The sequence below is a fragment of the Thamnophis elegans genome, chromosome 3 (assembly GCF_009769535.1).
Source record: "Thamnophis elegans isolate rThaEle1 chromosome 3, rThaEle1.pri, whole genome shotgun sequence".
Classification (NCBI taxonomy): Eukaryota; Metazoa; Chordata; class Lepidosauria; order Squamata; family Colubridae; genus Thamnophis; species Thamnophis elegans.
The window spans coordinates 87,734,995-87,807,083 of record NC_045543.1 but is presented as its reverse complement, the minus strand read 5'-3'; the positions used below and the strand labels follow the sequence as shown (position 1 = coordinate 87,807,083).

Here is a 72,089-nt window from a genome sequence, read left to right as displayed (position 1 = left end):
TGTTAATGCAATTTAGGATTGCGTTGGCTTTTTGGCTGCTGCTGCACACTGCTGGATCATATTTAATTGATTGTCCACTAGGACTCTAAGATCCCTCTCACAGTTACTGCTTTTAAGCCAGGTTTCACCTAATCTGTATGTGTACTTTTGGTTTTCTTGCCTACGTGTAAGAATTCAGTTTTTCTCTACATTGAATTCATTTGTTAGATAGGGCTCCTGAGTTCCAGCCTGTCAAGATTAATCGAGATCTTGAGCCTATCACCTAAAGCAAGCCAGTTTAGCAAAGGAGCAAAAGTCCCAATATGGCACATGACACTGCTGTGATGACATGAGTTTGACACCCCTGATCTAGAGCAGAGGTGGGTTGCTCCCAGGTTTGGCTGAACCAGTAGTAGCATTGGCGGGAGGCTCCGCCCACCTGCCCAGACGCTTCTGCACATACGCAGAAGTGTCACATGTGCAAGTGCGCACAGGAGCGCACTTGAACTGGTAGTAAAATATTGGCAACCCACCACTGATCTAAAGTGTTCATACCAGCATGTATCATCTGCAAATTTTGATAAGCTCCCCATATCAAATTGTCAGGTTATGTTTGTTCTGCTTCTTCCAACTGATCAAGAACCGAATCAGGGATGTTGAAAACAATCTGTTATGGCTGAAATATATATTTGTTGAATTTTAAAATACCTTAATTATCCCTATCATGCTAGACACACAGCAAATACTAGTTTCATAAAGTGGTGGAAGCTCCTCTAAAAGCTCTGTCAAAACCGCCACACATATAACATTGCGCAAAAGCTCTGGGAGAATCTACATTTGCTTCTCAAAAGGTAGTCCATGTTTATTTGCATAGCAAAGTCTTACAACTATTGCCAAAATTAGGACTGGCATGTTACCCTACATGAGGCCCATAGAAGATTAAAGCATTTTCTCTTCTGGAACAAATCAGGCTAAAGTTGGATGTAAGGTACAGTGGTTTATGAACTTACATTTAGAACTGAGTGAAGCTTTTATTTGAAAAGTTCTCAGTAGGGAATCTAAACTTGGAGCCAAATCACCTTCAGTGAGCAAAGATATATCTAAAAGGGAGTCATTTTTAATGAGATACATTCCTTTCAGCTCTCTAGGTGCCATGAGAAAGAAAGCTCCAAAGCTTTGTGTCATAGATCTAATCAAAGGGCATTCATCTTTCATTTGCTCAATCACACTGTAATATATCTGTACAGAATGAGCTCCAATTTCCCATGAATATAAAGAATGAATAATGTTCCTAGAGGGATACAGTAAGTTTTGAAACATGTCCCAATACTAAATCAGATTTTTGTTTAAAACTTCTGTTTTAATTTTAAAAGGTTCAAGTCATTCAACAAGCTAGTAGAATCCCTACCATGCTATAGACCAGTGAGGCGAACCTATGACACGCGTGTCAGTGCTGACACGCGTAGCCATTTGGGATGACACGCACAGGATTTCATGCGATTCATCCTCGGCTCCTGCACACGGCCGCCGAGGATGAAAGAATCTGTGCTGGAGGAACGGGGGGGGGGGGGCGGGACATGTGATCTCCCCCGCCCACACTCACTTACTGTATCGCCGCCGCCCCTTTCTGAGTGCAGGGGCTGCTGGTAAGGCGTGCGTGCCGTGCGCACACACGTCATCAGCGCGGCGAGGGAGGACCCGCAGGAGAGGAGCGCGGGAACAGTGCGCGCCTCTCTCCAGTCAGGCCGGCACAGAGAGTCTACTCCTGGGACTGTCGGTTACGACCGCACCACAGCAGGGAACAGCGGAGTGCCAACGGGAACTGTGAGCGCATTAGCAGCAACTATTGGGGTGCCATGGACTTGTAATTGCCCACAATAACTGAGATAAGTGAGGGGGAGGTTGTGTTAGCTTGTTAGGCTAGTTAACCCCTAATTGGCTATCTATAATTCTATCTGCTGTCACTGGCCCACTGATGGAGCACCCAAAAAATAAAAAACAAAGGTTAAGTAAAGGGAGTGGTAGTGGCAGTGGCCGACCCTTTCAAGAGACATGGGCGAGATGGTATGGCATATAGAAAAAAATGGCAGTCATTTTGCATTCTATGTACTGAAACGGTAGTAAGCAGAACGTGGGAATATAAATAGACATTTTGAAAACTAATCATTCCCCAGCTCTTGGAAAAAAAGTGAGGATGAAAGGAGGGAATACATTTCCAGGAAGCTACACTTTATAAGAGCCATCTAACTCCATCATTAAATTTATGAAAGGCTCTACAAATTTAAACTCTGCAAGTTTGAGCATTGCTACTCCATAGATCAGCATGCAAAAGCGCTTAACAAAGAAGTACTAAGCAGGTATGTTAAATAATTTGTTTTTGGTTATTAAATACAATTATATATTGCAATTATACATTTTGTAGTTTTAACTATAAATTGCGCAAAATATGTTTTTGTCGAAGTGACACCCAACGCGAGTTATGCTCGATTTTTTGCCGATTTTTGACACACCACGCCAAAAAGGTGCCCATCACTGCTATAGACACACAACAAATACTAGTTTCATAAAATGGATGGGATTATCAGAAGCCACCCTGGTGAATTGTCACTGCTGATCCTAAGTAACAATGTATTAGGATAATAAAATATATATATTTTTTTTACAAACATGAGCAAGAATGCCTTTGACTAGCCATTAGTTAAATGAACTATAAATCCTGGAAAGTTATGATTTTACTCACCAGATCAAAGACATAGACTCCTGGAAGGCAATACACGGCACTCTGGCTTGAACAACCTCCAAATAATATATCTTGCCTTTTACTACACTATAAAACAAAGTTGAAATGTTAAAGTCATCAATAAAATGTCTGTATCTTCCCGCCCCATGGTTAGGATTTTCTGTAGAAAAATATACCCTTGGTTCCTCAAAGAGTATGCTGACCTGTAATAGTTTTCATCACACAGTTGTATCAATAATCTAATTTGGGAGTGGAGTACCTTTTTGGTGCTCAACAGCCAGGAGTGCTGGCAGGATTCCATGATGTGCCTACAACAGCTGCCCAGCTAATAATGTTAGGAAAAACTGAAGATTATGACAATGTGGGTGTATTTCCAGACTGTTTCCAGCATTCATCAGCTAGGCAATGGAATCAGGTGAGAACCCAGGAGGGGATAAGGGCCATATGGAAGGCAGCTGAGGGTTACAGGTCATTTGTAAATCCATAGGAGGCCCAAATATGATCTACATTCTATTTTTTTTAATTTTGGTGCAGTTTATATTTCTATAAATACTGTTTTATAGTTTGGGTGTGTGTTCACCATGCATGACCTTGATAACTTCCAGAAGAACCAGATATATGAATAACAGTGACTAATTCAATACACAATAAACTCTGGCAACATATTTTTTCACAATTAGAACAGGAAATAGGTTCCCAAAGAGAATGCTTTCTTTAAAACTAAGGGGGAAAAGGGTGGTTGATTCCATAAGGGATTACATGGCATGAAGAAAGCAGTTGGAAAACAGATGAATTGTTATTTTAGATGAAGTGAAATATTTATCTCTTAGGATAAAGTGGATAAATTCATTAAATTGTATACTATCTCATCTCACCCTCACACATCTTCTGAAGTATAAAGCTACACTTATGTATTGAAAGAAGCAGGTTCAAATGGAAGCAGAATTACAACTTGGAGGTGAGGAACAGGAATGAATTACACATGGAAATTACTTTCTGGTCTTTTGTGATGGTTGAAGCATTTAGTGTGCAACACCTCACTAACATAAAAGTTTATGTTTAGCAGTAGCAGTTCCAGGCAATTTGATGTACACCACACCACATCACAATTACCTGTTTAAGAAAGGCTTGAGGTGATGTGAGCATCATAGAGATTGTCTGAACATGAACAACTTATGGCATTTATCATGTGGAGCTACCTATAGAAGTCTATAAGCCATATCTAATAATGGAAATATGCCCCAGAGGCCATTGGACATTTTATAATTGTATAAGCCAACCAGTGGAGTGGTCAGCTTATTGTTATTTCTAACTATACCTTCCTAGGTATTTTTAAATTATAAATAAATATATATCCATATCCACAGTTTTTTTAAAATCCCTTTAGAGGGCTGGGTGGGATATGAAATTCCTCATATAGCTTATCTCATACAGCAGGTGTGCCAAACTGGCTGTCCGTGGGTCAGATGCGTCATGTGCATGCCACGGCCACCCGAGCTCCACAAATGTTGTGAAACGTCACGTGACGGCAACATGACATGGTGAGTTTGACAACCGTATCATACAGCTTTATCCATTCATGGTTTTGCCATACTAGCAATAGCAATAGCAGTTAGACTTATATACCACTTCATAGGGCTTTCAGCCCTCTCTAACCGGTTTACAGAGTCAGCATATATTGCCCCCAGAGTCTTGGTCCTCATCCACCTCGGAAGGATGGAAGGCTGAGTCAACCTTGAGCCAGTGAGATTAGAACCGCTGAACTGCAGATAACAGTCAGCTGAAGTGGCCTGCAGTACTGCACCCTAACCACTGCGCCACCTCAGCTCTTTAAAGAGAGTTGGCGAAGATATGCATAATATTTGGAAATCCATATACTCCCTAATAAATTCATAAGTGAAGAATAATGACTCCAGGATTTAGATGATCTAGATATTAAACATTTCCTAAGCCAAGAATATATGTTTTTCTTCTTATATTCTGATATATATTCTGATATATTTACATAAAATATATATAGTCTAGCCATTTTATACAATGGGCTTTGAAGAGGAAAAAAGCTCCATGAATCTTCTAAACGAAAATAAATAGTTCATTTTCACTACATGCCAATATTGAAATATTTACTATAAGATGAATCAATCAGAGCAAATTAGTAACAATTTGTGTTATAATTTAACATACCGTGTTCTCTTTATCAAAGAACAAGCTCCATTTATCATAATGGCATTATTGTGGAGAAAGCTTGGATAGATTCCATTTCAATGCCCTGCACCAAGATTCAGTTGAAGTTAACTTAGAACAAAATTGATCATGGGTTTTCTGACCATTCACTAACTGGCATTTTTTGCTTTTGTTTTTACATATTTGAACTGCTGGAAAAAATGGAGAATAGAATAGAATAGAATAGAATGAGTTGGAAGGGACCTTGGAGGTCTTCTAATCCAATCCCTTGTTTAGGGAGGAAACCCTATACATGTCAGACAAATGATTGTCCAATCTCTTCTTAAAAACTTCCAGTGTTGGAGCATTCACAACTTCTGGATGCAAGTAATTCCACTGGTTAATTGCTCTAACTGTCAGGAAATTTCTTCTTAGTTCTAGATTGCTTCTCTCCTTGATTACAGTAGGAGAGAAATAATATTGACAATATTAGGCTAATGGCCTTTAGATTTTAATAGCCTTCATGCTGCCTGAATATAATGGGACTTGAAGTCAATCTGACACCAAATCTTATCTGATGAAACTGCTTTCTTGGCTACTAGTATTCTCTGGGCTTCCAGGGAGTATTGGAATGCAGTTTTGTAATTCCCAGCTCCGGCACAGAGAAGTACAATGCCCATAGTTGAAATCCACAAGAGCTGACCTATATGGGAAATTGTATTAAAATGGTAGTATTATGGATGACAATGAAGGGTGGATATCCATGCATAACCATACACATGGATTGCTTACCAAGGACTAACCAGCTGAGATAAACTATTTTGTGCAGTACAAATGAATGGACAATACAATGAAACATCTTGGAATTAATTTATGTTTAGGTATAATCGAATTCATCTTAGTATCAGCAGTATTTTTGGAGAAAGTATTTGTGCTTTACTTTCTTTAGGTTGAACTCAATTGCATGAAATCAATGCTGCAGGACAGCCTTCTGCAATGCAGTGCCCTCAATATGCTGGAAAAAATTTGTATAACAGGTGGCCTGCTTAATGGCCACTACTTTTTTCTAGCTCTTTGGTGTTTTAAACCAGGTGTGGCTAAGACAGTCTCCTTCTGGATATACTGTATAGTGAGTATCTAAATAGAAAGTACTAAATGAAAAGCAATATAAAGTAAGATTTCTGATTTTCTGAGCTATTAGAATAACTTGTATGAAACTCAGAATGCATAAAACTCAGTTTACATCAAAAAATGGGTACATATGCTAATCTCTTCTCCTTTGTTTGAGCTTGTGAAATAATCTAGTTTCATTTTATATCTCTGTACCAAGAGATGATGGATACATTTTCTTTTTCTGAATTGCTTACTTACCTAAGTGAATGGCCTTGTCGTGGGCACGGAATATGTCCATCCTGTGGTATCTTTTCCCACATCAAATCAGTCAGAGTAACTGAAAATTAGGAGATATTTGAGATTACCACCATCATCATTAAATACATCATTATATATTTATATGGGTGGAGGTATACACACCAACAAAAAGCACTGGTATCTAAATAAGATTTCCATTTTTTTAAAAAATGATTGTGATGCAAGTTCACACAATTATTCCTTCTAAGAAAAGCGTAGTATATGTAGAGTAGAAGTTTCCTTTCTAAGATCCACATTTTTATTATTATACTGTGGAATATAAAAAGGCTGACTATTCTTATTTATAGGAGAAAGTATCTTATTTCTGAAGAAACCGATGGATGCTCCAGAAAAAGATTAGAGAAGAAGAGGAAATATTTTCACTATAGATTTGGGGAATGAGTGGTTAGTTTCAAACATCATGCAAAGTGAGAATGTGGTTTATTTGGTTTTGCTTTACAGTGTTGTAATAATGAGATAACTGTGGTTAGAAAACAATCCATAATAGCAAAATCACAGTTTAATCTTATTTGTTATGCACGGTCTTTGTTGACATGCAGATCACTCAGTTAGGCAGTGATCCTATCAGGTACTGTGACATTCATGGCATGTTTCATGAAATATTGAATAAAGAACATTGAACAATCAAATATTCAAGAAAAAATATTGGATCTACTTAGCAGAATACAGAGACATCTGAAGGCTCCATTTTTCATTAAAATGATAAAAGCAGCATCGTGTTGCTATACACAATGATACAAATGTATGAATCTAGTTGCTCTAAGGCATAATATGTTTTAATTAGTCTAAGCTTGGCATTCATTCATTTAATTTGTGTACCACTTGACTCCTAACAGACTGTGTATTAATCTCTGCATTGGAAGTTTATTCAATGGTGGTTAAAACAATGTGAGTCAAGAACCAAATTCTTGTGCTAAAATGAGTCAAGAACCAAGTTCTTGATCATACCAAATCAAGCCCCACCCCCACCCCCCAAAAATCTGCAGAAGGCACATTCTACAAAATGATGTATTTTTGTACAATTTTTATATTAGGAATGTGTACAGGACAAACACTGGCATTACTTGCAAACTATTCCTTCTTCTATGGTTTACAATTAAAATTCCACTATTTCATAATGATAACCCTTTTTCTGCATTACAAATAACTGCTCCATTACAGTGAAAGATGTGTAACTCCAAAGAGATGAATAAACTCCTGAACATACTGTCTGCTAGAAAAGATGAATAGTATCTCACTTGTCAACATGTAGAAGTCATTGAAATATGTTGGTTGATCATCCTGAAAAAGAAAGAAAGAAAGAGACTGAACTTGTTTAATTCAAAGGTCATCAATATTGTCATTTAGACAGATTTTAAAATTAAAGTGTAGTTTAACTCTGTCGAGTTAGTTGCATTAGAAATAATAGACAAACAATTATCTAGACAGAAGCAGGCATATCTATGAGATATCAATAGACAATGACCAGGATGTTGTGATTCTTAAGCTCAGTGACAGGAGAGAGAAGATTTTATCCAACAGAAAAAAAAGGGACGAGGCAGCTTGAGAACTGATGCCAAATAGTGATCAAATTAACAAGAGATAACAAAGAAAACTGATACTTACAGAAGCATTATAAAAGGAGCAGCCCCCAAATATAAATGCTATATTTCCAGCCATTACCAACGCATGTCCATGTCTAAACAGTAAATCAAACAATGATAAATATTATGGGAGCATATTTAAAATCAAGTGATATAAGTACACCATGAGGTAATCCCTTTTTTTAAAAAAAGAGAAGAAAGCAGCTTTGATGTGGAAGCATTTCTTGTTGTTTGCTATTTTATTGATACAAATTTAGGATATTTCCATAATTGAGTGAAGACTTCATTATACTGCTTGTATCATCATCATCATCATCATCATCATCATCATCATCATCATCATCATCATTTGTCTCCATCATATGAAAACCTCTCCTCCACTAAATGAATCATATATAATTCTTTATAATTTTACCTCCCTGTCATTTAAATAAGATGGACTTGGTTATATATAGCATGGACAGAAATTAAAGAAATTGAGTCAAAGATGCTGTTCACATATCAACAATCATAACAATAATCCAATCATTTTCTAAGTTGCAGTTCTAACTCGATTTGTACTGTTTTCTGGAATATGGAGTTCTGTAATAATTATTCATTAAGTTTTTTTAAAAATCTAATGCTGCCTTTTTTATTTATTTAACAGGAGCTATTCAATAAGCTCTTCAAAATTCCAGCCTGTTACTCCAACAGAGACTTATGGAAGTGTAAACATAAATATTAAAAGCAAAGTCCAAAAATACGATAGATATATTAAAATATCAACCTAGAAGGGTAAGAACCAGTCAGAAAATTAACCAAAGTCAGGAGAAGCCATAGGAAAGAGCCAAACCAAGAAAGTTAGGACCAGATCACTAGCTGGAACTCATCAGTCAGGGTGGACATCAATTCAGCCTCATAGGAGAAAGCAACACATTTGTGGAAGCCTCTGTAGTTTTCTTTCCAAACTGGATTTAAAGGATGGATCTTTTAAAGGATTTGGCAAGTTTTTTTTAAAAAAGTATTTGTGCTCATTTGCAAATGCATAGGTTAGGGACAGCAGAAATACCGCATTAATTACGGGGGCAAGCAACCAAATTTAAGTGATCTTGCATCAGATCTTTTAATCTATTAATATGCATTTCTGTCTCCTAGAGAGAGCTGGCACAAGTACCTGGCACACTTTGAACTGCTCTGATGGCTGAGCTCTACTTGGCCACAGCAATGAGGCTGGGGATTGGATATATCTTCAAGGTTTTAAGGAGCAATTTAGGGGCACCAATTGACAGAACCTCCAGGTACATTTCTTTTCCCAGCCAGTAGAACTTGTCAGTCAGAAATACCACCACAATTGCTGTGCTTAATAGGTAATGAGATGGGTTTGGGCAACTAGGGAAAAACACTTAAGACAAAGCTTTTAGTCACTTTTCAAGTTGCCTGAATGACAGATTGTGAACATAGAGTAAACGTCTGTATGGCTGAACAGTTACTTGGGCTACTTTTGAACAGACTCTTTTAGCATTCTTCTAAAAAGTACAGGTAGATCACAATTGAGCCTAAAATTTCTGTTGCTAAGCTAGACTGTTGTTAAGTGAGATTTGGCCCATTTTGGGACCTTCTTTGGCACAGTTGTTAAGTGAAAGACTGCAATCATTAAATTAGTAACACGGTTGTTAAATGAATCCGCTTCCCTGTTGACTTTGCTTGTCAAAAGGTCACAAAAGGTTATTACATGATCCCTGGACACTACAACCATTATAAATATATGCAACTGACTCATAAATAAATAGGAGTTGTGGCAAAGTGTCTGAATTTTGATGACATACCATAGGGATGCTGCAATGGTTGTGTGACAAATGATCATAAATTTTCAGTGCAGTTGTAACTTCGGTCAATAAATCAACAGTTGTAAGTTGAGGAATACCTGTTCTGGGTTGTTGCTTTATACACATGTAGTGCTTTTCTGGAAAAGATCTAAACCGGCATCCAGAAAATAGTTCAGATGCAGGTTGCGCACACAGCAAAGAGATATGCATTGAAGCAGAAGGGAATTCCTTCTTGGTTCATGTTGTACTTCACACTATGTATGCAGTGTATTAATTGGATGCAGAAAGAATCGAAAAGAAATGATCAATATGTGCTTTAAAGGAATGACAGAAGCAGCTGGGTGCACTTGGCTACCCCCAGTGTCCTGTTACTCAGTTTCAGAGAGGAATGAGAAGAATTATTTTCAGTTTTACTTCCCTATATTCTAAGTTCCATCTATTCTAAATTGTTACCAGTAGTGGTAGCACCTATAAGTAGCCAGTGGAATTTGTAAAAATGGTGCTCTTATACAGTAAAAAATCACTAGAAAGTAAGACTGTGCTTAAACCCCTTTGTTGGTAATAACAGCAGAAAATCTGGAATGTGCTTATTTGCATAGAACCAGCAACAAACCACTGGCAGAATCTGGCTCTCATTCCTGATTTCAATCAACCAAGGCACCCCTTCATTTTCATAATGACAGTTCTAATGCTTTTTTAAGAGACAACTAATAACGGGTTTAAAAGTAGGTTGAAGCACTAAACCCACATATGGAGCCTGCATAATGCCTGGTTAGGCAGCACATCAGAGGTGGTATTCAGCTGGTTCAACCTACTCAGTAGTGGAAATTGCGGGTGGACCCACTCTATGCCGTTCTATTTAGTCACGTTTTCAAGCCAAAGCGCATGCATGGAAGGCTGAGCGCATGCATGGACGTGCGCTCATATTTGCGAACCGGTAGGGAAAGTAAGTGAATACCACCCCTGCAGCACATGCGCAAATGCTTTCATGGAAACCGAGTCTTTCTGATTGTCCAAGCCAAAATGAGGGCAGAACTCAGTAACTGAAAAGGACTATTCCCCTCTGAAATGTTGGGTGGAAGATATTAAAAAATCATACAGTTGGTTGAAAAGGCTCTGCCTGTGTGAGTCTGGAGAGATGGAAACCACAGAACATGTTCTTCATTGTTACTTTTACAGAGACACTTGAACCAGATTTATCCTCCTCTGATTAGCAGTTATTCTGCTTGCTCAGACTTAATTTATGCCGAGATGCTGCTCACAGATGAACTGCCTTTTAGGACAGCACATGTGGTTAGGTTTTGCACAGCAGCATGGAAGATCTGTTGGTCCTTGATGGGCCAAGTTCCCACTAGAAAGACATATTCTATGTAACCTCAAATATTATCCTTTTTGTAACATTACATGTTATCATTTTTTACTTACGTTTTAGAAGATACTAGACATTTTTTGTCTATGGAAATTCTAAGTCATCCACATCCCAAAGGTGTTTTTTCAAAAAGCAACTGGACTTTCTTTGTTTTTTTCTTGAAGACATATTGCTTCTTGTCCAAGAAGCTTCTTCAACAGAAGGGAAACATCTTCAAGGAAAAACAAAGAAAGACAGGTTGCCTATTGAAAAAGCACCTTTGGGACAACCATGACCTGGATGACTGAAAATCTCCATAGACAAAAATGATAATATATAAGATCTTTTAGATCAGGGGTATCAAACTCGATTTCATTGAGCGCTTCATCAGGGTTGTGTTTGACCTCAAGGGTGGTAGTGGTGAGTGGGCATGGCTGGGGTGGGCATGGCCAGTTCGATGTCCTGCAGCCCCCTGCCAATGAAAATGGAGCCTGGGAGGGCGGCATGCAGCCCTTGAGAGCTCAGTTTTCAATGGCAGAGGCACCGTGGGTCAGTCCTTCACTGTTTCCAGGGCAACCCCACAGGCCAGATCTAAGCACCCTGTGGACCAGATCAAAAATTCTAGTCAGGTTGTTTTATAAATGTAGTTTCATTTTGTCTTCAATTTTATTTACTGTCTGCTAAGAGCACTCACAGAGCACTCATGGACACATTGCTTGCGCTGGTTTAGGACTGTAATAACCTATTTGACAGACAAGGTTTCCTGGAATGGGCATGACTTAAAATGGGCTATGCAGGGGGGGGGGGTTGCTACTGGCATTACTGCTGATTCAGTGCACAATTTTTTTTGCTGACGATGATAGAACCAGTTTGGGGGCGTGGCAGGCTGAGTTACTAGCTGCTCAGCCAAACCGGTTCGAACCAGTAGTAACTCACCTCTGGGGCTATGGAAACAAGGCAGATTCCAGCCCTTGACCTTGTCATTTCCATTCTCACCAGCAAGATGTTCATTTATGGTGCCCACAGCAGAATTTGAAGAGAATGAAAATATACTTTAAAACTACAATACAGCTAGTCCTCAAGTTTAAAGTTATGACCATAATCGAATCCCAAAATTACAGTTTTAAATCATGACGGACATAAAATGGGTCACAATGTGATTTTACTACCTTTTTTTTGTAATTGTAATCATCCCCATTGTTTGCTATGAGGCAGGTTTAGCCAGAAATTGTACATAAGATCCAGTTTCTGGCAAAAATGCTATAAATCACAAAGATGTTACCATGGGGCACTGCAAACAGCCATAAATGGGGGGCAGTTGCCAAGCACTCAAAATGGGGTCGTGAGTTGGGGTATAGGGAGCGGGCAATGTTGGAACTTCAAAATCAGATCATAAGTAGAGTTTAAGGGTTCATTGTAACTTAAATTGGTTAGTCAACCTGTTGATGAATGCAACGTTAAGCTGCCTCTGCAGCAGGCTGGGAATGAGTTGAGAAGTGCTATCACAGGGATAGGTCCCCTAAAAACATCTCCAGTAGTGAGGTGGCTTTTTGCTGCAGTTCATGGGAAATGAGGTTAATGCTTTAGGAAAGCAACCTATGCTCCCTTTCACACTGTTACCATCTCTTCTTGCCAAACCCTCCAAAGCTGTGTGAGAGGATCTGCAATCACTCAGATCTATTAAGGAGGAAAACCTCCACGCATTTCCTGAACTTCTACAGACCTTGCAGAAGAATAACAAAACCAGAATAAAATCTTATGCAGTAGTGAAGAAAAGTAGATTAAATCACTTATATATGATCCGTATAATACACAGTACCTTGTTATGTATAAATTTACTACACATTTCATTTATTTCTCTGTCTGGAATAAAATAAAATTCTAGGCCCCTATGGGAGAGAGAGCTGAAAATCTTTCAAGCTATCTTTCCCTTGAAAGGCAACAGCAGAATGGCTGCATACCAGGAGTCAGAAGGTGGCTTGAGTTGGGGTTTCCACAGCCGAGGGAACAGATTGCCCATAGGCTTCATAGAAATGAAGGTCTCCCAAACCAAACTTATTATCTTTTCATACATTTCAAAAATATCACAGCTGACCACAAAACTAAATTGGCTCAGCTGTTGCGGTTGTATAATCACAAAGAACTGGAACCAATCTTACAGCAATATAAACTTTAGGAGGAGTTAGAAATTTGTAGAGCCAAGTTCATTTCTTTGTCTGTGTTGTTTCCAGTTTGACAATATCATCTTTCACACACAAAGTCTTTCTCTACATCATTCTCATTGGGAGAGAGTAAAACATGAGACATTGACCTGAAGTCTCTGCTGACCATTGCTAATTCTTACTATCAAGAACTATGGTTATTTGGTTTACATGGTACATTATGCATGGCTATCCCCTGATATGACTATCCTCTTAGAATCAAGAATTGGAGGGAACCCAGGGAGATTATTTAAACCTCATAAAATTGGGAGGAACCCAAGGAGATCATTTAAGCCTTATAAAAATATATAAGAAATAGGATGAAATATGTAAGAAATAAGTTGCTTTTATGAATACAACTTAACATATCTGCATGATGTGATATTTGGAAGAAGTTTCACACCACTCTTAATTATACTCACAGTTTTATAAAATCATATTTACATTATATAAACACACACACACACAACGTGTGCACAAAACAACAGCACCATATATTATATACATAATTATTAATAATAATACACATTATATTATCTATCTAATATACAATAACAAAATGTATAACTCTTATGTTATGCCCAGTGACCAAGGATACTATTGAAACTATACTGGCATGGATGCACACATATACACTTTGTAGGTAAAACTGTTAATCAAGAAAACCTATGTCACTGTTAAAGAGACATTTTTTATTTTAAAAACAGATTTCACATAGGCTAAAGAATAGTTTCCTTAAGCTAACCACAGTCATACTACCATATCTTTAACCACAATAAACTTATTTAAATTAAATTCTAATGCAAGGTAGCCAAGAAAAAGAAAGAGAAATGTAACAGTTCACTGAATACTTTTAGTGATATTTCAGTATAACACAGAGACATAAATTAAGACTGAGGGTTTTTTTTAACTAGTGTGCCATACCTAGGAGTTGGAGGATTTCCATTCACTTCCTTTTTAGTCCAGTATCCACTTGCGAATGCCATCTAAGAAAGCTGTATTTGGAGAAGAAAATAATGGATTATTTTGAGAGTATTTAATGGAATTTCTGTTGGTGTTCACTAATAAATATAAATTATGTTTGGGATGAGATTGACCAATGTGTATTTCAGAATTACTTCCATTTGTGAAAGTGACCAGGACTGACAAGTTTTCTTTTTTTTTGAAAATTCATTCCAGAGATTGTCCTGATTTTTATATGGAAGAAAGGGAAGGGCAACTATAGTCAGGAGATTGGGGGGACCATATAAATCTTGGATTTCATCCTCTACCTTTAATTCAACTTTTACCAATGTGGTCTATTTGGATGTGTCTGAAATGCAACTCACAAAATTTCCAGACCAAAGAGAAATTCTGACTAGAAAATATAGCAGGAATGGACTTCAACATGTCTAAACAGCTGAAAAAAGTATTATCGATTAGTAGAGTATTATCGGATTCACTGAAATTGATAACAGTAACGATTCTGCTGCAATCTTCCTTGTAATTTGTTTGTGGAAGTTCTCCAATAATGACAAAGCTTGAAGCAAAATTGAATCCCTCCCCCTTTTTTTCTCTGTGTTCTACTCACCACTGAGGTTCTGTTTCTCTAGAAATGCAGGAATTAATGTCTGCAACTTCAGTAAGCCTCCAAAATTTAATTTTACTAGTTTTGTCAACCTCTTTAACCTGCCCTGATTAACAGTTGCTATGGCACCAACATACACAGTTTGAAATGAACACCTTTGTTGCCTTTATAATTCTGATTTATTTCCGGGTTATTTGAAGTCATGGCAACTCAAACAGACACTTACCATAGTGTACACTCAATATCCCATCATTCTGTCCTTCTCTAACAAAAACCTACTGAATGTACAGTATGTGTGGAAGATTGCCATTAAAGAAGCAGTAGGCACATTTTTAAATAAAGGATTAATCTTGACTTTTCAAAGGCTATAATCCTATGCATGTTTTCCTATAAGCAACTAATACCCTATTCTGTATAGACACTATAAAGGAATATAAAACTATGGGTAGTATTAACTGAAGATCAGATTGTAGAACTGTTGCTGCAATTAAGATAAATCTTTATAGTGATTATAGTAGAGGTTTTGTATCTTCCCACCTTGTTGAAACACACTTCTTCTAGGGTTGAATTTGAGCTTATAACAAGGTCCTGGTAACTAACTTCCATTTGCTGTTATTCAGTTGCTAAGCTGTGTCCGACTCTTTGTGACCAGTCCCCTCCTTACACTATAACTAACTTCTGTAATAGCTCTTTATTGATAATATTAGGTAAAACTACTTGCAGTAGAGGTTTAGGTTGTCCATCTCTGACAAAGATTATTTTCTTCCCCTGGCTTATCAATATTCTTGAATATGAAAATATTATATATGGTTATATCTAAGATGATGATGATGAAGAAGAAGAGGATGATTTATATGCCTTTATCAAGGTTTGGTACAAATCAAACTACAGAAATATGATCCCCCCAAAAGTTCACAATTTAGTAACTAAACCAACTGGACAGATAGTTACAACAAAGATAAGCCAGCTGTTGCAACTATACAAATTAGCACCACCTTACAATACAGAGAAATTCATCCACAATACAAATTTCTGTGTAACTATGGCCTGTAGACTATCTTGTGCTTTCTTCAAATAGTTCAATGGGAAGAAGAAAATTAATCACACTATAGATTAGCCACTATGACAGAAAAGAGATGGCATTTGTAAGCATATTTTTCCTCGACCTTCCAGTCAAGAATTAGAGTAAAACGGGGACTTCCTGGGGGCGTGGCCTGTTGCCGAGGAGGGCTCCACCGAGCTCCTCAGAGATCTGGTCTGTATATCTAATTAAGATCATAGATAGCACCCCTTTTTGGCTAAGAAAGGGGCAGGGAGGATAGCTCCGTAGGCTAGGGTCTATTCGTAAGCCACAGCCTTTTTTCTTTTTTGGCTGTGGAAAGAGATTAGATCCAGCCGAAGCGGAGCGTTTATCTCCAGCCATTTCTTCTCAGCTGCCTTTTTTTTTTTTGGCAGCCCCAGACAGGCTAGCCCCCCCCCAGGACAAAACAAAGTTTTCTCAAGCTAGAATTGATACGGGCGGGTCCCACCCCTGTGAGATTTATGCTTTTATTACTATCGTAAATACCAGCACCATTCGTCTTAGAGACTTCTTTGTCTAAATAGACCTTAAAATGGCGATTTCTCTCCGTGGATGATTGATGTACTCAGCCGGTGTTATCTTCTTGCAGACCGCTCCTTAACAAAATAAACTCTTCTTCTTTGGAAATAGAGGGGAGCGAAGCTCTGCTTACTTGCTTATTTATTATGCCACCCAAGTCAAAGAAGCGTCTTGCTACAAATGTGTCTAAAGAATGTAAAGAATCTTTATTGGAAACACAGCCTTTGTCTCCTACGCCCTCTACTGGAGAAGTTTTAACACAGGAATATCTCTTTAAAATCTTTAATGCCTTTAAGCAAGAACTTAAGGAATTTGTATTGCAACTTTATGATGATCTAAAATCTAAAGTTAATCAAATGAAGGCGAATACGTTTGCAGCCGTGTCTGCCTTGTCAGATTACTCTGCTGAAATAGAGAACAAATTGGAAAGTCTGGAGAAGGCTAATTTTAATTTGACTACCAATATTCAAATTTTACAAGAAAAAATTAGAAATAACGAAGAACAGCTTATGATGCTAAATTTTGATAGAAAGGCATTTTCAATAAGAGTCAGAGGATTCCGTGAAAAGGAACAAGAGAATTTGAAACAGACCTTTGCTGAAGCCTTCAGCCATGCGCTGGGAAGCCCGGGACTTAACTTTGATTGGCAGATTCGGAAAATCTATCGCCAGAACTCATTGATAGCGGAACAGCGACAGCTCCCGAGGGACATAATTATACATTTCTCTACAAAAGAATCTAGAAACGCGATTGTGCAAAAGTTTTATAATAACAGTCTCCGAGTTGATGACCAAGACGTGATTGTCTTCAAAGATATACCTTTCCACATGTTGAAAGCAAGAAGGGAATATACTTTTTTAACTAAAGAGCTTAGGAGTCAACAGATTCGATACAGATGGGAGGCCCCTGCCGGCATCACGGTTACATTTGAGAATCAAAGATTTCGTCTTAACTCTGTTTCGGAGGCTCAAGATTTCTATTCTAGGATTCTGAAGGCGGGACTTCCTGACGCGCTTGGAAGAGAGGAGAGACAAGCGGAAGAGAGAAAGCAAACGGCTGGCCATGCGGCTGCAAGATGGAGGGGGCAGCCCCTCCTCCCTCGGAGAAGCAGAAGAACGCAGATCGAGAATTTAGATACTTCAAAAGACTTCCTAAAGTTGAGGACTGAATGGGGGTTTGAGACCTCTCTCCGGTAGAAAAAGTGGACTAATTTTTATCAGAAGGGAAAGCTGGGTGAAACTACTTTGAGCTAGATTCTAAAGTAACGTTAGCATAAATTTGATAGTGGTTAAAAGAATGCGGAATGATCTATGTTGTTTAAACTTTGTTAGATGGGACTATTTTAAAATAGAAGGTTAACTGACTCTTGCTGAAAGTATTATTTGAATATGATCCATGCTATTTAACTTTATTTGAAGGGAAAGTTGGTTGTAATAGTTCTGAGTTACTTTTCAAATAAATGTTAGTATAAATTTGATAGTGGTAAATATTAGACAAGCAAGAGATGAGGGTAAAATGCATGTGGAATGAACTACGTTATTTGTGGTAAATATCAGACAAGCAAGGGAAGAGGGCAAAATTTACGTTGTTTAAAGCTTATTAGAACAGGAAGCCGCTTGGGATTATTTTAAGATAACTGTAAAAAGAATGCGGAATGATTATGTTGTTTAAACTTTGCTAGAAGCGACTACCTTAAAATAGAAGGTTAACTGATTCTTGCTGAAAGTATTATTGGAATATGTGGAATGATTCATGCTAAATCGCTCTGAGTTATATTTAACAAATGGTAGTATAAATTTGATAGTGGTAAATATCAGACAAGTGGGGGATGAGGGTAAAATACATGTGGAATGAACTAAGTTATCTAAATCCTATTAGAAGGGGAAGTCGGTTGGAATTATCTTAAGATAGAAATTGATTCCTGTGTAAAGTAATATCTGATCTACGCTGCTTAACTTTACTAAGAAGGGGAAATCTGGTTAGATTATTTTGAATTACTGTTTGAAAAAGGGGTAAAGAAAGATCATTTACGCTGTTTAAATTTTACTAGAAGGGAAAGTTTGATTACTTGTCTGTAAAGTTATATTTGAATATATGGCATGAATCACGCTGCTTAAATCTTATTGGAAGGGATCATGAGGTTTAGGAAGGGAACGGGAGAGCCTACAGAAGGTCGGGGTAAATAGCAAAGAAGTAAGAGATGAGAATAAATATAGATAGAATGATTTATACTATTTAAGCATAGATAAAGATGGGGGGCTGAGATCAACACAAAGAGTGGTTTCTTTTTTTTTCTTTTTTCTCTTTTTCTTTTCTCTTTTTCCTTTTTTTTTCTTTCTCTGCTTTTCTTTTTTTTTTTTTTGATATATTACTTTTATTTTTTTAATTCATATGTATACAAGATATTTTAGATAGAAGGTAGTGCCAGGTGTGGGCCCTGGGAAGTCGGAGGATTAGGGATGGGGATTGTGGGGGGTGGGGTGGGGGGGTGTTAACATAGTCTTAATAAGAACAAGAATGTATTTATATACGGTGGTCCTTTTTTTTTTTTTTTATTTTATTATTATTATTTTTTTCCTTGGTTCATTTTACTTTTATCAGATCAAACAACATTCGAATAAAGGCATACACCAAGGAGGGAGGTAGAGGGAAGGAAGAGGGAGGAGTAAGGAAGGAGTAAGGGGAATGTAAGGAGTAAGGGGAATGTAAGGAGGGTGTCTGGGGAGTAAGGGGAGAAGGAAGGTTTGAGGGGAAAGGGAAGTAGGAGGGGAGTGTTAGAGGGAGAAAGGAAAGTTGGAGGGGGTAGATGGGGTGTATGGAGGATGCAAGGGTTAGGTGGGGTTGTGAATGATGAGTTGTGTTCCTTTTTACTTGTTCGTTTTATTCCCTTTTTTCTTTTTTTTTTTTTTTTTCTTTTTTATAGTAAATACCCTGTATATAAATGATTGCAAATGGAATGTGAAAATTGAATAAATATTTTATAAAAGAAATTAGAGTAAAACGTATGTATCTCTGTCCCATAAAGCCATATTTTGTTTCTAGCAGACTAATTTTGGCTAAACATATCTAGGGACAATCGAAATATCGTGGCACGACATAACCACGAACGTCAAAAGCGCGCCGACAAAACCGCGGCGCTAAAACCATGATGTCAAAAGTGTGCCGACAACAGCGCGCCGACAGAAGTGCGATTTAAGTTAAGATAAGGTTTAGGGTTAGGTTTAGGTTTAGGGTTAGGTTTAGGGTTATTTTTAGGGTTATGTTACAGCGCGCTTCTGTCGGCGCGCTGTTGTCGGCGCGCTTCAGCGCTCATTCGTCTCTGCGGTTTTGACGGTGCGGTTTTGTCGTACGAGCATTTGTGGTGGAACCTGAAATATTCCAAAGCTTCTATGGTTTCTTTTTACATGGAAGATAAAACAATGTTTGCTGTTATTCTAATACAAACACAACTGATCCATTCATTCTCCTATTTACCATATATAATTGATCCTCGAAGACAGTAATTTCCCTTCTCTCCCCCATGAAAGTGTCCTTATCTTTACCCATCTCATGAATGAAAAAGGCTGAGGTCATAGTTATGCAGGCATAAGCAATGTTTTTTCTGGCCTCAAGGCAAACTTCTCAGATAAGCCTCCCAATCTCAACATTAGTCACATTACATTACAATAAATAAAACTGTATCCTGCAGAAACGCTCAGCTCTTGGTAGGGGAACATAGTGTGCTCCTACAGTAGTTCCAAGGTCTGTGAATGTTAATTCTACCCAAGCAATGTATACGGGTAAGTAAAATAAACTGAGGGCAAACAAGCAATATAGGCAGAGGCGATATTTATTATTATTATTATCTCCTTTATTCATTAAACATAAAATCCGTCAACTGGACATTTAAAATGTATCACAAATACCACTGACCGGTGTTAATGGTTGATACGGGTTGCTGTCAGTATCATAGGTATCAACCAAGTATCTTCTTAAAATATACCCAATTTTTCAGAGTATAAGACGCACTGGAGTGTAAGACGCAGCAAGGTTTTGAAGAGGAAAATTTAAAAAAAGGTTTTTGCATTCTGCAAACCTCCCCAAAACAGCTTGTTTTGGAAACGGGACCTTTTTTTTTTCAAAAAAAGGGCATGAAGAGCCCTTAGGAGACTTGTAGAATGCTGCTGGGGCCTGGGGGGGGGAGGGCCATTTTTCGCTCATTTCTGCCCTTCCCCGCCCCCAGGAGTTCTGTGAAAGCCTTCTAAAAGCTATGAATGGCCAATTTGGTGAAGAGGGCGGAATTTTGGGAGGCAAAAAATGCTGTATTCAGTGTATAAGATGCACCCAGATTTTTAGGATCTTTTTTGAGGAAAAAAGGTTCGTCTTATACTCCGAAAAATAGGGTACGATGTTCTGAGTAGCAGTTTTTTGCAGTTTCTCTGGTGTTATTTCAGGAAGCTGCAATTTCTGGATGTCTTTTAGAAAAATCTTGGACATGGTACCAAGTGCCCCGATGACAATGGTACCATGTTCAAGAATTTTATAAAATATTTTTATATTTTATTTATTATTATTTCATTTATTGATTAAACATGAAACTCAGTCAACTGAACATTTAAAGATATGTCACAAATACCATTGACTGGTACTAATGGTTGATACGGGTTTCTGTCAGCATCCTAGGTATCAACCAAGGATCTTCTTAAAATATATGTTCCTAGTTCCTATGATGATGATGATGTGAAGGGATAGCAATGTTTTTTTTAATTATTATTATTTCTGGTCCTGGAATGCTCTGAATTTTTGACCAAAAGGAGGGGGAAGATGAAGTAAGATACTTATGTGTGAAATTATTTAGAAATTCAGTTAAGGGTGGAAATCATGTTTGGCACTCAATCTAACATAAAGACTCTGGATTGATTATGTTCCCAGCAGTTGGCGTTACAATAAACAGAAACAATTAAGCATATTGCTATTAGAGCTGCATTAGTAGAGGCATCTGGTGTTAACTGCAATGATACACAAACGATGAAACATGCATCATGGCCTAACAGTACAAATGCCACCCTTAGTGCTGGCATGAAATGTGAGAAGGTCATGTTTAACAAGAAGAACATTGCATTAAGAGATGTTAAAATAGAAAGTGAGAGCTGATTGCTCTAATAGGTTTGCTCACCAGACACCGAGTCCAATATCTATATACATGGTTTGGGGAAAAAAAGCAGTGTTTTTATGTCAGACTATAATACCAAAATACTAAATATTATGGATGGCTGCTAATCTCTTATATGAAATGACACTAAAAGAAGGCGGCAGAAGTCCTAGTAAATGATACAGACTCTTCCTCAGTTGTCCTTAACCACAGCAACCCCCTGACTTCATTCATTTCATGCCCTGTGCATATCTGAAGCAGCTTAAACTTCTAGAACAGGGGTGTCAAACTGGCAGCCTAGGGGCCGGATGCATTACCCGTAGGCCACGCCCACCCCAGCTCTGTAAATGGGAAAAACATCACAAAATATCACATGATGGCGTGACGCAGTGAGTTTGACACCCGTGTTCTAGAATATAAACTGAGAGGAAACTCTACTCTGTACTAGCACCGATGATGTTACCTTGTTTGGGTAATGAAACATCTGGAACAAATCTAAGAGAGCACCAAGGACCCCTCAGCTTAAACTTCTCCTTACCTGCTCCAGTTACATTGTGGTGCTTTCTGTCTTTTTACACCGCATTTGCTGTGAATACAGTTTCAGGGATTGTGATCTACTTAGCTCTTATTGGCCACTTCTATGTACTGCGAGAACACTCTATTCCCTGTGGTTGTTGACAGGGGTGGTATTCACTTACCTACCCTACCGGTTCACAAATGCGAGCATGCTCACTCGCTTCGATCGCACGTGCCACAGAGGTGGAATTCAGCAGGTTCTGGAGAACTGGTAGTGGAAATTTTGATAGTTCAGAGAATCGGCAAATACCACCACTAGCTGGCACCAGAGTAGCAGTTAGCAGTTAGCCTTATATACCGCATCATAGGGCTTTCAGCCCTCTCTAAGCGGTTTACAGAGTCAGCATATTGCCCCCAACAATCCGGGTCCTCATTTTACCCACCTCAGAAAGATGGAAGGCTGAGTCAACCTTGAGCCGGTGAGATTTGAACAGCCAAACTGCAGAACTGCAGTCAGCTGAAGTAGCCTGCAGTGCTGCGTTTAACCATTGCGCCACCTCGGCTCCCTGGGGTATCCTTCCCCTGCCATGCCCACCAAGCCACGCCCACAGAACCGGTAGTAAAAAAAAATAAAATTTCACCACTGACGTGCCACCTCTGTCCATGTGCTCAGCCTTCTGTGCATGCGCTTTTGGCCAAAAAAGGGCCTAAATGGGATGCCGTAGAGCTGAGGTGGGTGGGTGGGTGGGGTCACCTGTGATTTCTGCTACTGGTTCAGGCGAACTGGTCCGAACCGGAAGAATACCGCCCCTGGTTGTTGAACTCTTCCTTCCACAGTTTGGGCTGGATTGCAAGGCAGACTCCTGGCTCTTGGAGAGGCATCTGTCCAGTAATGTCTGACTGGTGCTTTCAATAGTGCTTGTCAGCTCCTACATAGCCACCTTAGGGTTAGAGATCTTCTAAAAGAGCATTGGATGTGTTTTTAAGCACTAGTTAATGCTTCTAAAAGAGTGCTGCTCCTGCCTTATACAGATTGAGTTAACAGGGAAATGAAAGCCAAGTTCTGCTGTATTACAGGTTTTCTAGACATTTTTTCCATTTTTTAAATTATTATTTCTGAGGCCCCATCCAAAAATGCTATCGCTCTGGACAATGACCTAAGGCCAGGCTCACACAGCTGCAGTTTCCATGGCTTTGTGCAGTGCTTCACAGCTATTTTCTTATTACTTTCCAGAGAATTAGCAATATTATGCCCCTCTCGCAGGGAGAGCGGGCATCACTGGGCCCACTCCATACCAACTTTATTAGCAGTAGGTGCTATGGTGATGGCTATTGTTGCAACAAGTAAGCCACTCAGATTTGTGTGAGTCAAGATGTCCGCTCTAGCATTTAGGTTCTCTTTGGCTATTATCTAGCTACTTCTGGATGCTGCCAGACTTGAAGTCGATTGCTTCTTTCTTAACCCCATTTGGGCTGGATGCATCTTATTTATCAGCTATGCTGTTTCTGAATTAAGCCTATTTTCAGAAAAGCATTATACAGAAATAGCTTGGATGACAGGTATAAGACACAAAGGGCAAGCTATATGGAAGAACAGGAGGACTTTTTCTTCTTCACCTTGCATCCCGCCACCTGCCTCAGCACTTACCATCAGTGAGACAGGTAATTGGAGAAATGCTAAACCTGCCATGCAAAAATCCATTTATTCACCAGATCTCATCCTGCTTCACATTAAGGACCGTGATTAGTGCCTGTTTTCCACTGGTGGATGAAAAATAAAGAAAGGGAATCCCTTTCCTGGCTTCTGTGGGCTTCTTCCTTGTCTGTAATCAAGTGCAGAAAAGGAAAATCAAGTGGCAGAATAAGAAAGGCCTGGAAGTGGTGGGTTGTGGGGAGGGAAAGGTGGTGGAATGAACAATTTATGCTCTCATACTTTTCTGCAGATTCAAGAAATGATGGACATCATTATGGTTGAAAGACCCCCTAGTTAATTCTAATAAAACAGCAATGTTCAGATTAATTAATAACAGCAATGTTCAGATTAATTAATTGATATATCTGCACAATTGAATACAATGAATTCATTTGTATAGAACTATTTATGCCTACTGGGGACGTGGTGGCTCAGTTGCTAAGATGCTGAACTTGTCGATCAGGTCTGCAGTTCAGCGGTTCAAATTCCTAGTGCCGCTTAAAGTGAGCTCCCAATACTTGTCCCAGCTTCTGTCAACCTAGCAGTTCGAAAGCACGTAAAAAATGCAAATAGAAAAATAGGAGCCACTTTTGGTGGGAAGGTAACAGCGTTCCGTGCACCTTTGGTGGTCATGCCGGCTACATGACCACGGAGATATCTTTGGACAGTGCTAGCTCTTTGGCTTTGAAACGGAGACTAGCACTGCCCCCTAGAGTCAGGAACGACTAGCACATATATGCAAGGGGAACCTTTACCTTTTTACCAGTACAGTAAGTCCTGATGTGATCAAGATATTTCTATTCATAATAAAAAGTTGAATCCATTTTTAGGGAGATAGCTTTATTTTTTAATTTCACAAATGCTATAGGAATCACTTTATTGCCTCTAAAGAAACAGCAGTATGATGGAACTATAAATCCTAACCCTAACCCAGTTATTCCATTGATTCTGTTTCTTAATAACAGAAATAGGCAGTTGTATTTTGTTCTATCAATACACTGAATTACAATTGAAGCAGTTTTTATTATTAGCAAGCCCAGGCGCCAAATGTATTAGTGCTGAATATTAATTGGCTCTGTTTGATTGTCAGATGCTCTTTTAAACTCCAGCAAATCAATGAAATTCAAATAATAATTTTGGAATCCAAATTTCTTCTTTACCATGATGTTAATGGCAATTTCTGACTACACAAGTAGAGCAGATCAGTTAATACCATGATAAAATTAAAAACCTGAATGTTAATGAATCAGTCTTGCCATTTTATGCTTTGAAGACAGATGTTGGGAACCATCCAGCCTGGCAGGGAGGAGGGATGAGCTAGTCTAGAGTCACTGCAACTGCAAAAGGGGTGGAACTGGCTTTCCCTGAATTCCTTGGAGCCTCAGCTTAATTGTTCCAAGAATAGGCTGCCAGACGAGAGATTCCCGTATTATAGGCAGAATGTAATAAAGTAGTTAGTTTACTAAGTAGTTAGTATGTGTGGAGGTCTGGTTGCTTATGCCTGAGAACAGTTCCTTCAAAATCATTAATTTTAAAAAAACAAAAACAGTTTCTATTTTGGGTTTGTTCTGCTATTTGATTGTTTCTGGGGAACTCAAGCAGGGGAATTGCTAAGAGAATTATCTTGAGAAATGAGAAAAATATTAATCTGGAAATTGAAGATTGGATTAGGGGAATGTAATTTATCCATTTTTGAAAAAGCAATATTTCTACCAATTCCCCCCATCCCCACCCCCATAAGCTCCCTTTGGCATAGCTTTTAAGATAACTTATGAAATTAAGTTTTATCATTTTAAAAATGAAACCATACTTATTATTTCATATATGTGATATGGTTAATTTCTTTGATTTATTTTGTTTTTGGTAGTTTTTGTGTATTCTTTAACACAGCGGCCCTCAATGTTTTTGGCACTAGGGACTGGTTCCAGGGAGAAAGGTTTTCCGTGGACCGGAAGGGGTGTGGTTTTGTGTGCTGCCTGCATCCTGTGGATGGGACTTCGCTTGTTTGTGCAACCCAGTTTCTGGCATGTCGCAGTCCTATTCCAGTCTATGGATTGAGGACCCCTGCTTTAACAAACTTTTATTTTTTTTAAAAAAATAAATAATAAAATGCCCCGTCTTGGCCACATTAACAGGGAAAAAAGTGTTGTATTAGTAAAGCTTTACTAACTCTTTGGATAAAAATAATCTGTTTTAACCATCCCTATTGAACAAAGAGATCAATGACTTTTAGACTTAATGACTTTAAATTTATTGATCTGATTAAAGAGTATCATATAAAAATTTAGGTTGCATTTCACTGTACAATTACTGATGTTGCATTTGTGATATTGAATGGTTACTGAAACCCAATCCCTACTAATTGCTGAAAGAGTTAAATAAGAACAAATTTAAGCAATGCTTGGATCTCACAATTCCAGGAAATCCAGGAAGTTAACAAAAACTGTTAGCAAATTCCTTCAATATTGTTGCTAAGAAAAATTTATGGATGTGTCATAAATTTCAAGGAGTGGAGAAAGACTTGGAGAAAGTATTTAGCAACAGTCAACAGGAACTCCTTGATTTACAGCCATTCATCTAGCAAACGTTGTTACAAATCAGTGAAAAAAGGAAGTTACAACTGGTTCTATCTTGCACAAATGGAGCAGTCCCATAACCACATAATCTAAATTTGGACGCTTGGCAACCACCATGTATTTACAATGGTTGCAGCATCCCAGAGTCATGCAATAACCATTTGCAACCTTCCCAAACGAGCTTCCAACAAGCATAGATTTTGGGAGCAAGAGGCTGACTTTGTAAACCGCTTAGAGGGCTGTAAAGCACTGTGAAGCGGTATTTAAATCTATGGACTATTGCTATAGGCCAGAGGTGGGTTGCTAATTTTTTTAACTATCTGTTCAGGTGTGCTTTCCCACGTGCTCGCAATGCTTCTGCGCATGGGCAGAAATGTCCGGGCGGTGGGCAGAACCTCCCACCACCGCCACTACCTGTTCACCTGATCCGGGCCAAACCAGCAGCAACCCACCTCTGCTATAGCTAATGGGAAAATCTGGATTTGCTTAACAACTATATGATTCACTTAACTGTGGTGTTTCACTTAACCACCATGGCACAAAAGGTTATAAAATTAGTCATGACTCATTTAACAACCAAATTGCTTAGCAATCGAAATTTTGGTCCAACTATAGTTGTACATCGAGGACTTACCTGTACCCAACTAATTAAGAAGCAGTAAATTTCAGTTTTGTTAAAATGTAATGTAATATTGTACCTTACTCCCAATATTTTGTGTGCAACAATTATCTGTGACATGTCTTATGTAATAAAAAAAATAGTATCGCTTTAATGTTACATCTCGTGCCCTTTATACATTTCTAATGCTATACAATAAAAAGCAAAGCATGAAAATACATCAATATTTAAAAATTAAAAAAAAATACATCGGCTGCACATAAACGGGCACGAATAGAAATTCGTGAGCACCACAGCCTCTTTCTCACGTATTAGATTCTAGGAAACAAAGGTGCAACGCACGTAGAAAAATCGCTGAAAGCATCTAATTTTCTGATTGCTTATTTGTACCCTATGACTATCATTAAGTGTTGTACCTTATGATTCTTAACGATTGTATCTTGTCTTTTAACGTACACTGAGAGCATATGCACCTAAGATAAATTCCTTGTGCGTCCAATCACACTTGGCCAACAAAGAATTCTATTCTATTCTATTCTCTAGTCTATTCTATTCCGGTCCGAATTTAAGCACGCAGAAAAAGCCACCAGGCTCACGCGATTCCCGCGCATCCGGGAGACAAAGCCCCGCCCACGTTGCCTATTACGGTATATGATTAGCGGCTCCACAGCGCGGAAGCCCCGCCTCCTCCGTATGTGACGTCTTTTCCGGCGGGGGTGTGTGTGAGTGTGTGTATGTGTGTGGCTTTCGGCGGCCGTGTCCCCTGTGATCCCGGGAGGGCGCTTTAGAGAGCGGGGAGGGGCCGCTGCCGCCGAAAGTTGCCGCGGCGACTTGAGCTTCCCCTTCTCTTCTTCCGCTGTGATTTCTTCTTTTTATTTTCCCGGCTCCCCTCCCTGAGTCGCCCGGCCCTTGAGACGGTGGCAGCGGATGAAGGAGCCGGCGGGAGGCCGCCCGGAGCCCCTGCTTCGCCGCCGCTTCCTCCGCCAAGGCAAGATGGGAGCGAAATGAGCCCCGAGCCGCCGCCGCCGTCTCTTCCTCCTCCTCCTCCAACCCCGGGCGGCCGGGAAGCGGAGGTGGTGGCCTTGACAGTGGCGGCGGCGGCGGCGGCGGTGGAGAGCGAAGCAGTGGCATCCGGAGCGAGCGGCGGTAGAAAGTGCGGCAGCCGAATCATGCTGGTGAGGAGAATCGGGTTCAAGCCGGGCGGAAGCGCCTCGGTGAGTGTCTGCGAAGAGACTCCTTCCCTCCTTTCCCTTCCCGAGGCTTCCGCCCGCAGAAGCTCCGGGGATCCCTGGCCGTCGTGGGGAGGGGATGCTCGTCCTGCTGATGGGGGCCAGGTTGGGTTCAGTGCCGAGAAGCTGCATCCTGCAGCCGCTGCGCCTCCACTTCCTCTTCGTCCCCTTCCTCTGCTTTCTGGGCCTGCTGCTCGCCTTTGGGAATGGTTGCAAGGGCGAGGAAGAGTTTCACCCCTCCCTTGGGAAGCCGTTGAGTGGTGCTGAGTGGGTGACCAGGTTTGGTTTGAAGACAGTTCTGGTGCTGCTGGAGTTTCCTAAGGGCCATCCCGCGTAATTCGGGAGATCTTGCGGGAAATCGCTTTCAGCTTCGAAAGGTTCGCTTTCGATTTAAATGAGTGCGTACTTTTGGAGGCCAGCTGGTGTGTTAGAAATGTTAGCATGCCATGGATGGACGGATAAGATAACTTTATTGTCTTTTTTTTTTTTTTACTGCCAGCACACCGGCCCACATTAAACATAAAATTATGTTGTCTGCTCTCAAGAGAGTGTATATCTACCCAAGCACATATACAACACACATATACACATGCTATATATGTACATAAATACATACCTGCACCATACATACAAAACTCTCCATTTTGAATAGATAGCAGAAAGAGGGGTGAGTGTTGATAGCATGCCAGGGAAGGAGTGCTGATTGGGATGCATAGATGGAGGCTGGTGGGATGGATGGATGGAGTGAGTGATTGAGTGAGTGAGTGCTATCAATTCATTTTTCTTCAAATGACCACATAGAGTTTCTCCATGACAATCTATCCCTATCTAACCTAGCCTTTTCAGGTCCTCCAGTGATGCATCCATCACAACTATAACAGTCCATCTCGCCTTGCCGCCTTGTTCTCTCCCTTCCCACCTTTCCCAGCATTGGAGTCTTTCCTAGTGAGCTGGGTCAGGCCTCAGATACACAATTTGCAATTTTACTTCATAAAATAGTTCTATGGTGAGATCCAACACTTTCCAAAGGGAAATCTCTTTATATTTTTCTGCCTATCTAAGCACAACCTTATTTATTACATCATTGATCAGATTGCAACAATCAACTGTATATTTTTGTTTTCCTCTTATATGAATGGAAAATAAAAGAGATAAAAGAGTGGTGTATAAACTCTTGCTAGTTTTACTTTCTAAAAATGCACAACTGAAGAAAATGAATTGAAGAATAAGAATTTTACTCAGAGAATGATATAAAACATAAAACGATCTTGCAGCTATTTAAATTATACAGTATATTAGTGAATTAGTCAAAGATGAAAGTAACATGTGTTTCTGTGTTAATAAAATCTTGGTTACCTGATGGACACTCAGTATTTTGAAAATTGCAGTCTTCTAGTAATTTATATTAAATTGTTAATTTTTATAAACTTTAGATGCATTAAATATGAAATCTTGAATAGTTAAATAAGGAGCAGTGATTTTCACTTCTCATAGATCCTCAGTAATTGCTCTATATTCTAGAGAATCCCTCAAGTGCATTGTGGATTTAATATTTGATATTTGTTACATTTTGATTCTATATTTGTTGTTCTATATCAATGTTTTATTTTGTAAGTTTTATTGTTTGGTTGTTAGTTCGCTGAAATGTTTAAAGTGAAATGTAAATGTCTGTAAGTAGGGCATCCTGATAAAATGTTGGTGATACATGGGGTTCTAAAGTGTGAAGGAAGACATTATACCATAGTTCTTATGTAAAATCTATTCAAATATATTGCGTTTTTGAAATGTCATTAAATGGGGAAAGGGATTCTATAGGCAGATGCAAGCAAAGGATTCTAGCTTTATAAAGTGAAATTGGAGCATTTTTGTCATCCTTTCATTCTTAAGTGACTATCTTGGAAGGGTTGCAACAAGGCATCTACAGGATCAGGGTACTCTTTGCTCCATACAGTGGCATGCAAAATTTCCCACAAAACTTAATGTAAAAAATCAACAAAACTTTATGTCTCTTCTAATATATAAATTGTTGTTTTAAAAACAAATCCCCGATGTCTATATACTATTAATACTGGTTTTTTTTCTTTTTATTAACAGCAAGGTATTGGCCGACCAAGTGTGTACCATGCTGTTATTGTGATCTTCCTTGAATTTTTTGCTTGGGGACTCCTCACAACACCCATGCTCACAGTAAGTTTTCAGATCCCATTACCTCATTGGCATTTTTCTTATGGAAGGAACCATTCTGTTGTCTACTAGTCAGATGAAAAGCTTTCTCCCAAAACTATTTTGTGGCTAACAGGGAGTTTCAACAAGTAGGTTTCAAAGGCTATGACCCACATTGTAGATTACAAGAGAGGTGGGAAATCTTCATAGGTTTTTGGAAGAACCCAGAAACTTATCAGGAATCAAGAACACATCTAGCAATTAAGTTATTCCAAACTGGGTGTCAGTTGTGCTTGCCTTGCCACCCAGCGTAGAGAGAACATAAATTTCTTGAAACAAAATCCAATATAACAAGTAAATCCTAAACATTCTGTGATAAGCTGGCAGAATTTTGGGGAAATAAAACGTTAAATTTTACCTTGGAATGCAAGAATTTTCTTAATTAAAATATAAGCTTTGTGCTATTAGATAAAATTAAAACACCAGTTTTGTATCATTAGATATGGGACATGATATCTACATGATAGACATGAGACCTTCCAGGGCATTTATCTACTCCTAGCTGTTATTTAACTCTGTATGTGAATGCTGCTAGTGTCTTATTGCTTAGAACAAAGAACATTCTCGTGATTGTTTACTTCCTTTGGACAGTACATTTTTTGTCATTGCTATAAAACCTCTCTTTCTAGTTCCGTTAAATTGTGTACCGTGTTTTCCTGAAAATAAGACAGGATCTTATTTTCTTTTGACCCCCGAAATAAGCACTTGGCCTTATTTTTGGTGAGGTCTTATTATTTTTGAGGTGCAGGGGGCGGCGAGAGTGATCACCTCATGGCTGCTGCTGTGTTGCAATATTTTAAAATAAGCGCATGCAGTGAAAAGCCCAATTGGGCTTATTATCCAGGGAGGTCTTCTTTTTGGGGAAACAGAGTACTTATTTGCTAAGATACTGCAATACTTGAATATAGGAGTGGGCTTTAATTACAATTTATAAAAGCCAGATAACACGTCTTGTTAAAATCATCCAGTCATGGGTTCAATTCCCTATAGGCTTCCTTTGAAAGTCAGCTGAGTTTTGGGAATGGCTTGATAGCTTGCACATGAGAATTGTTCTCAAACTAAGAAGGTATTCTATGTATTGAACATTTTAATTTCTTTTCCTGTGTTGCTTGGTACTAGTGTGTTTAATATACATAATACACAATGCAAATTCTGGATTTTTTCTTCCTTTCCCACAATCAAAATAGCTCTATATCTGTTATAAGAAGATTGTGGGGAGATGCATACTGAGGTTGAATAATAGTTTGTGATACATTTTACATTATATTAATAAACTTATTTTATTCTGACATTTTTCACACTATAAGATGTACCGGACCATAAGACGTCCATTAGCTTTAGAGGAGGAAAACAAGGAAAAAAAATCTGCCTCACAGCATCTGGCTAGTGTTCCTGCAGCAAACAGCCTGGTCAGCTTCAGGACGTTATTGCAGTCCCAGCACATGGCTCATCAGGGCTCTGCTGATGAGCTCCAGCAGTCAACTGAGCTGAACTGCTCTCACTGCTGGAGAATGATGGAGCCTTCAGTGCTGAGCAGCTGATTGGCAGTTGGATCGGCCTCCGGGAATATTGCCGATCAGCTGTTGTAAGTGGCAGGGATTGCTGCTGCTGATCGCAGCCGAATGGTCATTCGGCGGTGGCTAGCATAGGTGGCAGCAGCAATCCCTGCTCCTAGAACAGCTAATCTGCGGTATGCCAGGAGGCTGATCCAACCGCCAATCAGCTGCTTGGCAGCAAAGGCTCCAGTGTTCCCCGGCGGCAGCAATGACAGGTGGCAGTGGCGACAGGCAGCAGTGAGCGGCGAATGCTGCCTCCACACCAAACCCCTCCTCCACCGCAATATTCGCTGTATAAGACACACAGATATTTCCACCCACTTTTTTGAGGGGGAAAAGTGTGTCCTATAGTGCGAAAAATACGGTAATCTGTATTGTAATTTGGTCCTAGATTTGTGTTCAGTGAAGTTTAGCTCAGGAGGAAAGGATTTAGGTTGCAAATTTCTTTAATCTTCAATTCATATTGTTGTTCCCAACAGCTTCTCCATATTATGGGGGACTAGACTAGAAATGATGAGGACGTTAAGAAGAAATGCTATTCCAGAAAAAATGCTGAATTCTCCTATATCTTTGTATTCCTGTTAGATTTCAGTACCTTTCATGAATGTTCTTTACTTTTGAAGTTATTAAATATGTATTTACTTAAACTGAGAAGTTAGTTTTGAAATAAAGTATTTCTCTTATAGGTCTTACATAAAACATTTCCTCAGCATACATTTCTAATGAATGGCCTCATTCAAGGTGTTAAGGTAAGAATGTTTTAAGTATAATCACTCTTACTGATTAACAGAATAGCAATTCTAAATTGGAAATATTACATGATTTATAGTTATAAAAACAGCATCAAGGCAAGTATTGACATTTACATTTTTTAAAAGGTGGTTATGTAATTAAAATTGTGGTATATTCTTAAGTATATGTAAGACCAGTTTAACTCAGCAGGCCTTAGTTTTCAATGGATAAAGCTGCACAAATATTTAGTAAATTAAAAATATGAGGCAATAAAATATCTAAATGAAACTAGCAGCATATCAGTTTAATAAATAATCTCACCTTAGCAAAAGGCTCGTGTGAAATAAGGACAGTGTCTACACCAGTTTTTGCATTTGTAACTTGTAGCTTGAAAACTTTGTGTCAGTGATAGAAGAGCACACGTAGAATGGACAAAGGCATACGCTAATATTAGCTCAAAAAAGATTGTAATCCATAGTCCAATATTTGCACAACAACATTAGCAACTACATGCCCCTTTTGCGTTTGCCTTCATAGATAACCCGCCTGCAAAAAGCACAATTTAGAATGGGGATCTCCAACCCATGGGCCACAATACCGGTCTGCAATCTGTTAGAACTTGGTCTGTGCAAGTGAGTGAAGTTTTATCTGTGCAAAGTGGGGTCTAAGTAGTGCACAAAATCACTCCTCCTCGGTCTGTGGAAAAATTATTTTCCACGAAACCAGACCTTGGTACCAAAATGTTTGGAGACTGCTGATCTAGAACATATATTAACACTTGCAACATGACTACTAACATTCCACAGGGCAATAATCTATATGCTGATAAAACTCTTGTTCCCGTAACCTTTAGCTGGATGGAATGGTACATCATAGGACAACAGTTTTTGAGCCAAGGTACTTCAAATGGACTAATTTACAGGGTCCAAAATCCACGATCCATGACTAATTTGGCAATTTCGATAAAATATTTTATGTCATAAAATTATCATAAAATAGCTTATGACATAATACAAAGTGTTATAAAACATTCCCCATGCTGGTGTTTGATTATACCATACAGTTCAACATGGGCTACTTTTAAGGCAGACACATCTCTGAAAGTATCCCAACTTTTCCAGTGAAGACACTACATTAGAATTTCTGTCATTGTTGAAAGCATTGAAGAACCTGGTAAGGAAATATTTTTGAAAAGAGGATCCAAAGGGTCACAGGTTGCCTGGTTTGTATACAAAGGTAGCATTATGTCTGATCTAGAAGAATCTGTGGTTGGGATCATATGCTAGGATAATTTCTGACTTTTTTAAAATTCCTTTCCTCATTGCCTCTATTCCATCTTAGTAGCATCAGAGTTGGAACCAGATCATGCTGCAGTATTGGCTAGGCCAGAAACATTTGGATTGGAAGTTGATGATTGTATTTTGAAAAATATTTTACCAATCATGCAGTTGAAAAAGCTGAAGTGTTTGAAGCAACATTGCTTAAAATGATCTGGTTTTGTTCTGAGAAAAGCCAAAACATTTTCACCCTTAGAGCAAATATGCAGGCAGTCCTCACTTAGTGACCACAATTGGAACTGGTTATCCTGTTGCTAAACACTGGGATTGCTAAGAGAAATATGTAACCACAATGGATTTAGAATGTGACTTTCCATTTGGTCATTAAGTGAGTCACCATGGTTGTTAAGTAAAACATATGACCCCAACTTGCAGTTTTACTCATGCGTTCTCTGTTAAGACCACTTGTTGCAAGATGGTTGGGAAGCACACAGATGATGATGTGTCTGCTGAATGCTTCAAGATGTTTGCTGGTTACAGAGTGTCCAAATGACAATCTCACATTGCAAGATGCTGCAAAAGTCATAAATGCAAAAAATTGATCACAAATGCCTTTTTTTTACATTGTAACTTTGAACATTCGCTAAATGAGGCATTTGGTAAGTGAGGACTTACCCATACAGATCTTTTTGTAGATATTTTTGTTTCAGACTGCTTGACTTGAGATACTTTGAGCTTAAAAGAAAGGTTCTTTAGTTTGTGAAAAAATAAAGACCTTGGGAAAACGGGGGGCTATGGATTCATTTCACTGATTAATTTGGATGTGTGTGGTCCATTGGAGGCACACCAAATGATTTGGAGAGTTTGGTAGTCAGCTGAATAAAAGTGAATCAAGAACAGCCTTTGTCCCTCCACTTCTAATGGATCCACAGTTATATGAATGGAAAAACTACTCTAAATTCAAATCTAAAGATTTCTTCTCAGAAAAAGGAAAAGTATACAGGTAGTCCTCAACTTACAACAATTCATTTAATGACCATTCAAAGTTACATCACTGAAAAAAGTGACTTATGACTGGTTTTTACACAATCATTGCAGCCATCCCCATGATCATGTGATCAAAATTTGGACACTAAGCAACTGACTCATATTGATGACAAAATTGCAGTGTCCGGGGCTGGTGGTCATGTGATCCTCTTTTGTGACTTTCTGGAAAGCAAAGTCAATGGGGAAACCAGATTAACAACTGTGTTACTAATTTACCAGCTGCAGTGGTTCACTTAACAACTATGGCAAGAAGAGTTGTAAAAGTGGGCAAAACTCACTTAAATGGTTCACTTAGCACAGAAACTTTGGACTCAATTGTGGTTGTAGGTTGATGACTACTTGTATTAACTTTTATATTGTGTTTTATCAGTGAATATTTTTAAATAGTTGCAGAAAATGTCAGTATTTTGAATATCCATGATAGCTTGATAGGAAAATGAATTTTTACATTAAAAAATGCAAAAAAGGAAAACTTAATAGATGCATCTTTAAAACAACTGCATCTCTTTTAAAGAACTTACTTATGTTTAAAGGTCTCTTTCTTGACAATTCTCTGATTAATATGATTTGTATATTGGGGGAAATTTACTTTGTAAGTGAGACCTACAAAGATTAATGCAATTATTTTATACTATTTAAATTCTGGCATCAGTAGTGATTTTCAGTTTACTGCCTACTTGTAGACTATTAAACAAGCATGTGTTCCTAAGTAGATCTGCCAGTGTTCCAAATTGATATGTAAAAAGGCTTAGCGTTTGTTTGAAATTCTCAAAAGTGATAAATATTAAAGCAAAGAAAGAAAATATATACTGTTACCTACTGAACACTTAAGGCAGGGAGAGAGAGGGGGAGGGAGGGAGAGAGTAGAAATTAGCTAGCCTAGTGGAATTTTCTTTTTAAATACAGTACATTTTTAATATTGTGCTACAGTATTAAAAATCAGATCAGTATCAGAAACTGATGAAATATAGGTGAAATAAATTCAAAATTTTCTGTAGAATATGGCATGAGTTTTATAATTTTCTAGATATTGGGCAACATGTGACTATTTTATCTATCAGTCTATTTTTCTATTTTAGTCTTCCTTTACTTCAAAGTGGCTTGTAGATGATCAAACATTGATGACTTAAGGTGTCATGGGCTGCAATATTACAGCTAATTTGTAGATTAAAAGGATATGTAAGAACGGCTTGCTTTGAAAGATCAAGCACACCATTCTGTTTCTGTGGCAATTTCATTAAATTGTTCAGGTGGAGAATAGCTATTCCTGCTTTTTGTTGAAGTACTTTTACACCTAAGGAAGATTTTTTGTGCTCATATGAAGCAGCTCATCAATTAAGTTACTCCTTGGAGGCCCTTTTATCCAGGTGTTGTGACCTTCGTCAACTTAGAGGTGCCTGAGTTAGGGAACTCTGTAAGCAGAATTAACTATCTTTTATGCATGGGTCCAAGCCCATCCAGTTTGTTCTTTTAAAAAAATAACTTTACTAAAGATTACAATACAATAATGGAAAGTAATATCAACTAAAAGAAAAATAGAAAAACACAGTTGTTGGCTGTGCTTTTCCCAGCACTGTCTTCAGCTCACCATTATTCTACAAGTCCCCCAATTCTTTTTTTTAAGCAATAATATCATAAAATAAATTTTAGGGAAAAATTTCCCATTCTCAATTTACTAAATTTACTCTCGTTTGTTGTGCTTTATGTCATCTGTCAATATGTGTGCATACAAAGGATGAACTGAATATTATATGAGATACTGCCTACAGAAAAGCCAGGCAAATCTGAGTTTAGAATCATAATATTTGAATAGGGCATTTAAACTATTAAATTCAATGTTCAATGTGAAGAATAACCTATATTGGATAGTGAGTTCCATTGTCCCAATGCTCTTACTGCCGCCTCCTCCTCCTCCTCCTCCTCCTCACATTTAGTTGTAATCTGTCTTATAACTTAAATGGATGATTCTGTGGCATGCAGAAGCACAGAATGAGAGAGAATAGTCCTTGACCTGTGTGGCATTCTTTTGGCATTATCTACTCAAAATAGTTTGTTTGTCAAACCTTTGCTTGAAGTAATTTACAACATCCCCATAATCAAAGAATAAGATTTATTCATAACATATCTCAGCTGCCTTCTAATAATTTGTAAAACTAATATCACAATAGAAACAGGAGAACTTGCACGGTTCCACCACAAAACCGCATTTGACTAAAGCGCGCTCAACGAAACCGCGTAGCTGACATCATCACAGGGCGACAACAGCGTGGAGACAGAAGCACGCTGTAAACACTAAACCTAAAATTAACCCCTAAACCTAAACTTAACCCCCCTAAACCTAATCCTAAACCTAACCTAAACCTAACCCTAAACCTAACCCTTAACCTAACCCTAAACCTAATCCTATCCCTTAACCTAACCCTAAACCTAACCCTTAACCTAACCCTAACCCTTAACCTAACCCTAAACCTAACCCTAAAGCTAACCCTAAACCTAACCCTTACCTTAAGTTGAATCAGCTTGCTTTCAAAGCGCTATTTAAAGCGCCCTTCTTTCTCCACGCTCGCTGTTGTCGCCCTGTTGATGACGTCAGCAACGCTGTTTAATCGGGTGCGCTTTAGTCGAGCGCGGTTTTGTCGTGCCACGAACTTGCACTGTATGGTATAAGTGTCCACCCTACTTCAAAAATTCAAAGAAATTAACCTGGCTGTGTGGTTAAAAACATTTGGGAAAAAGCAATTAGAGGAACAAGTAAGGACAAGTGAATCACTGCTAGTGACGTCTACTCACATTGTTCAACAAAAAGATATAGGTGGTATTTTGGATTTTTGAGAGACATGAAGTCATAATAATAGAGTTTAATTACTAGTTTCTTTGCAGAGCCTTTCTTTTTAAACCTGATTAGCCTTTGCTGTTATTAGTTATGGTATTTGCAGTTGCAGTACTTTGACCAAACATTCCTTAAACTGCATTTGTTGCAAATATATACAGCAAATAAAGAAAGATATAAATGAAGTCCTCACTGCAAATTTGGTTATCCCTCAATAATTTGAATGCTTTTTAAAAATTCCTAAAGAGGTTGAAGCTTTCATATAATAAAAAATATAATTTTGTCAAAAAAAATCTCTCCATTCCATGAAATAATCACAGTCAATCCATGTTAACATTTAAAACTGTAACATTTACTAATTTCAAACTATCAGCTGTACTTTATGATGATATATCTTTTTTTCTGGTAGAATAAAGGTGACATTGCGCTTATGTCCCAGCTGTGGGCAATATCAGTCACTATAGAAACATAATCCTAGGCTAGTGAGATGTTTGGTTTTATACTACATAACATATTTTTGGCTTCTTATTTTGCTTTGATCTACCCTTTGAAATGACTTTGTGCTTCTAACAATCTGTAGGCACTGTGACCTTTCATATATTATAATATCTCTTATCTGATGGAAACTTTATTCTTCATTTTATTGAGATGGACGCTCTAATATATTACAATGAACAATTCACCCATTTGTTTAGCAAGTTTCATTTTTGCCATTGCCATGGAAACAATTTTCTCTTGTAGCTTAAGAATTTTATTGGATTTCAAAAGTATGACACTCATGCTTGAGACTCATGCAGCTTTGCTGGCCTGCTCTGTGTGTGTGTGTGTGTGTGTGTGTTTTAAAAAAATGGTTTATTTGTATAACTATTGTTATTTCAAAATTATGCTTTATCAACAAGTGCTTCCCAAAATATAATACATTTTATAGTTGCTATGTTACTAGAAACAACATTAATATCATTATCATTTTGTTCTTAGGGTTTTTTATCCTTCATGAGTGCTCCACTGATAGGTGCTTTGTCTGATGTCTGGGGAAGAAAATATTTCCTCCTTATTACAGTTTTCTTCACTTGTGTCCCTATTCCATTAATGAAAATAAGTCCATGGTAAGTGTGGCATAAATAACTGTGGGTATTTTTTTGGGGGGGGGCACTTGGGTGGAGGGGACTGTATTAAGAAAATAGATCTAAACTTTCTTGCATTTGTGTTAAATCAGTGTAAGTGAATCAGTATAAGTGAATCATTGTAAGTCTTTTAAGCTAGTATACTATAAGTACACTTGGCAAAGGAGTCTTTGAACATGGATGGGATATAAATCTAATTGAGAAATAATCTAAACGTTTGCTTTTCTTGAGTATGTTTACAGTTTTTTTATGTAGCTACAATTCATAAATGTGGTCTGATTTTGCAGGTGGTATTTTGCAATGATTTCTGTATCTGGGATTTTTGCTGTTACATTCTCTGTCATATTTGCGTATGTAGCTGATATAACTCAAGAACATGAGAGAAGCACTGCTTACGGACTGGTAAGAATGTTTCTTAATTCTTTGACACAATGTGTACTTTGGTTTCTTGCATATCATGTAAGCATTCACTAATAATTTCTGATTTTTAAAAAATGTGATAGTGCTTAAAAAAAATTGAAACTATGGTTTTAGAAATTATAATAGCTCTATTCCTGTACATGATGTCTAATGGAGAGGAAAAAGGTCTTGTATATAGCATCCCCAAGAATAGGCAAGTCCATTAAATAGAAAGAAGGTTTGTCAGCCCCACAAGGTAGACCAATCCAAGAATTCAATTCTTTTCTTCATCTTAACAGTTTATAAAGAGATAATAATATGTCCTGGTCAACTGATTACACATCCTTTATAGCTTGGATGCTTTATGAGTGAATACTGACTCTTAATTGGCCAGTTTGTGGAACATTATCAGTAATGGTGGAAACTATTGCTTTAATCTTCTGCAAATGTTAGCATAAAATGTATTAAAATGCTTTTCTTTGACACAGTGGAATACTTTTTAATATAGATGCTGGTTAAAGTAAGTGAACACAGCAGGATTCAATTTATGGTGTGTGGGAGTAGCTGTGTTAGTTGGATACAGTAGAAGCAACAAAGCACTGTTTGGTATTTAAATAACCGACAGTATTAAATGAAGCCCTGTAGTTTTGTGAAATACAATTTATGTCAGACACGTATGAAGCAGTGTCTTCTGATAAGTGGGATAAAAGTATAATCATGTAAATAGAGAGAACAAGGAGAGAACAGGAACTACTGAAGTGCAGGTGGTAAAGATTGTCGTGATTACTTACCTAATAATGATCATTTTCAAAATGGTGGAATGAAACAGACATTTTTAAATTAGTGTGTCGTAACACATGGATTATGGAAAGGAACGTTCATCTTTGTTGTTGATGTTCAAGATAAGAAATCGAGGACTTTCATAATATTTCAGCTACATCATAATAAAGCCAATCTTCATTTCTTTCTGCATTGGAAGTCATAGTACAATGAATCCTAGAGTATCCTGCAGAATTAAAAACATTTCCAATCAAAAATTGAAAGTTTCCTCTAATGATGTGGCGTCTGTTCTTTTGCATAGGAGCTAAGTATAATGAGATACTGGTTACAAATTTTTGGCATGTATTGTTTTGGAGATAAGGAGGTACATGTATATAATGAATGACACTAGTTATGTAAAAGATATCCAAGAAGGCATTCAAAATAGTTTGGATGACTAGGTATGCTGCAGAGTTGTTGCTAAATTTTAGACAGTTACTTATTTATTTAAGCAAATAAATACCTAGAACTCAAAGACCTGTGAAAAGGGAATATATGGTTCAAGATGAGCTGTAGATAATTGTTGATTTCAAAGGGTGTAACTGAAGCTCTAGATAAAAACTGTGGTTTTCTATTTCCTCTTCTATACCTCTGTAGCAGTTAGTTTCTAATATATAAAGCACTGCATTTGTATGTTTCTGTGATTTGGCAATGAATAATTTTTGAATTTTGGGAGAGTATTGTATTCAAAAATCTAGATAGCCGTAGGTTTTAAACCCACCCTTTCTTTTTTCTTATAAAGGATTTATAGTAAGTCCCAAAGATGCTTTTTCAAGAGGCAACCGGGCTTTCTGACCAGTTTGAAGATATTTGCTTCTCATTCAAGAAGCTTCTTCAGCTCTGACTGGGTGGTGGGGAATGGAAGGATCATTATCCAGTTTGAGCTGAAGAAGCTTCTTTGATGAGAAGTGAAACCTCTTCAAAGAAAAACCAGAAAGTCCAATTGCCTCTTGAAAAAGCACCTTTGGGACAGCCATGATCTGGATGACTTGAGAATCTCCATAGATATTTATAGTAAGCATCTTTTGTAATACAGGTAGTCCTTGTTCATCAACCACATAAAGCTACTGTTTGAAATTACTATGGTCCTGAATGAGGGGACTTTTGACTGTACCTTGTAGTTGTAGCCATTGCAGTGTGATCATGATTTGGGAGCTTAGCTTTTGGCTAGCAGTTACAGTGGTTAGAGCATCCTATGGTCATATGATCATCATTTGTAACCTTTGTTGCTGACCTCCAACAAGCAAAGGCAATAGGGAAACTGACATGAGGTTGCAAATGGTAATCACATGACAATGGGATAATATGACCAAATGGGATTCACCTAACTATGGTAACGAAAACTACTGCAATTTCTGTGGTCACGTGACATCATGCTTATGACCACATGGTTTAGCCACAGAGTTCCCGATCACAATCACCATAGTTAAGCAAGGACTACCTGTATGTATAAATATTTATTATGAATATTTCCTATTTCTAACTCAGCTTTCAAATCAAAGCCACAAAATGTGGATCTAATTTAAAAAATGACTTCAGCAAAACAGTACTATAATGAAGAAGACAATTGAATCACCTTCATGTAGCACTGTTTTGCTGAAGTCATTTTTTAATTCCTGATAATTATCAGGAAACAGTATCATGCTTTTAATGCATTGAACTTTTGTTGTGTCATTAGTTTCTGAGTACTTTAGCAACCCCTTAGTAAAATGAAAGTTGTTAAATATCAGAAAAATGTTTTCCTGAACACACAGTTAAACTTCTGAGATGGTGATAAAAGAGGATTCCTATTTTTAAAAAAAACTTTGTGTTATTGATTAGATTGCAATCATTAGAATCTTGATAGGATCCAAAAGTGCAATATTTTATGAAACATTGATAAAATACACTCTGTACAAAGCAAATAATAGTTAAAAATCCAAGCATGCAGTTTAAAATTGGAGTAACAGTTAATTCTCACAAGCAATATTCCCATGATTGATTGGTTGAGGAAACAGTTTCAAACATAATTTAATTCAAAGCTATATAGGCTTTTATAAGTTAAAACCAGCACTCTAAATGTGTCCAGAATTATTACTCAGTTGCTGCAAATTCTGTAGCACAAATATAAAGTGCATTTGTGCCTAACACCAGGTAGGTAGATTGCTGCATTTTTCTCGATGAACCTCGGTGGCACAGTGTTAGAGTGCAGTACTGCAGGCTACTTCAGCTGACTGCTAGCTGCAGTTCAGCAGTTCAAATCCCACTGGCTCAAGGTTGACTCAGCCTCATCCTTCCGAGATGGGTAAACCTAGGACCCAAATTGTTGGGGGCAATATGCTGACTCTGTAAACCACTTAAAGAGGGTTGTAAAGCACTATAAAGCTGTATATAAGTCTAAGTGCTATTGCTATTTCTCCAGCTGCAATTTTTGCATGATCTTCAAAGGTAGCTGTTAAAATTTTAGGGAAAAACTCTTCCAAAATGATCCTGCCATTCATGCTTGACTTGGTTCTCCTCAAAAGCAAAGAGGGACATGAAACTAGCTCACAAGTGGCAGGGGGCATAATGGTGAGCATCCTATCTATTTCACCTGAATCCACATCCAAAAAAGGGATACTACTACTTCTACATTCCTGTCGGAAGCATCTAAGTCAGGGGTCACCAACCTGTGGCTCTAGAGCCACATGTGGCTCTTTCATCCCTCTGATGCAGCTCCCTGTTGCTCAAAATATGTGTCACAGCCACCAATATGTGACACCCATCAGCACACAATTTATTGAGCTTTTCAACCCCTGGTAGGCCAACCATGGATAAATCCAAGAAAGTAGCAGTTTCAGAAGAAAACAGAATGTTTAATTCAACTACATATGCTAGCTTTGTGGCCGCTCAGGAAATAGTCAGGCACGGGAAGGGTTTTGTGGCTCCCCATGTTTTCTTTTCCGTGGGAAACAGGTCCAAATGGCTCTTTTAGTGTTTTAGGTTGCCGACCCCTGATCTAAGTGCTTCCAGGTTGAAAGGATTGAACAGTGACATCGTGCTTGCCCAGTTGGGGGTTTCTTTCATGTCCCCCTTAAAAAAAGGAATAATGTTCAAAAACCAGCTTTTTAATTTTGGCAACAATATTTGATTTGAAGATAAAAATAGAAGATAACTTATATTTTTAGCCATCTAAAAAGTTATGAGCCATGGTTGCACAGTGGCTAGAGTGCAGTACTGCAGGCTACTTCTGCTGACTGCAATTTGGCAGTTCAAATCTCACCAGGCTCAAGATTGACTTAGCTTTCCATCCTTCTGAGGTGGGTAAAATGAGGACCCAGATTGTTGGGGAAAATATGCTGACTCTGTAAAACCACTTAGAGAGGGCTGTAAAGCACTGTAAAGCAGTATATAAGTCTAAGTGCTATTACTATTGCTATAAGGTTCAGCAATATAATTGTAATATTGTGCTAGGATTTGAAAATAAATTAAAGAAATGGAAAATTGAATTGTTGATTGAATTGTTCGAGCCAAAAGAATCACATGACAGACTAATGAAAAAAAGGATTTAAGTAAATGAAAGGCCATAGAAGAACATTGCGGTTGAGAAATTATGACTCTTTGTATTAGTATGAGAATTTCTGAAATAGTAATTCCAATAATTGATATTGCAATACTGTTTGCAATACCTACATTAATATTGAATGCAACGAGATAAATGTAACCTCAAAATAAAAGTCATAATCACAACTATGATGATAATAATGAAATTCAAATAATTGTTAGTGACTTTTAATACTGAAAAATTATGATACTATCAAGAGATTGGAGGAGATTTATTTTTCAAGTACCACTTTTTAACATTAATGCTGCCTTTCCATGAAAGAAAATTTCAGTTCACACTAAATAAGGAAATGTTACAGCATGTAAACCACTCCTTACCACAATAGCAAATAAAGCTTAGAACAACAAGAAAGCCACACCTCAAAATATTGATAGTAAAAGAAAAACCTTTAAATGCCTTCAGAATTCTGGAGGTAGAATTCTGTGTCTCTTAAATTGCTTGTACAGTGTAAGAGAAGAGGGAGACAGAAAAATATGCATGCTTACTTTAAAGTGACATATCATGGCTTTGTTAAACTTGCATCACAAATCCATTTCCTGGAAAGGAGTGTTTAGTATTGCTATTTATATCTCTGCAGTATAAATTATTTTGGTAAATGTTTATTAATGCTGCTGAGGATATTTCAGAAATCATGTTGCCCCTCCCCATTTTTTTTCCATGTTAGTACAAAATGAGATGCTAACTAAGAAAGCATGGTGAGCTGTGATTAGATCAGTGGGAAATAGTAGTTGACAATGAGAAGGATGATGATTTTGCAGCTCAACTTGATCATCAGCATGCTGGTTGGAAGCAAAATAGGGCAATTTACAAATTTAGGTGTAATGAGATTCGTCTACAACCTAATGGATTCTTTGCATAGCCTATAGAAAAAAATCTGGTACTTGCAAATCCCTTCTCCCAAAGCAGGTGGGTAGGCTGAATTATTTTGCAGAAATGTACCTACGGCTCCTTGTTCATTTTGCTAATATCAGAAAATATTTGGTGAAATCACTTATAAAATAAGTTCAAGCTAAATCAACCTTGAAATTAAAAAAAAAATAAGGAAAGCTTGATGAATTAGAAGGGATATTCTACCTTACCTTAAGAAGAAGGATTGGGCCACAATGATTTAATGTCATTTCCTGGAATATTCTGTGATGGATTGATAAGGCTTTATCAGATTTTTCCTCTAGAACTGGGCTTTAATAGTCACTTTTCTACGATGTATACATGCCTTTGTCCAGGTCAGAACATCTCTGTCTTGTTAGTGTTTGAAATTAACTTTTAATTGTGTTAATTTTTCTTCTATCAAAGTATTACCTTTTATATTTTTTCTCCTTATATCTAGGTATCTGCTACGTTTGCAGCAAGTTTAGTAACTAGTCCTGCTATTGGAGCACATCTGTCTAATTTGTACGGTGATAACATGGTAGTGTTAGTTGCTACAGTGGTGGCTGTTGTAGATATCTGTTTCATACTACTAGTTGTACCAGAATCTCTACCTGAAAAAATGAGACCACCTTCATGGGGAGCTCTTATATCATGGGAACAAGCAGATCCCTTTGCGGTAAGTAGCCAGTCATATTTCTTCTGTTTTCACTTTTTCATTTGTGAAAGAAAATGTATTTTGAATGGATTGATTAAAATGAAATTCTGTCAAACAAGCATGAAGCTATTTTTTTAACCATATGTTATTTATACATATAACTTTCTAATTATGTCTAGAAATATTGCTGTGGGCAATAAGGTATTAGTACTAGTGATGGTAAAATCCTACAGAACCTTTTATAATATTTAACATAACTGTCTGTTTAACATTATGGCAGGCAAGAGAATTCTTTATCAGATAAGTCAGTGTGGAATTGAAAAGGTAGCAAATGAAATACTCAGCCTTTGTATGCTTTTCTATTATTTCATTTATCCTGACTTCTAAAACAGTTCAGATCATGTTTAAATCTGGTGTTATGAAATGAAAATAAAAGCAACATGCACAATTCCTGTGGTCTGGCTTCACTAACTTTGAGGACAGGCAGATTGTTACTAATTGGAAGTTAGCTTCATTCCGTTTAGAAAGTAGAATCAAATTATTGGATGAACAATTTTTATTTTTGCTCAGAAAGTATACCGTTAAGTGCCCTCCTGATTAATTTGACCCAAAGTCAAGCTTTTAGTTACTATGGGCAACTGCCCAGATGAATTTAGGGAATCATCAATAAGAAGAATATTTAATACACTGTCACATTAATAATGCACTGAAGCAAACCAATACAAAATTATTTTATCTGAAAGGAGAAACAGGTTGTGGGAGAGAACTGTTTATCAGAGTTTCTATCCTTTCCAATATGATGGTGGGAGTTGTTAGCTTTTCCTGTTTTAATCCAAAGTGCCTCAGAATTTACATGACAGTTCTATGAATGGATATCCAGATTTCTGGAGCTTTGTCTCATCACTCTGCCACTCATTCCTTTTTCTCTTTATAAAGTTATGCCAACCTTACTACAGGTAGTCCTCGACCTATGACCACAGTTGAGTCCAAAATTTAGGTTGCTAAGCGAGACAGTTGTTAAGTGAGTTTTGCCCCATTTTATGACTTTTCTTGCCACATTTGTTAAGTGAATCACTGCATTGTTAAATCAATAACACAAGTGAATCTGGTTTCTCCTTTGACTTTGCTGTCAGAAGGCTGCAAAAGGTGATCACATGATCTTGGACACTGCAACCCTCATAAATGTGAGTCAGTTGCCAAGTATTTGGATTTTGATCATGTGACCATGCTGCAACAGTCACAAGTGCGAAAAATGGTCATAAGACACTTTTTTGATGCCATTGTAACTTTCAACAGTCTGTAAATGAACTGTTGTAAATCGAGGACTATCTGCTTAGCAATTTGTATTCTGGGACTATAGGATTAATTAAATATGAGTAATCTTAATCTTACTCAAACTAGAAAGATGGATTTATTTTATTTTGTTAAATTTATGTGCTATCCATCTCATTATCTAAAGCAATTCCGGGCAATTTGATTATTGGCCTGTGGATAAATATATCTGCTTTTTACTAGATTTTCAGCACTGGAATTGCAGTATGCTTTTAGTCTTTCCCTTTTGGAGAACCTTCATCTGTCCCAGTTGTCTTTTCTCCTGAGCTTCTCTGTCCTAGAATCCTTCTTACCATTTCTCTGGACTCATGATAATCCCTTTTTTAGAAATACTAATATACTTCAGCTTTAGTCCCCTTAAAATCAAGAAGTTTAATATAATATGGCATAATATAATATAACCCTAACCCTCTTTTCTCTTGGTTATGATCAAATATGGATAGCTGACCCCCTTGGATCTTTCTCTGAAATCCTTCTGCAAGTCAAGAGAATTTCCTGGAAAGGTCATGCTTGGCAGTGTGTGAGAAGTTAGAATCAATAAAAAAAGTTTCTCAACATCAGCACTACTTTTATTTGTTGCTCCATTTAGATTCTGTCTTCAGGAGCATGCAGTGATGACCCTGTTAGAGATGTCCTGTCCAAGGTTTCAAGTCAGGGCGGAGGGTTGGTGTTGGATTTTAAACTAGCCTTGCTTGGTGTGTAACTAAGGACTTTACTCTTGAAATAGTGGGATATGAATGCCTATGTATTAAATAGGCTGCAAAGACAAGTTAGAAATCCCCACAGGTGTATTACCTTCCCTTGCAGGAACCTTCCCAATTTGCTTAACCTGGTCTTGGTTTTAGAGTACATATAGAGTCCATGTAGGTGTTGAATGACTGAAATCTCCAAACCTTTTGGGGCAGGGTTAGGTACAGTTTTAGAGTTCATAATTTCCATGGCAGTTACAGGTAGTCCTTGACTTATGACCAAAATTGAGTCCAAAATATATGTTGCTGTGACATATTTGTTAAGTGAGTTTTGTCCTAATTTGTGACCTTTCTTGCCACAGTTATTAAGTCTATCACAGCAGTTGTTATGTTAGTAAGATGGTTGTTAAGTGAACATGGCTTCTCCTTTGACTACGATTGTCAGAAGGTTCAGGAAAAGTGATCACATGAACCTGAGACACTAAAGAAGCTGTCAGTTGCCAAGCATCTGAATTTTGATCATGTGACCACAGGTATGCTGCAAGGTTATGAAAAATGGTCACAAGTCACTTTTTTCAGTGCCATTGTATCTTTAAATGGACACTACATGAATTTTCGTAAGTTGAGGACTACCTATATTGGCTTGTCCCAATAAAACTCAGTCTCAGCAGATGTAGGCAATCTCATGGTGACTCTGACTTTTGCTCTGGAGCAGATGATTAGTTATCTGGATATGGAGTATTTTTCTATTAGCTTTTTGCCATTTTCCTTCAGGTTAGATTCATTGCTACCTATGGTTAATCACAATTGGTTGATTAACATGGTTACCCTTAGGCACCTCAGTTCCAGATGGATTCTGACAGGAACATTGGTACTTTCTCATAGTCTTGAGAACAGTTTTGTTGAGTGACCTGATTAGCATTGGCAATGGAAGCCTATGAAGGCAGACAGTGTGATTAATTCCAGACAGCCTCTCTTGGCCAATTCTAGATATCTCTCAAATTTACTGATGACTTCTGGGAGGTGACATTGGAGAAGCAACACCTTAGGTGCCAACTGAAGACAAAAAGTGATGCTGAGCAGGATACAGACTTATTTTCAAACCAATGTAGGGGTTAAAAAAGAAGTGAAGCAGCTATTCTACTATCTTGGAGAACTCTCAGCCAGTAACCTTGTTTAGGTGGCAAACTCCCTTTGGGAAGAACTTAGTTAGAGCTCCTTCTTGGCTGCTGCAACTTGTTTACGTGGCATTTGGCAAACAAAGCCTTTCGTATTCTCCAAAATCTTGACTATTTGTGTGCAGAATTTGTTGTAATGACTGGAACATTCACGTGTTGTATTATCAGGAACAAATGAAGTGAAAAAATGTTATCTTGGCTCTTACCTGTGGATTGGCCAACCACATCAGGTAGACCAACCAAGAAACAACTGCCCCAAAAGGCTAAGACTACTTTAATTGAGAGATGACTATAACAACAAATATCTGAGAATGCTGTGCCTCTTCCATTTTTATACCCACATGATTTAAGTTGTCTTTCTGAGCCACTTATGCGTGATGTATACCTTGTTTTTCTCCAAGTTGCTTTGGTAATGGATTTTGATCTATGTTTGTCAAGGTCATCTTCCTTACTCCGTACTAGACTGGATCTTTGCCAGTCCTGGCTTCTTTGGAAGATTAGGGAAAGAATATGATAAATTGGACGTGGGACTCTTATCAGTATCTCATTGTAAGAGGGATTGATGCCAACAGCTTTGAAGGAGCTTACTCCTTAAGAGATGGCTCACTGAGTCTATCTGTCCTTGGCAAGCATTGTTCTGTCTCTAAATTCTCATTTTTGAAATAGGGATAATGATCAGTGCACAATTGCAGAACATTCTAAACAAAGTGTGTTATTTGAGTTCAGGTCTACACGCAGGATCAGAACACTTTGTGAATAGCTTTTAAAACCTGGTGCATTTCTACTGTTCTTTTAAATATCTCAGTTAACTTTGATACTGTAGACTTATGTACTTCTTAGAGGGATTGGAGACTGGAGGCTGTGTTATAAAAGTTCTTGTTTCTTAATGAACAATTCCAGTCAGGGCAGGGAAAGAGATTGGTTCACTGGCTGCACTTTTGTACAATGCCAGATGGTTCACTCTTTTAACTTTACATTAAATTTTAAGGGATTCCAGTCAGTCAATTTTGGATGTCATCTGATGCTATCTAATTATTCATTCTTACCCTGTCCCATACAGTAGATTCTGTCAATATTTTGGCATAATATCAACAGATTGTAAGAGTCTTGATGAGACAAAATAGTCCAAAACTGAACCCAAGTAAGGTGGAATTGCATTCTTTTTAAAATTGCAATGTACCTCATAACACATACTTGAGGGAATAAGTCCCTGAATTTGTTAGTTTCCTGAGCTTTATTTATTATTCTGTGGCGTTTTATTGTTGGTTACCAAGCGTCTTTTCATCAATGTTAGACACAAATTGAATGAATACATGAATACTATAATTAATAAATTATAGAAATAATTCATTTTTTGTTTTGTCTTACCTTATTTTTCCTCTATCTTTTGACAGTCTTTGAGAAAAGTTGGAAAAGATTCTACAATCTTGTTGACCTGCATCACTGTTTTTCTTTCTTACCTCCCTGAAGCTGGCCAATATTCTAGTTTTTTCCTTTATTTGAGACAAGTAAGTAGTTTCCAACATTTTTCATTGTCTAACTAGTTGTCTTGAACAAAGCTTTAAAATGGAGTTTTCAGCTTTGTTGGACTTGTGGGCACAGAAGAAATTGAAAGCATGCCTGTGAACCACCTGACAAAATAAATACCTGTTTTGCACAGGACGTTTCCCATTCATGAAATGTTAACAGATTACAAACTCTTGAGGATCCTTTTTAACCCCTTAAAATGGTTCCCATAATCCAATTTCCTTAATATCAACCCACATATTTTTTTCTTTTCTCCCAAATGCATATAAAAAGCTACTTTGGAAATTCAGTGAAATTATAGGAGATATGAATGAGAAATAACTCCCATGTTTTGGGCCTCGCATGTGATTCTAACTTATCTGAAGGAGCTCTAACGTTTAACCCAATGCATTGTAAATATTCCTCAATTTAAATCACAATTGAGACCAGAACTTTGGTCACTTAACAATGTGATTGTTAAGTGAATGATCACATGACTTCACCCAATTGGATGACTTTTTTTTTTGCTGTTGTCTTTAATTGAATCACTCAGATGTTAAACCAACCCAGCTTCGTCCATTGATTAGAAGTCAGCTAGGAAGATCACAAATGGTGATCACTGGGATGCTGTTGCAAACATGAATGAGCTGATTGACAAACTCTTGGATCACTATCATGTTACAGTGGGATTGTTGAAATGGTTGTAAGTGTGAGGACTGGTCCACTTATTAGCACCTTCATAACTTCAAATGATTGCTAAGCAAATGGCCATAAGTCAAGAATTACCTGTAATCTTATTTTACAAACAACAGACTTTTTCAATTTAAAATTTTCCCTGAAGTAACATAATATTGCTTACTCTAATCATGACAGTCTTCTTCCATAGACTGAAAAGGTAGATTCCAAACTTTATATATAAAAATATCCATATATATGTATATACTATTTGACTGCAAATCACATACCAAATCTGATCTCTCACATTTCTGATTTTTCTAAGAAAAAGCAAGTAAGCAACCAAAAACCTGTTATTGTAATGAAGAAATAAAACGATATTATTATTTGCTATATAAATTTGACATCTTATTGATGGCAGAGATTTCCTTAAAATATTTCTCTAGCCATTCTTTCAGAATTCTCTTAAAAGTTCATAAAAAATTAAGAAATAGCACAAAGGCAGATAAATGTGATAGCAATCTATAACTTTTAGTTGGAGACAAGATGTTAATTTCACCATGAAGGCCTGATTTCCAGAAAGACAGCCATTATTTAAAAACATCTTCCCAATTTCATGCCTTCCAGACATTTTGAGCTATAATTTCTGTGATCTCTGACCTTAGTTATATGGAATTGTAACCCAAATCATCTGAAAGATATCCAGATTGGGGGAGCCTGCTTAGTAATTACCTACCTACCCACCCACCTACCTACCTACCTACCTACCTACCTACCTACCTACCTATACTACTATACTACCGATACTACTTTACTACAGGTTTTTTTTTTAGGAGTTATATACTTCACAAAAATCACCTTAGGTTTGGTGTTCTATTCAAGTTTGTTTTCTGTTTGTAAATTTACTTTCTGTAGCTACTATAATCATTCCTTTTTCCGAAAAAGATTTTCAGTAGCTGTGAAGTTTTAAGTACAAATTTTGTTTGATTTATTTACAGGTGATAAAATTTGAGTATGCAAGCATTGCAACATTCATAGCTGTGATTGGCATTCTTTCTATAGTTGCTCAGGTAAGCATAATTTTAATAAGATTTTAAAAAATTGCAACAAACACACATAATTAAAATGTATTAATTAAGTGATGAAATGTACTTTGCAAATTATGTATGTGGAAATGAATATCTATGTAGGACCTAACTACTATAAAATAAAGAAAAACATTACAAAAAGTACATATTTTATATCAAATTAATGTCTAACAGAATAATTCAAAAATGCTTAACAGAATTATGAATATTTAATATATCAGTCCAAAAATTGCATTAAATAAGAACAATCAGAATGTTAAAAGCATGTTTATTTTACCAGATGCTGACAGAGTATTGGAGTCTTATCAGTTGGCAAAGATTCTTCAACAGAAAACCTTTGTCCTGATTATCGTTCACAGAGTGAACATTTTAAAAAATATTTTAGGTTATGATTGATACATGTTGGTAGAGCCTATGGAAGAAAATGGTTCTCTAGCATAAAGCTGATCAGTGCTTAAAAGTGAAAATGAGGCACTTAAAACTGAACTTGGAAACAAACTATCACCTAGTAGAGGATCACACAGAATACGTGTACGGGTAGTCCTAATTTACCAATCTGCAATTGGGACCAGCAATTCTGTCACTAAAGTGACATGTTGTAAAGTGAAACACCACACTCCTTATGTTAGTTCTGGCTGCGGGAAGAGAATCACCTGCAATTGTTAAGTGTGTTGTCCTGTGACCATGACTTGCAACTTCCTGCCGGCTTCGCCGTTGACTTTGCTTGTCAGAAGCTGGCTATGAAAGTTGTAAATATTATCATGTGACCATCGGACACTGCGACTATCATAAATGCATGCACTGGTTGCCAAATGCCCAAATTACAGTCAATTGGGGAGAGGGGGGCACTGTGACTGGTGCAACTTTTTCACAAATTGTAACTTCAGACTGTCACTGAGCAAACTTACAAATGTATTTTTTGGAATATAAGATGCATTCTCCCCCCCCCATTGACACCCCCCCCAAAGCGGGTACAAATATGGGTACATCTTATACACTGAATACAGCATTTTTGGCCTGAAATCCTGCCTCCATGCATCCTGTTTTTCGCAAAAAAGGACGTGCAGAGGGTCTGGGAGGCCTGCAAAGTGCTCCTTGGAGCTGGGGAGGGCAAAAATGAGTGAAAAAATGGGCTGGCTTTTGCTCATTTATGTCCTCTCCAACCCCCAGGAGCACTCTAAAAGCCTCCCAAAGCCTACGCATGTCCTGGTTTTTGCAAAAAACAGGTGTGCAGAGGATTTGGGAGGACTGCAAAGTGCAAAACCATTTTTTTTTAAAAAAAGCCTCTTCAAAATCTTGGTGCGTCTTATACTCCATTGCGTCTTATAATCTGAAAATATGGTACTGATAAGCAAGGACCACTTGTGGTTCCCATCAGCTTCCTCGTCACATGGCGTTTGTAGCAGTTGCAGTTTCCAACATTTTTCAGGGGCAACATTACATTGTACTAGTAGACAGTTGACCTTGCTTGTTTGCAAGGAATGTTTGACTTCACCTAGCAGCTTTCTTAACAAAGAATCATATATTCTTTTGGAAGACTTTTTTTTGTTAGTGCTTTTATCAAGGTCTTTCCTTGGAAATATATCAAGGCTTTGGTTGTAGTTTTGAAAGCCCCCCCCCCCCCCATGTTGATGCTGAAATTGTGCACACATAAATGAAAAATTGATGAGTGGTGCAGTGGCCTACAGATGGAGCTCTTGCCTCACAATCAGGAGGCTGTGAGTTCAATCCTAGGTAGAGGCAGATATTTCTCTCTCTGGGCACGATGAGAATATATCTGCTGAATATAACTCTGCATTGGTAACAGGAAGGGCATCCGGCCAGTAAACACTCAGCTGTATTCAGTTGCCCAGACTTCACCCCGCAAGGGATTATGAGGTCATTAAAAGGAGATAATAAATGAAAAATTGATATCGGTTTCAGATGATTTTTGCACAGCCATACAAATTAATTTTAAAATATTTTCTTTTTGCCTCTGCGTTTATTCAGATACTGATTTATAAATAAATTGTATAATATTTTTGACTTTTGTAGACTGTTTTTCTCAGCATCCTAATGAAGACTATAGGGAACAAAACACATTGGCCTTGGTTTTCAGATGTTCCAGCTGGCCTGGTATGGTTTTGGCTCTCAGCCTTGGTAAGTGCAGTGCAGATGTGTTTTTAACTGACTCTTCCTAATTTTGTTTTTAACAATTCAGTTGTGTACTTGTGGGCTTGGAGGGTACAGTAGATCTACCTGGGCCATATTTTTATGTACAGTTCTAACTCATAGATGTAATAACTCCATGGTTATTGGATAGGATGTTATAGGAAGAGGTGCTTTAAGAACATGATGCTCTGCTGAATCAGATACTTTGCCCTTCTAGTCTAGGAGTCAGTCTTCATCTTGGCCAACCAAGTGCACAAGTGGTCTCCATGCTGATGGCCTTCAGAGATAGATACGCTGACATCAAGGCTAATAACCATTGGCCAAGATCTTAAGTCGTTTACCAAGTTCTAAGTTATTGACAACATTATATCAAAACGTAGAATTTGAACTGCGGCTGGGGACAAAATAGATTTTAAAGGAAAAATGTAGTTGCAGCCTGGTAATGTGTGACAAGGGATAAAGGCAACTGCCATATTTTGGTTTGCTAAATTTTGAAATCAGGCACTTTTTAATAGAAAGATATAATGGCTTATTTTGAGAGGGGGGAGGAGGAGAGAGAGGGAGAAAGAGAAAAAAAATAGAAAGAGAGAGAGGGAGAGACAGACAGGCAGAGAGACACAGAGAACAAGAAAAACTATAAATATCCTCTCAAAGTAATATTTTATCACATAGTATTTATGATGCATCTCACACATGACAGCAAAGTTTTAGCTTCCAAAGGCCTTTCAGAGTAGTCAGAACTTAATAAATAATTGAATAAGGGAAGTTATTCTATAGAAGGCAGGTGCTTTCACAGATAATGTCCCTTTTTGAATCCTCTTCTAATAGATACTCCAGTAGGTATTTTCTCTGCACTAGTTAGGGCCATTTCTTCCTGGAAGAGGTGCTCTCGAAAGATACCCATATCTCAAGTCATGTTGGGCTTTATAGGCAATAACCAGTTTCTTGGAAACAAGCTGGTAGCCAGTACAGCTCATACTATGGCAATGCAACATGGTAATAATAAATCTGACTTATTAACAGGGAGGGGGGGGTTAGCAACATTTTCTACCAGCTTATATTTTGGGTGCAATTCTCTTTGTTTTATAGCTGGTAGAATGAAAAACTTTCCATGGGTATCCACATTTTTAGCAGCTGTGATACAAAGCCTGACTTTAGATCTGAGACAACTAACAAAATACATAACATTTGTAGAGACATCTTCAATCAATCATTATTATGATCTGCAACCAATAATATCCAAATAGGCAAAATAATTTTAATTAAAAAACACACCAAGATTCTCAATATGAATGGCATATTTTTAAATACAGAAAAATATAGTGCTAAAGCAAGTGAAAAAAAGTAATATATATTTTGACCTAAAATATATAATTTTATCTCTCTTACCCTTATTGCTGGTTACCTAAAACCAACTAACTTAATTATTGTCCTGGTGAACCGTTGTTTTTACATGTTTGAAGCTGCTGAGCAGAACCTGGCAATACTATTTCAAATGTTTGTATCAAGATCAGAGAACAAAAAAATGTATATATACAGTATATATAACTACCTGGATAATTCTTTAAAATGTTTAAAAAACCCTACTAAATGGATCCTTCCTTTTAAATTATATAGCATTATGTTTTCTTGTGCTTAGGATGATATGGGCAGCTGGAGCTGTTGCAAGTATGTCAAGTATCACATTCCCAATCAGTGCTCTTGTGTCACGAAACGCAGATTCAGATCAACAAGGTGAAAGCAAGGTTATTTTTCTACAAAACTGATCTTGTAGCTGTTTCCCCCTCTAACATTACTGGGGATGTCTAATTTTTGTGCTTTAGAAAAGTAATTTCTGTTACTAAGCTGTTAAAGTGTTTTGCCCCAATTTACGACCTTTCTTGCCATAGTTGTTAAGCGCATCGCTGCTGTTAAGTTAGTAACACAGTTGTGAATTTGACTTCCCAACTGACTTTGCTTGTCAAGTCACAAAAGGTGATCACGTGACCCCGGGACACTGCAACTGTCATGTATCTGAATGTTGATCACATGACCATGGGGATGCTGCAATGATTGTAAGGGTGAAAAATGGTCATAGGTCTCTTTTTTCAGTGCCATTGTCATACTTCAAACAGTCACTAACTGAACTGATGTAAGTTGAGGGCTTCCAGTTAGTAGTCTTGCAATAACTTTTGAAAGGAGTACAGTCTGTATATTTTTTGTTGCCCCTTGTGCGTGCAAGAAGAGGCAAGTTACACATAGTGTGATTCTTCGTAAATGATATTTCTTTAGCTTGGAGAATTTTTTGAGGGTGATTTTCTTTTGGGGATATAGCTTGTGTGGGGTAAGAAGTTCCAAAGCAAACTCTTTAGCAGTACAAACCCAGGCGTCCTCAGGATCGCAAGTGACAAAAGGACAATCTGATGATGATAATCTCTTTCTTTAGCTAATTGCATGCAACATGGAGCTGCAAATAAGAAAGGTCAGAGCTTGCATGGTAGACAAGATGTGCAGTTCAGCCTTTTGGTATCATTGCAGCTAGCCTATATATCCAAGAACAAGTGATGGGCAGGGATACTTTTCATTATTTTGCCCGCCATCTCTTTACCTCCTTGCTGGGGGAGAATCTCTATCCTATTTTTTTCCAATAGTTTATTGTGAGATTAGCTTGCATTTATTTTTAGCGAAGTTTGCTTGTGACATAGATTATTATTATTCTTTCTGGAAGAATGGTGATTTAGGTTCACTTTTTTAAAAAATGAAGATGGGTGGAAAATGGGGAATGATAGAAATGTCATAATCCCCACAGTGATTTAATTCTCTCTCACTAGGCCCTATCAGTTTTTTATTGTGTTAGAAATAATTATTGTGTTAGAATTTTTGATGAAAAAGAATGGGAATACACTGTTGTTGGCACTTTATAGAATACCTTTCTTGTACAAGTGTATAATGTAATCTAAAATAAGCTTTTAAACTGGGGGTGGGGTTAATAATTAAGTATCCTCTGAAGAGTTTTTAGAAGTTTGAAAGTAGATGCTAATGCCATCTAGTGGTGACTGAATATGTGAGCATGTTTAAATGTCAGATTATATGAACACTGTATATTCTCTGAAATACAGAATTCAAAACAATTGAATGGGAATAGTCATTTCAGTATAAAATAATATGTTGAGATCAGTGATCTAATTGGGTTGTTTTGAAAGTATCTAACAAGAAAATCTGTCTTTCATAGGGCAGTTTTATGTCTCAAATTAATTACTAGTCTGCAACATTATTTTTGAATCTAGCCGATCTCTCTTTAAAGGTACCGTATTTTTCGGAGTAAGACACACCAAGGTTTTGAAGAGGCAAATTAAAAATAAATAAATTTTGCACTCTGCAAACCTCCCCAAAACAGCCTGTTTTTCACGAAAACAGGTGTCCCCCCCTTTTTTTTAAAGGGCATGAATAGCCCTTAGGAGGCTTGTAGAGTGCTCCTGGGGGGGGGCAATAAATGAGCAAAACCACCCTGTTTTTCGCAAAACAGCCCTGTTTTTTGTCAAAAAAAAGGGCATGGCTAGCCTTTAAGAGGCTTACAGAGTGCTCCTGGGGCCCATTTTTTGCTCATTTCTGCACTCCCCAGCCCCCAAGAGCTCTCTGAAAGCCTTCTAAAAGCTATGCACAGCCGTTTTGGTGAAGGGGATGGGGTTTCGGGAGGCAAAAATGCTGTATTAAGTGTATTAAGACAAATCCAGATTTTCAGCCTCTTTTGAGGGGAAAAGGTGCGTCTTTAATCCGAAAAATACGGTAGTTACTATTCGGCCAGCTTAGGAGAAAGTCAGCTTGATAGCTGTATAAGATCCCAGAATCCATTTGAAATGCAGTCTGTAGAGCCTCTTTCATTGCCTTTTTAAAGTGGGAATGGCCGGCATAAATTATTTGTCCTTCATTGTGAACTTGCTCTTTCCCAGGTGTCGTCCAAGGGATAATAACTGGAATCAGAGGTCTGTGCAATGGACTTGGCCCTGCTCTCTATGGCTTCATATTCTTTCTCTTCCATGTGGAACTTAATGATTTGGCACCAGTTCAGGATAAGGCTGCTAAGCAGGATCCAAGTGATGAGGTAAAATGATTATAAATCTTTCTTGGAAGAGTGGCTCTTAATAGTTCTTGATGAGGCATCCTATGACTGATATTTCTTCATTTCAAAGTGCAAGACATAACATGGAGTGAATCAGCAGTTGATTCTTTTGATGGGTTGGTTTTCCAGCTAAAACATAACCTTTTTGTACTCTTGCCTTGTTTTTCTCATGTTGTTCAGCTGTTGCCAGCCGTTCGTCTCCTTGGCCTTCTAACAGCTCTGTTCTGTGTCAGTTTCTTGGATTGAAGAATGCTTCTTTTGAAACATGACCTTATAATATCAGCTGTGTAATTTTGACAGTTCACAAGTTAAAATACTATGTTTTAGGATCCCCGTTTCTAAAATCCAATTCTTTGTCAAAACAATTATTTATTATAAATATTATAATTCAATTCACAGTTCTCACTCACCTAGACCTGGTGCAGCACATGTAGAAGCATACAAGGCAATTTTTGTCTGATTCTTTTCAAAACACCAAGAACCCAAAAGGCTTCCTATTGGCTCATTTCATTATGGGATGAAATAGGAGTGTGATTTCTGGAGAAGACAAATTTCTAACTTTCGACAACAGCCAACAACTGTCAAAATCGATGCAAGTCTGATGTTGGTAGCACAGTAGTGACACATACAACTGTCTATTTACTGGGCAGTTAAGGATGCGGATGTGAGTGGCTTCATTGTTCACATTGTACTAATCTGTGGTTGCTCAGTCTTTCTTATTTTCTTTTTACAGAGTTCAGTCATACCTGGCCCTCCTTTCCTTTTTGGAGCATGTGCAGTCCTCTTAGCCTTTCTGGTTGCCTTATTTATCCCCGAGCACAGTAAAGCCGCCAATACCAGAAAGCACAGCAACAGCATCAACAGTATCCAGAGCAACAGTCCAGATCGGGACAGTGATGAGGATATTGAGCCTCTGCTTCAAGATAGCAGCGTATGAAAGGAGTTTTCTTCTAAGATAAACAGAGACAGCCCTTGGGCAGACATAATCCATGCACTGAGCTCTGAATCCAGAGCAGTTCTCTTTTGGAGTGAACTTTTGATCTGTCAAAAGCTTTGCACATTTCACTCACCTAAGATATCATGTGTAAGTGGCCATTGGTATTCAATTAAGGCTGATTGCAACCACTTAACTGTGGATTTTCTGTAGAACAGTCCAAAGCAAGTTTTTCTTTTTGTATCCATGCAATTATTGTTGAACCCAACACTGAACTGAGAATGTGGAATTGCAGTATCTTGGGAAAAATGATCTTCAGATGTAGTTAAATACTTGAGTACCCAAATTCACTGTGAGTAAACCATAACCCTGCTAGCCTCCCCCCCCCTTTCCCCCCAATGTCTTCATTGCTTCTCTACTCTTGTAGCTCGTGGGGATTTGGAAAGAATACTTCATTTCAATAAACATTATTGACAAAGATTTCTATCACAATCCCACTCCATCAATATAGTCTTATACTCTCTCTTAACATGCTGCCTGATTGATTGAATATTGCCGAACTATTTAAAAGTGTGCAGGGAATGTCAATTGAAAGATAAACTATTGGTGCATTTTCAACCCTTGTTTTTAAAATCTCTAACTGAGATGATAATTAAAAGGGCTCCTATTGAAAACCTGAGCAAGGCAAGGATGATCATTCCTTCGATAGAAAGCATTAGTGATGCTCACTTCTGGCACCACCAGTGTGGCCAGTTCTGACATATGATCTAATTAAATGGGTGCTGAGGCAATTTATATTGACGTGTGTATTTATTGCATCATCTGTCGTCTTTTAACTGCCATATGAAACATTTCTGTCCCACTTTCACTCCTGCCTTAACTGCTATTTAGTGTACATTGTTATCAACTATATTTAGCCTTCATATCAGTCTCTGAAGAATCTCATAGAATTATAATTGTGAAATGTCTATCTAAAAAGACTTTAAAAGATGATTTAGTTTCTACAAAGTACCATGTTACAATTTTTAGAAGCATTTTTGAAATTGCACAGATTTCTGTGTATTTTGTGGCAGTAAAAATGGAACATTACACAAAAATCTAACAGTACTCTTATGAATGTTTTATATGTATGAATATGTAGATATTTATAAGAAGTTCTACTTTTTTTCCTGATGGGGTACTGTGTAAATCTTGTATTTATAAATGTAATGAGGGGGCACTGACAGATATACAGCTTTTATAAAGGATTGTGTAATGACGGAACAAAATTTAAATATATATATATATATATTTTGAAACTTGGTCCGCCTTAAGCAAAGATATCAAACCTTTTGTACTATGCAGTTTGTTTTTAAGTTAATAAGCTTCCTAATGCATAATAAATTTGCGAACTATATTATTCAAGGTTGTAATATGATTTTGGTATCTTTTGTCTCCCGTTAAAAGTATAAATGAATTATTTATATAATTTAGGGTTTTTGCTAACTAGATACTACATATCAGCCCAATGTCAAGCATTTTTCTCCAACAAATTCTTATTTATGCTACATGGGATGCTTTATTAAAAGCATCTTTATCAATAGAAATAATTCAAAGTAAACTGAAGGGATTTCAAACCTGTCATCGGGCTTCTCAAAGACTGAAAAAAAACCACAGTATCAGGATCTCATAATTGCCAAATTTCAACTTTCACAAACTGTTGGTTGTGATACAACTAAAGCAAAGGCAATAATAATGTAATTTACCAATTTGAGAAATCTGTTGATCTAGTACAGATAGTCCTCGACTTAATGACCTCAATTGGAACTTGAATTTTGGTTGCTAAGTGATGTAGTTAAGCTAGTAGTCACATAACCCGATCCATTTATTTGCAGTCATTAAGCCAATCACAGTTGTTAAGCAGATTACATAGTTGTTAAGTGATTCATGTGATCCTTAAGCGAATCCGGCTTCTCGACTTTGTCAGAAGCTGGCTGAGGAGTTCGTGAATTGTGATTACGTGACCAAAATATGCTTCAACCATTGTAAAAGTGAGTTGACTCTGAAATGCCTGAATTGTGACCATGTGACCACAACAGCCATAACTTTGAGGATGGGTTGTGAGTTTTTCTGAGACCATTGAAACGTCAAACTTAAAAGAATTGCTGTAAGCCAGGGACTACCAATATTCTCTTAGTTTTGCTGTAGGGACTATCTGCAAGCAAATCTGATTGATTAAAAACCTAAAATAATATTTTGGGTGGGAGGGCTGAAGATTGTAATACCATTTCTCTCTTGGCTTTATTGTGAGATGAATATTCCTTGAATATTTAAATTTTTAAAATCTTTTTTATGTTCCAAGCAAATGTGGAGTTTGCTGATAGATTGGTAAATGAAAGTGAACTGGATTGCGGATCTCTTATCCAATTGCCATGTTCAAACAGTCCATTATAATTTATCTGCTTTGTAGGCAGATGGTCCAACTTTAAATCCTTGGTCTCTCCAGACAGGAGATGTACAGGACTGAAATTTTACTTATTTGGATTGAATTTATTTGGCATAAGGTATTCCCCTGCGTTACTATTAGTAATCCAACATTTGGTAGCGAAAAGAAATTAACATAGGCTAAGAGTGCAATATGGGATGTGGTGGCTCAATGGCCAGGACACTGAGCTTGTTGATCAAATGGTTGGCAGTTCGGCAGTTCGAATTCCTAGTGCTGTGTAATGGAGTGAGCTCTCGTTACTTGTCCCAGCTTCTGCCAACCTAACAGTTCGAAAGCATGTAAAATGCAAGTAGAAAAATAGGAACCACCTTTGGTGAAAAGGTAACAGTGTTCCATTTGCCTTCGGTGTTTAGTCATGCCGGATACATGACCACAGAGATGTCTTTTGACAGCGCTGGCTCTTTGGCTTTGAAATGGACATGAGCACTGTTCCCTAGAGTCGGGAACGGCTAGCACATATGTGCGAGAGGAACCTTTACCTTAAAAGTGCAATGGTGCAATATCTCTCAATTATATGGGTAAAAACGTTTATGCTACAAGCATGGAAAAGGTGAAAAGAAATCCTTTGAATTAAATTGCTAGAAACCCAGGTTTTTCTTGGCAACGGTTGAGAAGTGGTTTCCTATGTCATTTTCCTGGTCTCCGAAGAGCAGGCCCTGCTTAGCAAGTTTGAGGATAAGGCTGGTTTGATTATACAATCTGTAGAGAGCCCTAAAGTTGTGACTAAATGTGTGGAACTGTTTTTGATAAAATTCAGACATCAAAGGCATTGGGATTTTATCACTGCATCGCTTGTAAATGACAGACCAGTTCCCATGCTTTACTGGTTAAAATATTTGAATATTTAAAATCGCCTTTTGAATGTTCACATTAAAAAATAAATCTGAGGGTCATGTTAAGTTATCAACATCTCTGTAAAGGATTGCAATATCCCTGCTACTAGAGAGCAGCCATCCTGGGAAAATAATCCTTCTACTAAACCAGTAACATTTTATCAACAATCCCAAATGTGTGTTAGTCTTAGAGTTGACCTTGCCTTGGACACTGATCATTAACGTTTTATTAAGCTAAAATGTGAAACTTGAGTATTAACATCTGAAACTGGCTTTTTTTTCTTTGGAAGAAGCAAACCCATACGGAGGTCCCTTTTATGTGTATAGCAAAATATTATATTTCACTATAAGTCACCTGGCCCAGAAGAACTCAAGAGTACTAACTTTTGAGTCCTTTAACTTAGAGTAGAAATACACTTTACTTAGTAAAGTAAAATAATGATTTAACATTCCCCCACACCCTGAAATAAGCTCTGGGTTACTATAATGCAGACAACATGGAAGACTTCCTTTTAGGACAAAACTTACTGCTTTAATATAAGTGGTGAAATGGTAATTTTATTTAGCAATAAAAAGCAGGGCTAAGATAGGGCAGCATGTTTTGGGCCACTTTAGATTTTAAACGTAAAGGAAACCATCTGTGGAATTGTCATTGCTTCAAATAGATGGAGTGGACGACATATTCATTCATGGTATCTCTACACCCAATGTCAAACCACGTTGAGAATTATGAGGAACTAGGATTAGGAACCCCAAATTTCAACCTCCTTGTATTATGCACCAGAAGAGTAACGATACACAATGCCACATCATGGATCTGAATGCTTGGCACTACACAAAATCAACAGGGGACTAAAGAATTCAGTTGGATTGTGGAAGACAACACTGGAAGTCAACTCAAGGCAGATCATACAAGTAGCCATCAAGTGTGGCATATACCAAAGTGATATATTAACCCCCACTGCTGCTCTGCCTAGACTTGCACCCCCTGAACCAGATAATCACAAGGGTAGGATATAGATACTAGTTTAAGAGTGGAACTAGCTGTTGTGGCCCACCGGCAGCAGAGTCATACAGTGAAGAGCTTGGGGAGGAACATGGGCCAGTCCTGGGGTTGAGGAAAGCTCAAACGAGGGCTCTGCATCAGAGGCAAAGAGGGAGTTAGACAGCAGTGAGGCAGATGAATAGCTGGAGCCTGTTCCCAGTGTGCACATGTGCAGAGCTGCCAGAAGACAAGAACTAAGAAAGCAGCCCTTGACTTAGGAGTAAAGCCACACCTTGGAGGTGATTGTCCCCTCCCATAGGAAACAAAAGAGGAACAAACAGGGAGTGGGCTTTTACAGGAAACAATTCATTCATTTGGTCAGTTTAAGATTGGCAAGTTCTGTGTGTGACTTTTAAGAGACTGCCAAGTTTGCCTTGCCCTGAGTTTGGAAACTAGTTATCTCACACACTGAGATAAGCTATGTGTGGATAAACATTCCTCTGAAAGACTTTACTAAGCCTTGCTGACTATGAATGAAAGGAATTCATAGTCGTGTAAATAAAAGAGGTTTTGCAGGGACCAAGACATTGCTTCTTGCTTTCTAAGGAAGTCTGGGTCAGAACACTAGCATCAGCCTCTTCCTCTACACCAGAGGTCCTCAACCCCTGGTCCCCATCCCAGTATTGTGCCACAGCCCATTGGGAACCAGGCTACATGAGCAACGGATGAGCAAGTGTAGTTGCATTTATTCAAGTAGCACATGTGTGCATGAAACTTCTCCCCCCCCCTCCACCTCTGCTGCCACCAGTCCACAGAGCTGGCAAGATTGGGGACTGCTGCTCTACATGGATGACAACATGTTGTATGCTAAGAGTGAATGAAATATTGACTTGCTGATCTACTTGACATGGATCTATAGTGAGAACATTGGGATGTCATTTGATTGGAGAAGTAGGGCTGAATGGTAGTCAAGAAAGGGAAGATCATTAAGACTGATGATGTGGAACTACCAACAAGGCCACATAGCAGACATACAGACCATTTATAAGTACCTTGGAGTCCCATAGCCACATGGGAACCACAGTGTTGAAATGAAGACAATAACATCCAAGTATTTTTAAAGGATAAGACAGGTCATGCTTAACTTTTAGTGTCTACATACACCAGGGCTGTCAAACATGCAGCCCGTAGGCTGGATGCATTACAACTGGCCATGCCCACGCCCAGTTTAGTAAAGGGGGAAAAAGTCCCAATACGTCATGTGACGATGCCATGACGACGTGAGTTTGACACCCCTGACATAGACAGATCTGGGTGGGTTTCTTCACAATAATACTTAGCTTTGTTTGCTCCTGACTTTTGGGAGGTCTCCTATGTATTAACCAGCTCTTACTCTGCTTAGCATTCCAAAATCAGTCAGGAGTATCTAAATCAGTGGTGGGATGCAGGCGGTACGCCCCAGTACAGGCGTACCAGAGCCTGCCCGGAGCACCAGATACCATTCTGGTACAGTACTCCAGAGGGCCCACCCGCCTGCCTGCCCAAGCTCCTTACCGGTCTTTTAAGTCTTTGGCGCTTCCGTGCATGTGCATGGCGCATACAGCACCTGTGCAATGCTCCGCTGAACAGCTGGCGCGTCATGGAGGCTCACAGAGGCGCTAAGATGCATGCTTGAGCCATGTGGACGCAGTCGGCTTGTTCCAACCGTACCAGTTGGAACGGGATCCGGAACCCACCACTGATCTAAATGTGTCATCTTGCTAGGCCAGAAAAGCTAGAATAGAGAAGGGCAAGATTTAGTGGATTCAGGATGTAATGAACATTGTGTGGTGGACGGGAAGAGACCCCGAATTATAGATGGTTGGATTGCATCACATATATGTATTTATATTGCATTTCCCAAAACCGTTTATATGCAATAACTCAAAATAATAACAGCCCCCCCAAATATATAGTGTAGAATTTTACAAATAAGGAATGAGGTTAATTGAACAGAATGAAGGACAATCCAAAAGTATTATATTTTCTGCATTTACCATTTAGATGGCTTTTCCCATTTTGAAATACAGTTGTATGTTTGAAATAAATGGCTAATCTCAACTGCAGCTCGTGCACCTACATCTACATCTGAGGCTGTTACTTCATGGCAAGAATTCTAAAGGGAATTATTTCTAATTGCTGCAAGCTTCACGATCTGCAATGACTGCATTGTAATACTGTATTACGATATCTTTCAAAACTGCCTGGATTGAATTACCATGTCTTGCAGTCAACTAACCACTAGCTGGCAGTATAACACAGCTCTTATAGTAGATGCACCCTCTGATCTCTTATGATGTCTGTGTAGTGTCTCCCTCTGTGTTTGATTTTAATAAGTGGAGAAAAGATATTAGATTTCTATGCAGATGGGGTTTTTCTTAGTATTTCACTGATGAATTAAGAATAACAAAAAATAGGTATCCTGTTTTTAAACAAAAGCAAACTGTATAAACTGTATAATATGGGACTAAACTATCAGTCATGAGGCCACCAGTTTGAATCCTGCCTTTTTCATACATTTACTACTGTATTTTTCGGACTATAAGACTCTCTGGAATATAAGACACACATTAGTTTTTGGGGAGGAAAATAGGAAAAAAAAATCTGCCTACCAGATATTCATCTGGCTAGTGTCCTTCAGTTCATTAGTTCACTGGTTGTGAGCAAGCGTCCACATTTTCTGTCCCGTTGGGGCATAAAAGCTGTTCCTAAAGAACATCTGATTGTTGCAGGGAGCTGCCATTAGTAAAGCAGGTGAAGCGTGGAAGAGGTAAGAGAAGGCATCAGCTGTTCCGGGTTGCCATTTTGGGCTCCGCACCTTGCGTTTTCAGCTTCCAAATGCTCTGATCCTCTCCTGAAAACACGACGCTCAGAGGTGGCGATCAGCAGTGATGTGCTCTGGTCATCCCAGCAGCCTGGAACGGGTCCCAAATGGAGCATTTGGAGGCTGAAAATATGAGGCATGGAGCCCAAAAATGCAAACCATTGTCTGTGGCAATCTCTTCAACCAGGAAGAGGACGTGCACAGCCGAAGGGTGGGAGGCGGTGGGTGGGTGGGCTACATTCAGAGCATACGATGCACCCAAATTTTCAGCCTCTTTTAGGGGGGGGGGTGCGTCTTATATTCTGAAAAATACAGTAAATATTTAAACCTTTCATTCTTTCATTGGACTTTTCCATTTATCACACCGAGGTACAAGGCATAATGTGTGCATCAGCCAATATCAGATCAAAATTGAATTGTTTTTTCAATATGAATGAGAGATTTGAGAAGAACAGATTTGATTTCAAGCAAATTTGATTCCATAAAAGTTTCCACGTGGAATTGGAAATTGGAAACATCGAAACACTTAAAGCTGCTTCATTTTTTTTTTTGTTGCTAGAAAGGAATTGAAGATAGATAGTAGAAAATAACTGGCAGATCCTTTAGAAGACATTAACCTTGCTAGGTATCAACCAAGATAGTTTGGAGGATTTTACTGTTAATATAGTTTTGAAATATTATTCAGTACCTATTTTTAGGGGAAAAAACAAAAACAAAGATGAGGAAAGACAGCAGTGTAGTCTCCAAAGATTCTAGCCAGAGAAGTGCTAATTGCAAGCTGCATGTGTCTTATTACAATTTGCCAACCTCTTAGTAATAATCAAATACTATTTTAAAAGTAACCCCTTACTGAAGAACAAAGACTCCAACACCCTCCAATCATTGGTTTTTCTGGGCTAATTGGCTTGTTGATATAGCCCATTGGCATAGTTAGTCTGTTCTGTAAACACAATGTAGCACTTGTTTTAATTAAAAAAGGTATTGAGAAGTATGTGTATTATGGTATTTTTATATGTTACAGTGTATAACAATGGATAACACATTCTAACAAACCTGAGGTGGGTTGCTCCCGGTTCAGCTGAACCAGTAATGGAATTCAGGCCTGGGTTTCTGAACTGGCAGCAACCCAGGCCTGGCCACGACCCTGAACCAATTCCCTCGCCACCACTGGGTCGCCACCATTTTGGTTTTTAGTGACTGCGTGTGCGCAGTTCACAGTAAATTGTTCTGCACATCTGCAAAGAACAATTTACATTCTTACACAGCGTATGTCTGGCGTGTTGCAAACTGGTAGTAAAACCAGCAGCAACCCAGTCCTGTAACAAACTGTTTTTTTAAACTTGGGAACTTTAGGAGGTGTGGACTTCAACTCCCAAAATTCTCCTGCCAGCATGCTGGGAGTTCTGGTCCTTATATTTCCCAAATAAAAAGTACCATACTATATGTTTTGTTGAATAGCGAATGCCAAGCTTTTTGAAGAGAGATTTAATATACTCTTCTAAGGTATCGATAAATCCAGGAGCTTATACACACTGCATTTCCTGTTTAAAATTGAAATTATTTGAATTCATACTGAGGGAAGTCCCCACTCTAGAAGAATGAAATATTTTAAGGAATATTAAAAAAGGCAGAATATTATATTTCCCAAAGGGAGAAATGGAGAAACATCCTTTTTCTTTTAGAGGCAGGAAGCATACTCATTCTTAAGAGCCCACCCCCTAGCAGATACTGAGGCCAATTTTTAGAAATGCAGATTTGGTAATCCATTCAAGAAAGGATATTTTGAAAGAAAGGCAGAATGGTATGATTGGAAGCAGTCATCACCCAAGAGCCAAAACAGGATGCCTTTATGCCACAATAGGAATTACGTAACACCCTTTCAGAACAGAAGCCACTTCATTGCATCACACCCCCCAGCAAATTTCAGATAACCTAGAGTCAGCTATGACCCCTCCATAATCCCTACAAAAGCCAACAGAATACATATTCTTGCACAGGAACAGAAAGCTAAAATGCAAAGCCCAAGGGTAGCTATAAAAAAACCTCCACTCTCAACTCCATATGGTCAGCTGCCCAGGGTTCCACCACAATACCGCAAAGCCCTTATCCGCGGAGACATAAGCGCGAACCCTAATCTGCACCATCCGAATCGCTAAAGCAAATGCGACCTTACCGCGCTGACATAAGGGCGGAGGGCAAATCCGCGCCTTCCGAAACAGCACCCTAAACCTAACCCTAAACCTAACCCTAAACCTAACCCTAAACCTAACCCTAAACCTAACCCTAACCCTAACCCTAACCCTAACCCTAACCCTAACCCTAACCCTAACCCTAACCCTAACCCTAACCCTACCCTAACCCTAACCCAACCCTAACCCTAACCCTAACCTACCCTAACCCTAAACCTAACCCTAAAGCAAACCCCTAAACCTAATCCTAACCTTAATTTAAATCAGCTTTCTGCCGCTGCCCTGTTTTAAAGCGCCCTTCTGTCGCCGCGCTGTTGTCGCGGCGGTGATGACACGTGATGATGATGTCGCGGCTTTAGCGACGCGGTTTTATCACCACTATTTTGACGAGCGTGGTTTTGTCGTGCCACGGCTGTCCAGAGCCACAGCTGGTTCTGCTTCATCAATAAATCATGTTCCCAATCAGCCTCCATGTTTCCAGTGCCTTTCTCCCTGCTTGGAACTAAATCAGATGGATTTTTCCTCTCACGATACCTAATAAAATAAAAATAGCAATCTTTTGTAAATAGAGTTATGGTTCACAAAAGATTACTCAGACAAAGAACAATTTTGAATGATCCCATCAATTTGCTTGTATCATCACAGAATGTAAGGATTAGAAGAAGCTTTGGAAATCATTCTAGGATTCCAATGCAGGAATCTGCACTTGTTGATTATAGATTAATAGGTAAATATACGTCTGTTAATTCATTAGTGGGAACTAAAGCTTGAAAAGTACTGGAGAAAACCAATTAACAATTTGCTGATTGTAGCTGAGATTTCAGTCAGAAAAACTATTAAAACTATTGTTTTATCAGTAAAATGCAGGTTTGCATCAGTGCTCATTTTAGAGCTCGCAAATAAATAAATTTGCTTTATGAGCCTATAAACACTCTCCATTTCAGAAAAAAACAGAAAGAGAGGAAAACAATAAAATGCCAATTAAACTATATGAACACAGGACTGGGTTTCAATCAAGGGAGATTTTTAAATCCTTGAGCATTTATGAAGATCCTGAAAGCAGATGGAATATTTAGTGCAAAGATTAAAATTTTTGGCCTTTGATGTTGCCATTGTAAATCTTCTTCAACTTAATATCGAGCACAGGAGGCCAGTTGAAGGAAAGATGCAAGCTAGAGAAGTTGAAGTCAAGAATTAATGTTAATTTAAAAACAATAAAAATGATCTGACTAATCAGAAAATGAAGAGAATAAAACGAGTGTGGATCGTTATGCTTGCGTCTTCAGGCCTGGAAAGTGGCAAAGTTAAAAAAAACTACATCTATTTATACTTTTCTGTCACAACTATTTCTTGAGAAGGGTGCTTCCTACTTCTTACTTTCCTGCTGTGGCCATGAAATCACAGCAAAATGGCTTATTTCACCTTCAGTTGTCGTATCAGAAACTTCAGATCACGTACAAGCAGATGTTTCAGATAGTTTCTGAGACGGATTCTGAAATCAGGAGGACAACATGAGACAATCTGTTTCCCTAAATCTGAGGTTTCCTGTTATCATTTCATTTGAGAAACAGTGACATTATAAATGACACAGCCTATAAATGTTTTGATAGGCTTAAATAAAACATTTAACCTAGTGGGAAGACAATTAATGTTGGCCAGCTAGATTACAATTGAAGGCAAAATCTAAAAATCAAAACACTCCTGATTTTTAATTTGTATGGTCAGTTAAACTTGCTGAAGTGAAATAGAGCGCAATCTAGTTTATCGCTTCAAGATTTTGGGTTCCTAAGAGTTGGCAGAGACAGAGCTACCAGATCTAAGCAGCAAAAATATGGACCACCATTAGATGTTATGAAATAATGAGTTTTCTGTATCGCTTGGACCACATTTAGTAATTAATCACATTTCTGCAGTTCAATTTTGTAGCATTAGATATAGGAATTTATTTGGTTGTAAGGTGAGAGACAGGAATAAACTAATGGTCTTATTACTTTTATAAATAACTCAAGGCAGCAATATATCTAATATTCTTTCCTTCTCCTACTTTCCCCACAGCAACTTTGTGAGGTGGGTTGTGCTAAGAGAGACTGAAAGCCCCAAAGTCACCCAGCTGGTCTTCACTGCCTAAGGCAGGACTAGCTCACAGTCTCCTAGTTTCTAGCCTGTTGCCTAAATCACTAAACCAAACCGTCTCTAGGTTTCTTTACCTCAATTTCCACCTATGAACTATAAGAAACCCAGTTTAATATATTAGGGACGAGGCTAGAAATGGAGAGAATGCGTTCTAGTTCTGTCTGAGGCACAAAGCCAGCTGGATGACCTTGGATGAGTTGCTCACTCTCAATCCCATGAGGAGGCAATGTAAAATTGATTTCAAAATTGTTTTTCACTTCTGAAATCTTGCCAAGAACACTACAGGGTGGGAGAGAGGAGAGCGGTGGGAAGGGAGGTTGGGAGGGAGGAGGGAGGGGAGGGAGGGGAGGAGGGAGGGGTGGGAGGGAAAGAGAGAGCGAGAGAGAGAGCAAAAAGGCCTAATTTGTTTGCCCTACACAGGGTCGCTTGCTTTATTATTTTTAGGCTTTACCCAAATTAATCTTTTCTCTTCTTTTCTTCAACAACTGAACCTGTGTCCTTGATGGGCAGATAGATTGTATCTTCTGGAGTTCAAGACATATTAACTCAGGTCAGAAAATTGATATACTTTCTCTGGGCATCATCTACAAGAGCACAGGAAGTATAATCTATCTTGAATTTAGGAATGTGTGACCTTATGACACTTTTAGTCTCTTGTAGCATAATCCTGTTTGCAGCTGAATTGATGCACAGGTCAGTAAAATCTGCTCCATTTTAATGGCCGGAGTAATAGATTAGTATTTCCTTATTGTCAGTGGCTTCATAAAAAAATTATTCTTTTTTTCAACAACTTCAGTAATATTATTTTTAAAAGAAAAATAAACATTAACTGTGTGGAAGCACAGAATAGAAGAAAAAAAGAAAGAAAGAAAGAAAGAAAGAAAAGAAAGAAAGAAGAAAGAAAGAGAGAAGAGTAAAAGAACCAGAGAAGGTGGGATCTGTTGAATCAGCCACCTCCACTTCGATACTACCACATTAGGGCCCCGGCTAACTGCCAGAACCAGATCTTTGGGTTCTTATAGAAAGGTCAGGATGGTTGGGACCAGTGGTGGGTTTCAAAATATTTTAGAACCTCCTCTGTAGGTGTGGCCTGCTTTGTGACAGTGGCTTGCTGGCCATGTGACCAGGTGGGAATGGCTTGCCAGCCATGTGACCGAGTTGGAGTGGCTTGGCAGTCATCTGACTGGATGGGCATGGCCAACTTGTAAAATGTGGTGAAACTCACTTAACAACACTCTTGCTTAGCAACCAAAATGTTGGCTCAGAAACTCTGGCATTGAAATGTGCAAGTCTTAAAGCTGTCAAGTTACAAGACCCTTGCACCCCTAATCCTTTAGAAAAAAAACCCCAGGGGTGTTCAAACTTGACAGCTTTAAGACTTTAAGGTTTAGATAGGATTCTTAGAGGTGGCTGGGCCATTGGTGAGCCAGCCAATCAGTGAGTGGCGGGAGCGGCAAGTGTGGTGTAGACGGGTGGGGGGAGCTGGAACCGGTTCTAAATGGCACGGTAGATTTGTGGAACCTCTTCTATAGAAGGGGTTAGAACTGGCAGGAACCCACCCCTGGTTGGGGCCAATCTCACACTGGAGTGGGCAAGATGTTCCAAGACAGCAGGTGTAATGCCAGAAAAGGCCTTTCTAATGGACTCTGTAGC

General features: G+C 38.2%; 1 protein-coding gene across 1 annotated transcript; it reads left to right on the top strand.

The window, feature by feature from the left end:
• The first annotated feature begins 27,667 nt into the window (after window positions 1-27,667).
• Window positions 27,668-60,352, top strand: LOC116506339 (hippocampus abundant transcript-like protein 1). The gene is given in 13 exon segments (XM_032214031.1): window positions 27,668-28,127; window positions 30,276-30,368; window positions 32,647-32,709; window positions 38,825-38,952; window positions 39,258-39,372; window positions 45,099-45,317; window positions 49,890-50,003; window positions 51,675-51,746; window positions 53,799-53,842; window positions 53,844-53,903; window positions 55,555-55,649; window positions 57,845-57,996; window positions 58,748-60,352. Coding segments are annotated over 13 exon segments (1,530 nt in total). The 5' UTR covers window positions 27,668-27,956; the 3' UTR covers window positions 58,952-60,352.
• Window positions 60,353-72,089: the final 11,737 nt, after the last annotated feature.